The sequence below is a fragment of the Dama dama genome, chromosome 18 (assembly GCF_033118175.1).
Source record: "Dama dama isolate Ldn47 chromosome 18, ASM3311817v1, whole genome shotgun sequence".
Lineage (NCBI taxonomy): Eukaryota > Metazoa > Chordata > Mammalia > Artiodactyla > Cervidae > Dama > Dama dama.
Window position 1 is genome coordinate 47,279,175 of NC_083698.1, and position 72,089 is coordinate 47,351,263.

At 39.8% G+C, this 72,089-nt stretch overlaps 1 protein-coding gene across 1 annotated transcript; it reads left to right on the plus strand.

Annotated features, from left to right (window-relative positions):
- The first annotated feature begins 2,010 nt into the window (after positions 1–2,010).
- EPDR1 (ependymin related 1) lies at positions 2,011–32,140 on the plus strand. The gene is made up of 3 exons (XM_061165283.1): positions 2,011–2,573; positions 29,164–29,372; positions 30,475–32,140. The coding sequence occupies exons 1-3, from the start codon at positions 2,281–2,283 to the stop codon at positions 30,669–30,671; spliced, it is 699 nt and encodes a 232-aa protein (XP_061021266.1). The 5' UTR covers positions 2,011–2,280; the 3' UTR covers positions 30,672–32,140.
- Positions 32,141–72,089: the final 39,949 nt, after the last annotated feature.

Sequence of the window (72,089 nt, forward strand, 5' to 3'; positions counted from 1 at the left end):
CTAAAACGTTGACTGTGTGGATCACAGCAAACTGTGGAAAATTCTTAAAGAGATGGGAATATCAGACCACTGTACCTGTCTCCTGAGAAGCCTGTATGCAGATCAAGAAGCAACAGTTAGAACTGGACATGGAACAATGGGCTTGTTCAAAATTGGGAAAGGAGTATGTTAAGGCTATATACTGTCACCCTGTTTATTTAACTTATATGTAGAGTACATCATGTGAAATGTGGGACTGGATGAATCACAAGCTGGAATCAAGATTGCTAGAAGAAATATCAATAACCTCAAATGGGCAGATGAGGAACTAAAGAGCCTCTTGTTGAAGGTGAAAGAGGAGAGTGAAAAAGCTAGCTTAAAACTCAGCATTCAAAAAACTAAAATCATGGCATCTGGGCCCATCACTTCATGGCAAATAGATGAGGCAAAAGTGGAAATAGTGACAGATTTTGTTTTCTTGGGCTCCAAAATCTCTGTGGACAATGACTGCAGCCGTGAAATTAAAAGATGCTTGCTCCTTGGAAGAAAAGCTATGACAAACCTAGTAGCATATTTAAAAGCAGAGACATCACTTTGCCAACAAAGGTCCATATAGTCAAAGCTATAGTTTTTCCAGTAGTCGTGTTTGTGAGATATGAGAGACGATAAAGACCGCTGAGGACTGACAAATTGATGCTTTTGAACTGTGGTGTTGGAGAAGACTCTTTTTTTTTTCCATTTAAAAAAATTTATTTTTTTGCTATTACAAATTTTTATTTATTTTTATTTTTTTTAATATTGTAGTGGTTTTTGCCATACATTGACATGAATCAGCCATGGATTTACATGTGTTCCCCATCCCGATCCCCCCTCCTGCCTCCCTCTCCATCTCATCCCTCTGGGTCTTCCCAGTGTACCAGCCCTGAGCATTTGTCTCATGCATCCAACCTGGGCTGGTGATCTGTTTCACCCTTGATAGTATACTTGTTTCAGTGCTCAGTTCTCTCTGAACATTCCACCCTCGCCTTCTCCCACAGAGTCCAAAAGTCTGTTCTGTACATCTGTGTCTCTTTTTCTGTTTTGCATATAGGGTTATTGTTACCATCTTTTTAAATTCCATATATATGCGTTAGTATACTGTATTGGTCTTTATCTTTCTGGCTTACTTCACTCTGTATAATGGGCTCCAGTTTCATCCATCTCATTAGAACCGATTCAAATGAATTCTTTTTAATGGCTGAGTAATATTCCATGGTGTATATGTACCACAGCTTCCTTATCCATTCATCTGCTGATGGGCATCTAGGTTGCTTCCATGTTCTGGCTATTATAAACAGTGCTGCGATGAACATTGGGGTACACGTGTCTCTTTCAGATCTGGTTTCCTTGGTGTGTATGCCCAGGAGTGGGATTGCTGGGTCATATGGCAGTTCTATTTCCAGTTTTTTAAGGAATTGGAGAAGACTCTTGAGAGTCCCTTGGACTGCAAGGAGATCAAACCAGTCAATCCTAAAGAAAATCAACCCTAAATATTCATTGGAGGGATTGATGCTGTGAAGCTGAAGCTTCAATACTTTGGGCACCTGATGTGAAGAGCCGAATTTTTTGGAAGATACCCTGTCTGGGAGAGATTGAGGGCAAGAGGAGAAAGGGGCTACAGACGATGAGATGGTTGGATGGCATCACTGACTCAATGGACATATATTTGAGCAAACTCCAGTGAAAGACAGGGAAGCCTGATGTGCTGCAGTCCATGGGGTTGCAAAGAGTTGGACATGACTTAGCGACTGAACAGCAACAAAAACAATTTGATAAAGGGACAAGGTTATGTGGGGCACAGCGAGTGCAGCGATCCAGCTTTCTTGATCCTGACTTTGAGTTTGTCCTCCAGTGCTGGTTATCTGCTGAATACTCAACTTAGCAGAAAAACACTTTCCTTCTCACCCCACCACCCCATCCCCCTTAAAACGCGGATACCCTTCAGGATGCTAGTGGCACCACTGCCACCGCATTTCCTGTTGGCAGCAGAGAGCAAGTGAAAACAGTAGCGGCAGCGGGCAGCGGCCCAGGCAGAAACAGCTCCCACACGATTCACGGAAGCTTTCCCGTGGCCGATCCCGGTTCCCAGGCCTTGCGCGTCCTGATCCCAACAGCTGGAAAGGCCGCCGCCTAGACCTGCAGCAACTTGGCCAAGACCGCCCTCGGGCACAGTTGGAGAAAGCCCCGCTGAGTGCCCGGGCTGCTCAGCGCCCCCTTGGGCGCGGGCTGGCTCTTTGGGGACTGCGGCCGCGGCAGAAGGCGATGCCTGGGCGCGCTCCCCTCCGCGTGGCCCGAGGGTCCCTGCGCGCTTGGCTGCTGGGCAGCCTGTGGGTCTGCGCACTGGGCGGCCTCTGCGGCGTGGGGACCGCGGCGCCGGGGGCCGGGGGCTCCCTGGGGGCTCAGCGCCCTTGCCAGGTGCCGCAGCAGTGGGAGGGACGCCAGGTGCTGTACCGGCAGAGCACCGGGCGCTACAGTCGCGCCCTGCTCTCTTACGACGGGCTCAACCAGCGCGTGCGGGTGCTGGACGAGAGGAAGGCGCTGATCCCTTGCAAGAGGTACGCGGGGCGCGGGAAGCGAGGCCGGGGCGGCCCGGGGAGGGCGAGGCCGAGGGAGCTGCGTCGGAGCGCGGGGTTTCCAGCAGCTCGCGTCGCCTTCCTCCAGTCAAAGACAAACTTCGCGGAGAGGATCTTTTGGGGACAGCAGAGTTGGGGGCTGGGTGTCGGGCTGGTCCACTGGGGGCGGCCTGCTGGCGCGCGCTCCGTGAGACCTCGCAGGGCGGTGGCCGGTGAAGAAAGGTGGCGCCCCCAGGCCCTGGTTCGCCCACATTCAGAGGCTGCTGAGTCAGCCTCCTGACTCCTGGTGCCCCCTTCAGCCTAGGGCGTGTCTTCTGCACTATCTCAGCTCTTTCAGGAGCCAAATGTGAGGGAGACACGCTGAATACATATTTTATACGAGGTTATTTTTTTTCTTTCTTTTTCATTTTAAAGGAATATGACAACTCTACCAAAAGTGTGAGGGATCAGTTAAAGAACTGTCACAACAGTTGAAATTTTAGTCTACTCCCTTAAAATTTCTTTTAAGCAAGTTTTACATTCGGTGATCAAAAATCCTGTATGTCTGTATCTGTTTTATAGAACATGATCTCTTACCTGTTATTATTTTCCATTTTAATAGTTGGCCCCTACCTATTTTTAATGGCTGCACAATATTCCACAGAGAGGTTATGCTACAATGCTTTCTAACCACTGGTGTGATTATTCACCTTTCTGCATCTGTTATGACAAAGAACACCCTCTTTCCTGAGACTGCAGTTTGTTCTGACCCCATTAAAACCTGATTTCTATTTTGGGATCGCCACCTGTCAGTTCTTTCTGCCTTAATCCTGTTTCTCTGTGTGTGTTACTCCAAGGGTTATGCGGGCCTCTCATATGGAGTTGGCATAATTAGGAGGTGCCATGTGAATGTCCACAGTTTAAGGCTCCAGTGGGCAGTAAAATGTGGGGAAAATTTGATATCATTTCACCTAAAAGTGTTTGTTGAAGTATTAGGCATCTTGAAGATAGTATGCAAATGCAAGAATTGTTCAAAGCAATATATTTGAGAAGGCAAAATAGTACATGATTGTAAACCGTGAGTGCTCAGGAGGCCTGGAGTAGCTGAGTCATCATGGGGTATTGGGAGTATCTTTTCTCTTTCAAGAAAATGAATGTTTTCTATTAAGTCTCGAATAACTTTGTAATAATAATAGCAAAATCCAGCATCTGAGTACTTGCTATGTACCAGGCATGGTCCTGAAGATGTTCCACATACTGTATTATTTAGTTTAAAAATCACAACCACTGGACAATGCAGCTTTTATGATCTCCATTTACAAGCAGAGAAATCTGGGGTCAAGGGAGATTAGATAACTTTCTCAGATCAAGAGCTAGGACTTGAGGACGCCGAGTGGATTCTGACATCTATGATATACTGGGCTCTTGTTCATTTGCTTATTCATTCAATCTGCATTTTTTTTGTGTGTCAGTCATTTTGTATAATCAGAGTGGGTCCTGGGTTTCAGGGAGGTCATGGTCTGGGGGTGGAATGATATGAGGAAGAATTCCCATAGAGTGGGGTAAGGGGTGAGTTGGACTTGAGAGCACCCTAGACAAGCACCTAACGTGGAGGTGCTTCCTGGAGGAGGTGGAACAGGAATGAGTCCCAAAATCCCTGGAAGGGCTGACCATTAGGGGGAAGTGGGTGTGGAGGGAAGACTGATCCAGAAGGATCCATCCAGGTGTATTCCGGGACATCCTGCCACAGGCAAGGCTGAGAATATTCCAAGAACTTCAGGCCAATCACTGTTAGACTGAAGCATGGAGTATGGCAGGAGGTTGGGGATCCAGGGAAGGATATTTAAACAGTGGAATGCCATGGCTGGGTTTTTAAAAGAGCATTGGATGAATGGTTGAGAATAAAAAAGAACAAGAGAAGAAGCCAAAACATGACCTAGGAGATGTTTGTAGAGAGATCCAGGTGGAAGACGGGGTGTGGCATGATGGTGAGAAGTAGACACTTTTGAGAGATATTAAGGATACTGAAGAGGCTTATTGAAGGAGGTGCAGATGATTAGATGGTATGCTGCAGGGTGGTGGGGGGAGTCAGATTTGGCTTGTGAAAGCTAATGGTGCTGACGGCATCGAGGAGATGCTGATGCTGTTTGCTGAGATGGGATTTGGCTTCTGCACTTCTGAAGAAGGGTCAAGTACTGCTCTTTCTGTGCATCGTCCTGAAGCCTTGTAGAGTGGTGGCTTATGGATGAGGAGTCATGTCAAAGATGGACTAGGATTGAGACAGACCTGGGACCTGGGACCCTATGCTGCAGTGCTCCCACATGGCATACTTCTTCTCCAGCAACAAAATACAAAGAAACTATATGGGACTAAAAATAACTGTGTGCATGCACAATTAGGGTGAATTCTGGACAAAGGATATAAAGAGACCCAAAAAACCCAATTGCCACATTTGAAAGAGCCTGGAGCAAAAGCAGCCTACTACGTGCATTCCCCTGCACAAAACACCACTGATTAAGGGATGGGCAAACCACCTAAGCCATCCCCCTCCAGCCTGACCCCTGGATACACCCCTACCCTCATCCTGTGTAAGGAACAAGCTTGCTCCCCTTGGGGATCTGTTTGTTCTTGTTCCCCTCGCCCCCTCCACTGCAGCAGAGGCCCCTATAAAGCCTTGCCTGAATTTCTTGTCTGGCCTCTGATCAGTTTCTATTGATTAAAGAGGCCAAGAACCCTGATCGGTAACAGGATGGCCCAAAGCACACCGCTGACACAGCAGAGTGAGGCCAGGAGAAGGAAAGGATAGGGTTCATCCCCCAACCTCCCAGAAGTAGGATTTTCATGATTTAAGGGATTAGGCTTTAGAGTCAGGTAAATCTGCCTCTGAATTCCAATTTCTAATGCAGGTCTTTGGGTTACTAGATGGGAATGCTACTAATGCCTAATGTATTGCTTTGCTGTGGGGATGAAATGAGTTCAACTATGTACAGCACATAGTGCAGTGTAGAAGATGTGGCTGCAATTGTCCCTCTGGCCACCACCATCTTTGCCATCCTGGTAAATTTACCATTGCCCAGAGACTCGATGCCAGCCCCATGAGCTCAGAAACTTGACCTTGTGGCACCCTCCAGGGCCCTTTCTTTGGGAGCTGACTGAGAATAAACAAGCTCAAGTGCGGCACTGTATATCTCAGTGAGTGCTGTAGCTGGCATGGGGGCCAGAATTCTCAAATCTGACTAGGTCATTCTCTCCCTGTAGGCAGAACTATGTAGAGAGCCAAATTCTAATCAGGAGGCTGTGAGCAAAGAGTTGGAGCCAATTCATAGAGTCTAATGATTGCCTGCTTTAGGCTGGGCTGTGTGCTCAACGTTGAGCTTTCCATCGTGCATAAGAGGCCAGCCCAGCGGATTCAGGCTAAGATTAATCAATGCATCATTTTCACTAGAGAAATTAGAAGCATAGAGGTCCCTGATCCTGTGCTACCCCAACACTGCTGGTCCAGATCCCCTTCACTCTGCACAGAGCCTGGGCGGGAATTGCTCAGGTTGTTTTAGCAACCTTTCTTCTTCTGTGACTCCATGATCAATTAATAGAGTCTTCAGATGTGTATATTATAGCCTCACTGAGGTCACAGCCAAATCTTGCTGGCCTGGAAGCTTTTTTGTCCCCATGTGGTGATTTCTTTCTCTCTTTACTTTTTAAATTGAAGTATAGTTGATTTACAATGTGTGGGTTTCTGGGTACAGAAAGGTGATTCAGTTTTACATATATATTCGTGTCCTTTTCACATTCTCTCCCATTATGGTTTATTACCAGATATCGACTATTGTTCCCTGTGTCTATGTGGTGATTTCTCACTTCTTTACACTTGCCCTGATCCGTCAAGTGTTAATCTCACAGTTCAGCTTTTAGAAGGAAATTTTATTCCTTTTCTTCCCAATTTCTTGGCAAGGTTCTATCTTACAGTCCCATCTCTGGCCCTAAGTCAGATGCAGAAAAGAATGGTTAGTGCACAGATTCATTTTTAAGCTTTTAAATGTAGATTTGTTGGAACAAACTCTGAAACTTTTTCAGGTACTAGCAGTCTGGCCAAGAAACCAGATACGATTTGAAGAAAATATGGATGGGTTGTCTCTTCATATTTATTAGTAAGTTGGGAAGTAAGTTTTAGAATTGGATCAACTTCTTAAGATTTTTATTTTGCATCCAGATAGTTATGGAAAATCCCACTGATAGTTACTGTGGAATGACTAGGATTTTCCAGGCTTTCTTCTCCCTCAGATGATGGAAAAGATTAAATAACTTTACAAGCTTCAGATAAGACAAGGCTTAGCAGAGAATGGGAAATATTAGTAATTGATACTATTTTGTTTTCTGTTTCCAACTGTTTTTTCCGGTAAACTCACAAGTGTTACATTTGGAAGACTGAAGGAAAGGCAAGATTATTTTGTATTTCAGTAACATAGTGAACTTTATGGGAGAAGCAGTGTAGATACTGAATGAATTTTGTAAGACTACCAGTAACTTACTGTTCCTATTTATAAAATGGTAGATTGGGAGTTGGAATTAATGAAGCTATTGATGCAAAGGGAGCAGAGTGGCACTGAGAGGATATGCACTGGTAAGTTAGAAATGTATCTTAGACGGCTATTCAGCTACCAATCCCACATGTTTGAGGATTTCTTTGTTGTTGTTGTTTTTTTTTTGTTATTTTTTTTGCTGAAGGATGAAAAGAAAAGTATGTCTTAAATGGAGTGACAAGTATCCACTTTATCTTATACAAATTCTGATTAGTTCACCTCTGTCTCAGATTTTCCAGAGCATTCTACTTCTTGGAGAACAGAATATCGTTTCTCTTCTCTATTCTTAGAGAAAACCACCTAGAGTAGTGGAGAGCATGTGGACATCCATTCAGACAGTCGTGGGATGCCAAACATGGCTTCTAATCCTGGCTTCACCCCCACAGTTCCTTTGCTTCTCGGAATATCAGTGCTTTTCATCTTTTAATTTGATTTTAATGATATCTACAGTATTTATACGAAACAATATTTAGGGCTTCTTAAAAGCTAGGCACAAATAAAATTATACGATACCATGAGAGCACTACTTGTACTTTTATTACATTAGGCTGATTCTTTTTTCTTGCAAGATGCAGTGAACTTGACATAGATTCTAAATTTATTCTTCAACTTGTCCCTTTGTGTAGATAAATTCAGATACATCTCTTTCTTCTTTCACCTTTCCACCAAAGCTTGTGTTCATGGGTAGAGATGAGATGGGCTGCCTTCCTATGCTTTGGCTCCAAACTCAGAAGGCTGTCCTCTCCGTGGAGCCTCCTGTATACGGTGGGATTGAATGGGACTGCTTACAGGAGTGTCCCTCCAAGGATCTGCTGTGGAAGATTCATTCCAAGAGAAGTTATCACGTGGGGCAGCTTCAACAACTATATGTGTTTGAGAATCAGGATACGGGTTTTTTTCTCCAAAGGCACAATTTTATTTTGAAACTACTTCACACTTACAGAAAAAGTTGCAATTATAGTCCGTAGCCATTTTTTCCCCTGAGTCACTTGAGAGTGAGTTGCCAGCTTGATGTCCCCATGACCCCCCCCATATTTCAGTGTGTATTTCCTACAAACGGGGACATTGTCTTGGGATACAACCATGCAAATCAGGAAATTAGCATGTGTTCCTTGCTACCATCTGAAATTCAGGTCTTACTCAAATTTTGTCACTTGCGCTTTTGATGTTCTTACAGCAGAAGGACCCAGTTCATATTTAAGCATTGAATTTAGGTGGGTCTTTTTAGTCTCTTTTTGTCAGTAACAGTTCCTAAGCCTTTTTTGCACTTCAGTACTTTTGAAGATGATACGCCAATTATTTAGTAGAATGTTCCTTGATTTGGGTTTGTCTGATGCTTCCTCATAATTAGATTCAAGTTATTCACCTAGGGTAGAAACGGCACATCTGGATGTTTACTTTGATAACTTGATGACTGATGTCTGCAATATTTCTTAAGTGTGAAATGACACTTTTCTATTTTGTAATCCATAAGTATTTTATAGGGAGATATTTTAAGACCATGTACATATTCCGTTCTTCATTACAGTTTCAAGTTATCCTTTTGTTTTTACCAGCATGAATATAAGGATGCTCATTGAATTCCGTCTGCTTTCGCTATTTAGGATGTTCAGATTTGGCCAGTGGGAAGCCCTTCAAGTTGACTTCTATGTTCTTTTGACATGTCTCTCTTCTTTGAACATATCCTCGATTTCTGCCAAGATATTCCAAGCTCATCTGTGTTTTCCTTGCTGGGGTATTGAGATAAGTCATTTCTCAGGAAGCTCTGGTTACTTTTACTGGAGAATAATATTTGGAAGCCAAGGTCCCTGCTTTAGTTGTGCTCATGGTTATTGGGTGGCACTTTCCAGGCACCCTCACTAGACAAAGCAAAAAGATATAGGTTTGAATACATACACACACACACATACTCACTCACTCACTTGTTCACACATATTTACATCCACATTTATTTCTAAGCTTCTGATTCTAATACGTAGAGATATTTATACCAGTATCTCTAATTCTGATCCACTACCACATGGATCATTCTGGATTTCTCCTGTTCATTTCTTTGCAACTCCCTTTTCAGACCATGAGACAGCTGGCTCCCTTTACTCAATTGCAGCTGGTATCAGGCATAGCTATGCTACGCGCTCCCTACTCGGATGTCTTCCTGTTGGGCTCTGCACTCCAGGTCAGGCCATGCAGAGACCTACCTTGCTTGACCCTGCCTAATGGCTCTAGACTAAATTGTTTAATGAGGGGAGGGGAAGGTCAGGTTACATTTTTTCGTATGTTTTTCTTTGGGATTTCTTGGGGCTAACATCGTTGTAAATCCTCAGAATGTGTCTGTGTGCTGGGGGAAGTAAATTAGTATGAAATATTCAACAAATTTATTTGATCCTGAGCCCTGTTTTGCACGGGTTGGGCTTTCATTTGAGGAACTCCTTTCAGACTTTCAGGATAATTACTCTTTTGCCCTTACTCCCTCCTCCTTGATCTCTGACGGCTGCAGCCAGTATTTTCTTTTATTAGCTCAGGAAGTCTGACTGCTTGTGGCATTTTGATCCTCGAAAAATAAACCATGTTGATTTGTAATAGTGAGTTTTTCTTCACGAAAGAGATTTTCTTGGAAGCACGTAAAGTTTGCTTTAAGAATCTTAATTCTGTGGGTCTATTGACCCTGAATTTCAGAGGATTGATGCTGGGATGTGGAAAAAGTGGGATGCAGGGATGAGGAAAAAGAAATTCCAAGGAAGATAAGCCTAGGAGATTAAAGGCACTGGTGGAATAGGAGAGTAATTTATAAATAGAAGCCAGAGGTGGTCGCCATACTGCTTTGAAAATATCTTTATTTCTCTCCATTAACTTTGAACTGTTTCTTCCCGATTCTGACCTCAAAGATGGTGGTCAAGGGCAAAGTGCCCAAAGATCTGAAAATATTCCACCAATTAGTGGTTTGTTTTTCCTGGAATAAATGTGATAGGCTTATATTTCCCCAATTCCAGTAAAAATCTTCTATTTTCCCCCTTTATAATTTATTTTACCCAGCTTTCAAGAAAAAAAAAATCTTCTCTTGATCTTCTTACTAACTGAAACTGCATTCTCTCCATCTATTTAAAGCAAATCTCATGCTAATTCCCATTTTTGTCCTCCCATGTTCTCTTGGACCCTCTCCAAGCAAACTTTCTCCATCACAGCTCTACTGCAATGGCTCTGGTCAAGGACAGTATGCTCCACATTACTAATCAAGTGATCTTTTATCTGTCTTCATTTTTACTGTTGGTCATTTCCTCCATCTTGATGTATTTTCTTCTGTGGTTTTCAGGACATTACACTCTTCTAGTCCCCCTCCTCTTACCTCATTTTCTTACTTTCTCTTTCTCTTTACTGTCACACATCTTTACTGTCAGGCTGGTCCAAACCTTCATCATTCTTGCTTGGGTTTTTTGCAACAGCCACCTAATAGGTCCCTACTTCTGCCCTTCTCCCTTTGGTCTATTCTCAACATCGCAGCCTGAGTGATTTGCTAAGATTGTTGTATCATGTTGCTTGTCTGCTCAAAACCCTCCCGTGTGTTTCTATGTCTCAGAGTAAAGGTTTTGCAAGGACTTGACCGTCCTGTGGTATCTGCTCCCCCAGCCCCTCCACACCTTGTCTTGACCTCTTCACTGTATCATCCATCCATTATCACCTCATCTCCAGCTCACTCACTCAGCCCACAGCCTCAGCATGCTCACTCCTTTGGCACTTGGGTGGTTGATTCCTCTGCCTGGAAAGCCTTTTCCCTGAAAAGCTGTATGACCCACTCGCAAATTAGACTGTCCTTTCTCTCCACAACATATACTCCACCTTGCTGCCTTTTATCTTAAAGATATTTACCTACTATCTCATAATTTTACTAACATACTATTTTAATATTTTATTAATATGCTATTTAATTTAATTTAAATTTTAAAGTCTGTTCCCTCATTTCCTCTGCCACCCAAAGTAAAGCTCCATTAGGTCCAGGATTTTTCCCTGGTTGTTGCTGTATTTCCAGCACCATAGAATAGCCCTGACTAAATTTTTTTGAATGAGGGAATGAATGACAATGATAACATATATTCATTGTAAAAGGATATCTAAAATATAGATATGCAAAGAGTAAAAATTATCCATAACTACCAAGCCAATATGACTACTGGTAACATCTTCTAAATATCCTTGGAGACTTTCAGAAGCACAATTTACATACTGTAGCACACACTGTTTGGTAATAGGCTGTTTTTCATTTAACAATATTGTGCAAGCTCATCCATACTGACTAGTCTTCTTGTATCATCTTTGAACTCCTGGCTTTTCTCCATTCAGGTCTTAGCCCAGAGGGGCCTTATGTGACTGTCCAATAAAGCCCTCCCCACTACCCACTCTCCATCACATCTCATTCTGTTTTACTCAGGACACTATCACTGAGTGACATTGTCTTGAGTCTCTCTTCCGGGGAGTGAGAGGAGAAATTGATCAGTCTGGTATAGAACTGAAAGTCCAGCACCTAGAAGTGCTTGGGACATAGTATATCTCAATAATGTTTATTGAATGAATAAATACCATTTTTATGACTTTTGAATTACTAGTATCATACATGTTCATGGTGGAAAATCTAGGTAACCAGGAATAGCAAAATAGAGTAAAGAGAATCATGTTGTCCAGAATTAACAACCCTTATATACGTGCTTCTAGATTTTTCAATTTCCATTTCTGTATATACAATTCTAAAATTCAATTATAAACATGCTATGTGAGTTTTAAAAATTTAACAAAACATTGCATATTTTCATGCCACTATGAAATCTTTAACAAACCATTTTTAATGACTGCACGGTATTCTGGCTAATGGATGGAACACAGTTTCTATAAGCAATCCCTAATAGGGGACAGTTAGATTTCTTTCTCCTTTATGTTTCACTACTATAAATAACTACATGTATAACCTTATATTTGTGTGCAGTTTACTTTAAAAATATTTTGCACAGATTCCTGGATAAGAAAATGGTTGAAAAGGGATTACACATTTATAAAATTTTGACCACTTTACTTTTCAGGAAGGTTGTTCCAGCTGATATTTCAACTGGCAAAATATGAATGTTCTTATTTACCCCACTCACACCTACAAGGAGCCTCGTTAATTTTTAGCAATTTCAAATATGATAAACAAGAAACTGAAAGGCAAAATGACACACTGCAGTGATGTCACACTCCCTTGTCATGAGTCTCACTCTAAAGCGAATGCCTCTAATTTGTAAGTTAAGTCTCCTACAGGCTGCTGGTTTAACAAAGACACACTATCATGTTCAGTAAATATTTCTCTGACCTATTTTATAAAGAATTTATTCTGATCAGGATGAGTCTTAAACTTCCCCAGCTTAGTGATTTATACTAATAGATTGCCTAATATTTAACCATCTTTGCATCCCTGAAATAAATTATATCATTATGTATTATTTTTAATAGTCTGATTGATTTGCTAACATTTAATATTTGTTTTTAATCCATAGCCATAATTTAATTTGATCTATAGTTTATATTTTTGTGTTTTCTATATTTTAATGTTAGAGTTTAATAGTTTTGTAAAAGAACTGGCAATCTTTCTGTATTTCTGTATGCTCTATAGCCTTGAGGTTGGAAAAAACTGATTCATGAAACCATGTGGACCCATCTCTTTTTGAAGAAGTAATTCTTTGATCTCTTTTTAAGATCAAAGTTCTAAGATCTCACTAGGCTTTTATAAGGATTTTTCCTCTAGTTTTTGACCAGCTTACCTTTCTGCTTAAGTCTGAGTCAGTTTTGGTTGTTTATATTTTCCTAGAAAATCTTTTACTTAATCAACATTGTATTTATCATCATAACAAGTTTGTGCATGGTATTCTCTTAACTCTCAAAAAAACTTCACCTTATCTATCAATATCCCCTTTTCTTCCCAATATTTAAATTTTCTTTTTTTTCCTCTAAATTACATTTTAACAATATGCTAATGGATTTGTGTGATGGTTTTATGGTTTATTATTCATTTGTGTTTTACATCCAATATCTTCTTTGTTAAGAATAATTTTTGTGAATTAAATTTCTGTGTCTACCCATATTTTGAAAAGTTTTGAAGCAGGGTTATAGTGGAGCACACAGTCCACTGCAGGTAGAAGGGCATGCCATGACCAGTACATCCCCCAGATTCCTTTCATCCATGAGCTACTCACAGCTCTTCTCTCATCAAACACTGTTTACAGTGCTTCTCCTGCTTCTCACTCTCTCTGGTTTGGAAAATTTTCCCTAATACGGGCATTGGACGTTCCCCCACGATCAATGGTTTCCTTCTGAAGCAGTACCTCTTGAACCGAGAGGTACTGAAGAATCAGACCCCTAGCAGGGTGACTGCATTGCCCTCAGACTTTCCAAAGAAGGGAGGAACTCTTGGGACAAATGGCTCCCCAACAGAAGCAGCAGCTGCCCCTGGACAAAAAGGCTGCAGGTCCTTGGATGACCCCTGTCCTTTCATGGCAGGTTGTTTTGTTGTTAAAGTTAGGTCTACTGGGAGAGGTCCAGAGTGTGAATTCTGCCAGTGAGTGAGGACCCTTGTCTGGGTTTGAGTTTTCACTGTATCTTCACATGGTGGGCATGGTCAGCTAGCTCTTTGACATTTCTCTCTTTTTTTTATCCATTCATAAATTTTATAAAATTTGAGGGAGACATATCAATCCTACCAAAGTTATTATTAAAAAGGAAGGCCAGAACTTATTCCAAGTATTTTTTCATACCAGGATTATATGATAACAAAATCAAGCAATACATTGTAAGAAAATCACAAATTTTTTCATGAGTATAGATGTAAACATTCTTTTTTAAATAAATTTATTCATTTTAATTGAAGGCTAATTACTTTACAATATTGTGTAAACATTCTTAATAAACTATTAGCATATTAAATCCAATAGTGTATTTGTGTGTGCTCAGTCGCTTAAGTCATGTCCGACTCTTTGTGACCCTATGGACTATTGCCTGCCTGACTCCTCTGTCCATGAGAGTCTCTAGGCAAGAATAGTGGAGCACGTTACCATGCCCTCCTCCAGGGACTCTTCTGACCCAGGAATTGAACCTGCGTCTCCTACGTCTTCTGCGCTGTAGGCAGATTCTTTACCCACTGAGCCACGTGGGAAGCTTTAAATCCAACAGTATGTAATTTTATATATATATATATATTTATATATATATATATATAATGGATCATTGACCTAGTGGTGATTATGCAAGTTTGATTTAATGTTAAAAATTCAGTCAATATAACTCACTATATTTATAGAATAAAAAGAAAAATTATACAGTCATCTGAAGAAATATAGAAAGATCATTTGGTAACATTCAACATCCATGGCAGGCAGGCCCTGAACCCAGCCCCAGCAGGGCCTTACTTCTGCCTCTGAGAGCTACTATGTGAATTTTTTTTTTTTAATTGGAGGATAATCCCATTCGTGAAGGCTCTTGGCCAAATCACCTTTCAAAGACCTCACTCCTAAATACTCATCTTGGGCTTTAGGTTTTCAACATAACTTTGGGGGAGAAAAAATTCAGGTCATAGGACCCAGAGAATCTGCTCTTGAGCATCTCAGAAGTCGTCAAGGAAGATGCTGGCCAATGGGAAGATAGTGGCACAGGGCCAAGGGGCTCGCGGGTTCCTGGGTCTGATGTAATCTTGTCAGCTATAGGTGAGATATAACTTATGAGGACTATAGGAGGTATCGTGAACCACCAGCCTAGTTGGTGTGGCATCCAGGAACAGCCATAATGAATGCAAGGGCTTCAAGGTTGCTTGAAAATACTTGCAGGGAAGACTGTGGTGAGCAGGACCATCAGCACTGATGCCAAAGCTACTAAAACATTGGCCCCAAGTCCCTTAATGGGACACTTCTTGTATCCTTTGAAATCATAAGGCCTGCTGCCCAGAGTGTCTCACTGAGAAGCCAGTGACCCAGGATCCAAGCTGGAAGAGGCAGACATTCATCTGAGGAAGATGCCCGACCACCATGGAGCTATTTGAGCTGGCTGAAGTCAAGTGGAAACAGCACCTGCTTCAGAATCTCCAGGACAGCTCTTGGCAGAGAGGCCCTGGTGGAAGTGGGGAGGTAGAGGCAGTAAAGGTAGAGAAAGCCCAGGGGGATAGAAATTCTCATTTCAGGAGAAACAGGCAGTGGACCAGTGGAAATTCTATAGCCTATGCTCTTGGGAGCAAAGGATGCTGGGGAGAGAATCCACCTCATATTTAATACCCTCTGAGATGCCACGTTGCGTGCTGTGTTCTGGCGTGGTTTACATGTTTCCTCTGGATGTGGGAGTCCTCCCTTTCAGTCGCGCTCTTTGTAACAGATTCTATTTTGGACAGTGATTCCCCTTGCAGCCAGTGTTGGTTATTGTCTGGCTTACCCCTGAGACCCCAAGGAGCCACCCTCCTGAAGGCTTAGTCCTCTTTGGGATCTGCTTTTCTGGTGCCAGAACACAGTTTCTTTTGTAAAAGACAAGTATTTATTTAGGTCCCACTTGGTATGTGGAAAAGAATTTAAAGTGTTTGGATGGCTTCTCGTCTTTCCTTCTTTCACCACGCTGTCAAGCCTCTAAAAGGTCAACTTCTTCGCTTGTAAAACACAGAGGAATTTTTATAGTGTGTGTTTGTATAAACTGCTAAGTAGCTTTGCCACAGTGTCCTCTGTTAAATGAGAAACATGAATTATTTTACTACTTTTATTATTCACTGCAGTTTCTTTTATATTTATATTCACATTCACCTAACTTCTAGATTTGTTTCATGTTTTGGTCAGCTAGAGAATATATTCAATTAATTTTTTTCAGATACGGTATTGCTGTGGTGGTGTAATTTCAGAGATTTTGAATGTCGGAGAATTTCTTATTGTTTTTTCACATAATGATAATTTGGGGGTGCATATAATTCATTGGGTAATAATAGTATTTTTGCTTAAATTTTTTATGGCATTTAGAATTCTAGAAGTTTGATACCAAAGTAATTTTGGTTTAGTTTTAACATTTTTTTTCTGCCCAAGTCTTTGTAGACTGTATTTTGTTAACCTTGAACCTTTTTAAATTAAAAATTTTTATTGAAGTATAGTTGATTTACAATGGTTTAGGTATACAGAAAAGAGGTTCAGTTATATATGTATACATATATATATGTATATATATTTTTTCAGATTCTTTTCCATTATAAGTTATTATAACATATTCAATAGAGTTCCCTGTGCTATATAATAGGTCCTTGATGTTTATCTATTTTGTAGATAGTTGGGTATATATGTTAATCTTTGAATTTTATTAACATCTCTTGGTTAATGTGCAGTTCTAGGGAAATTTCTGGAGGCTTGATATTTTTTCTTCTCTATTTGTTCCTTGTAAAATCTCCCTCTACTTATCATGTACTGATTCTTAACACCTGCACCCCCCCACACACATTTTTTATCTTTTCATTAGCCTTTCATCACTTTTTATGCTTCTTTCACTTGAGCTCTGGAATAGCACCTTTTAACTCACTGCTTCTGCTTTTTGTTTTTGTTGGTTCCCATAGCCAGTCTGCTTCATACTACTTTCACTGCACTTTCTATCTTGATAATCATGTTTTCATTGGAAAGCTATTCTTGTGGTCATACATTATTCCTTTTCTTCTTAAATGCAAAGTCCCAAACCCCAGTGACAGTGGAAAATAAGCCTTGTGTCTGTGCTGCTGACCGTCGGCTGGGAGGCGGCGGGTGTGTCACAGCGTAGTGTGTGCCGTGTGCTGAGTCGCTTCATCGTGCTCAACTCTCTGCGACCCCACGGACGGTAGCCCGCCAGGCTCTTCTGTCCATGGGATCTCCAGGCAAGAGTACTGGAGTGGGTTGCCTTGCCCTCCTCTAGGGGATCTTCCCGACCCAGACATTGAATCCGTTTCTTATGTCTCCTGCATTGGCAGACAGGTTCTTTACCACTAGCGCCACCTGGGAACTATTACTTTCTGCTGAAAAGCAGAGTGCTGACTATAAGACCCTGACTATGCTTGTATCCTCCCAACCTCTTTAATACTCCTGACATGAAGTTTTAGAAATCACCATGTACCATGACAACATGGGTATCTCAGTACTAATGAGGTGTTTTCTTTTAGTGGTGGTAGGAAAAAACCCCTCCTTGAATTATTGCCTCATGAGAAATTTTTTATTATTATCTTTCATCAGATGAAAGAATATATGCCTACACATTGCCAGTATTCATCCAGATACATTTTTTTTGGGGAAAAAAATCTCTTTAGTTTCTTGAGCATCCTTTTCTTCTTTTGAACTAGAATCCAAGTAGTGGAGGCCCATCACCTTACAGCTTCTTAAATTGCACACATAATTATTCTTTGATTTGACTTTTCCTAGGGCTGCATTCTCAAGTAATTGAATTTTCCTTTTGTTATATGCGGTTGGCATCAGCCTGCATGATGAGTTGGTGTCTAACACGACAATGTTGAAATAACGTTTTTCTTTTATGTCTCATGATTACTGTAGGGTGTAACTCGATCTTGGTATACGCCAGAATGTCAAGTGGCCGCAGCTCAGTTCTTCCTGCTGAGAGTCAGAGAGCCGGCATGCATTACTAATCTATTATACTGCATATTAAACAAATCCAAAATTTGTCCAATTTCTTCCATAAAAGCCAAAGTACTTTTGTAATCACAAAATAATATTTGTCCACTCCCTTTTCTGTAATTTAGTATATCTTGGATGGCCAAGTACTTCTACGTGAATGGGAAAAATCATTCCTTTCCCCTGTGGAAGGACACAAAGAGTGTGCTGTTAGTGAATTAGAGAGAGTCTGATTGGAGATCACAATTTGGGTTTGATCATGGCATCATTATTTACTACTAAATTATGCTCCGAGCCTCATATTTTCTCATCCATTTTTTTTAAATGAAAAAAGCTAATAATGTCAGCCAGCTGAATTTGCCAGTTTGTAACTTCTGCCCTATACTGTTTTTTTTTTTTTTTTTCTCTGACTACCCCAATTCAAGGCAGAAAAACTTTTGCCTTTTGGCTGTGAAGGCAGTAGCTTTTGGGTTCATTTATGCCCGGGCCAGGCTCTGGTATTTCGAGTCCTAGGATTAACCAAATCCTTGCACGCTGCTCCTTCTGGAAGGCTCTCATAGACTTGTTGTTATAAGGTATCCAATAGGTAATATCTATGAAGTATTCCTTTTTACTTATTTCTTCTTTTGGCTGCAGAAAATTTGACTGTCATTGGCTTAAATTAAAAGGATGTTTGTTGTTTACTTCAGAATTCTGGTGATATGTGTTTGTAGGTTTGACTCAGCAGTTTCATCAGGGGTCCTGGTTCTTCTCCATCCATCCACTCTGCCACTCTCAGTATGCTGACTCATAGTTGCAAGAGGGTATGCTGACATGTTGCCTCATGGCTTCAAGATGGCTGCCTTGACTCCAAGTCTTATGTTCTTACTCAACTATGTTCAAAGAAAATGAAGGAAGTGGAACAGAGATTCTCCTCTCTTTTTTATGAGAGGAAAGAAATTTCCAAAGGATTCCCTTTCCCCATAGACTTATTTTTAGGTCTTCAAGACCAGAACTGATAATACTCCTAGCTTCAAAGAAGACTAAGAAAATGAGTATATGAGTATACTTTCTCAGCCTCTATATTGAGAGGCAGGTCAGGAAGAATGGGTGAGAATGCCTGCTATGTCTTCCACAAAAGGCCTTATTATGCCTCAGAAGTGCTATCTCTATCTCTCCATTTCATCTGAATGAATTAACCTTTTGCTACATAGTAGATTGCATCTTAATGTGTACATGTTAAGTGAAGAGTTTACTTGTTAAACATTAACTGATTATGGCAAATACAACTGTAATCAGACTTTCCTATAAAGCTATAAATCCTTGCATTTATGCAATAATTTCACATTCATTATCTAAAATTGTCTTCATAATAATGCTGTGAGATTTAAAATTTTGGTCTCTCTTTACATATGGAAAATATAGAGTTTAAAATTATGATGATATAGTTCACCATTGGTAGACTGTGATCCTTAATTCCTTGACCAAAGCTTCTTGACAGTGCTTTTAACACTGTAAAGTCTGTAAACATTATCCTGAGGTAGGAAAATTAGACAGAAAGGTTTTCTCCCATTTTCTCATAGTAGCATACACTTTTAATACCTTTTCTAATGGGAGGAAATTAATGATACTCTACACGCAGTTAAAAATTCCACTGTTCCATTTTGGGAAATAGTAGTACCTCATATCAGAGAGGTACTGGAGGTACTGGAGGTACTGGAGGTACCGTTTTGGGAAATAGTAGTACCTCATATCAGAGAGGTCCCTGGAGAATCCCAGGGACGGGGGAGTCCAATGGGCTGCCGTCTATGGGGTCGCACAGAGTCGGACACCACTGAAGTGACTTAGCAGCAGTACCTCATATAATATAAAATGGGAATTTCCTTTTGATCCAACAATCCCAGTTCTTAAATTTTAAATAGGAATATAAAAACAGAAAGCAAAAGGGCTTGTCTCCAACTTTTATTTAGTATTGTTTTTACTAACAAACTGTGAAAATAATCTAAGTAGTCATGAGTAGGGAACTACTGAAGCAAATTATGGTGTGTGTGTATATATACATACATACAAGAGAAATGTGCATCTAATAAGTATTGTAAAGCATTGTCATGTAGGAAAATTGATGGAATCATTGATTACAAATTCCTAAATAGTAGACTGAACCCAATAGCACATGAAAAAAAGAATACATTATGATTGAGGTTTATTCCAGGAATGTAAGGATGATCCAGTTTTAAGGAATCTATAAACATCTGTGAAAGATGGATGATAAAACTCAATTAACAATCTTGATACAAAACATTCAATAAGAACAAATTGATGCTTCCTTAATATGATGAAATCTGTATCATTCTTAATGTGCTTAATGTTGAAACCATAGCCCCTTTTCCACTAAACTCAGGAAGAAAACAAGAATGTCCATTAGCTCCATTTTATTTAATACTGTGTTTGATTCATTCGCCAATATAATCAGAGATAGAATATTTAGGGACATGAGAATTAGAAAAGAAGAGATAAAAATGATCTCTGCTAATGATATGGATGTAGTATACTGCAAAACACAAAAGGTCTAAAGAATAAAACTAATTCAAACAGTAAGATAATCCAGTAAGGTAATTGTATATAAAATTAGCCTGAAAAATCAATAGCCTTAATATATACAAACAATAATCTAGAAATAGCAAATAACAATGGGAGGTCTCATTTAAAACAGCAACATCAAAAACAACAAAAGACTAACTACTTATGAATAAATTTAAAGAAAATGTGAAAAATCTGTATAAGAAAAATTTCAAAAACTGCTGATATATACAAAATGACAAAACAAGATTTGAAAATATGTAAAGACATGTAAGGATGGGCACAATAAAGTAAAGAAATGGTAAGGACCTAATAGAAGCAGAAGAGATTAAGGAGAGGTGGCAAGAATACATAGAACTATAAAAAAAAGGTCTTAATAACCCAGATAGCCATGATGGTGTGGTCACTCACCTACAGCTGGACATCCTGGAGTGTGAAGTCAAGTGGGCCTCAGGAAGCATTACTATGAACAAAGCTAGTGGAGGTTATGGAATTCCAGCTGAGCTATTTTAAATCCTAAAAGATGATGCTGTTAAAGTGTTGCACTCAGTATGCCGGAAAATTTGGAAAACTCAACAATGGCCATAAGACTGGAAAATGTCAATTTTCATTCCAATCCCAAAGAAATGCAATGCCAAAGCACGTTCAAACTACCATACAACTGCACTCATTTCACATGCTAGCAAGGTTATGCTCAGAAACCTTCAAGCTAGATTTCAGCAGTACAAGAACTGAGAACTTCCAGGTGAACAAGCTGAGTTTTGAAGAGGCAGAGGAACCAGAGATCAAATTGCCAACATTTATTGGATCATGGAGAAAGCAAGTGAAAGTGAACGTTGCTCAGTCGTGTCTGACTCTTTGTGACCCCATGGACTATACAGTCCACGGAATTCTCCAGGCCAGAATACTGGAGTGGCTAGCCTTTCCCTTCTCCAGGGGATCTTCCCAACCCAGGGATCGAACCCAGGTCTCCTGCATTGCAGGCGGATTCTTTACCAGCTGAGCCACAAGGGAAGTCCAAGAACACTGGAGTGGGGAGCCTATCCCTTCTCTAGGGGATCTTCCCAGCCCAGGAGAACCTGCATTGCAGGTGGATTGTTTACCAATTGAGCTACAAGTTCCAGAAAAACATCTACTTCTGCTTTATTGACTATACTAAAGTCTTTGACTGTGTGCATCACAACAAACTGGAAAAATTCTTAAAGAGATGAAAGTACCAGAGCACTTTACCTGTCTCCTGAGAAATCTGTATGTGGGTCACGAAGTAACAGAACTGGACATGGAACAACTGACTGGTTCAAAATTGGGAAGGGAGTATGGCAAGGTTGTATATTGTCACCCTGTTTAACTTCTATGCAGAGTACACCATGTGAAATGCCAGAATGGATGAAGCACAAGCTGGAATAAAGATTGCCAGGAGAAATATCAACAATCTCAGATATGCAGATGATACCACTCTAAAGGGAGAAAGTGAAGGGGAATTAAAGAGCCTCTGATGAGGGTGAAAGAGGAGAGCAAAAAATCTGGTTTGAAACTCAACATTCAAAAAACTAAGATCATGGCATCCAGTCCCATCACTTCATGGCAAATAAAAGGGAAAAAAGTGGAAATTTTTTCTTGGAAATTATTTTTTTAAATAGAAAGATTTTATTTTCTTGGGCTCCAAAATTACTGTGACTACAGTGACTACAGCCATGTAATTAAAAGACGCTTGCTCCCTGGAAGGAAAACTGTGACAAACCTATTAGCATATTAAAAAGCAGAGACATCACTTTGATTCCAAAGGTTTGTATAGTTAAAGCTATGGTTTTTCCAGTAGTCTTGTATGGATGTGAGAGTTGGACCATAAAGAAGGCTGAGTGCTGAAGATTTTTCAAATTGTGGTGCTAGAAAAAACTCTTGGACTGCAAGGAGATCAAACCAGTCAATCCTAAAAGAAATCAACCCTGCATATTCATTGGAAGGACTGTTGCTGAAGCTGAAACTCCAATACTTAGGCCACCTGATGTGAAGAGCAGACTCATTGGAAAAGACTCTGATGCTGGCAAAGATCGAAGGCAAGAAGAGAAGGGGGTGGCAGAGGATTAGATGGTTAGATAGCATCACTGACTCAATGGACATGAATCTGAGCAAACTGGCAGATTATGGAAGACAGAGGAGCCTGGTTGTGCTGCAGTACGTGGGGCTGCAGAGTCAGACACAACTTAGCAACTGAATAACAACAAGGACTTTTTTTTTGTTTGCGGGGAAATAGGATAACAATATCATACAGGTATCCATTCTTCCTTGGAGTAGGAAATGGCAACCCACTCCAGTATTCTTGCCTGGAGAATGCCATGGAGAGAGGAGCCTGATGGGCTACAGTCCATGGGGCTGCCGAGAGTCGGACACGACTGAGCAACTGAGCACTATTCTAGTCGTTGTGGAAGGGAAGTGACTGGGAGGGGCCAGAGAAGACTTCAGAGGTGCCACAACTGGATATGGATGGGGGATCCCAGTTCTTCAGTTTGTAAATTTTATCATGCTCTACACTTTAGATTTATGCAGTCTACTATATGTTCATTATGCTAACCCAAAAAGGAAAATGTGTTGTTTTTTTAAAAATCCTGACATTTCTTACTTATCAGATTGGCACACATCCAAGTTTAACAGCATGATCTGTTGGCAAGACTACAAAGGAAACAGGTGCTCTCATTTATTACTGACAGAAGTGCAAAATTGTACAACTCTGTAAAAAGAAATTTGATAATATTTAACAAAATGCCGTTGTCCTTGTAGTTTCATATCAGTGATTTATTCAAAATATATACCTCCAAAATGGCACAAGATAATTTGCTGTGGTGTTTGGGGCAATATAATAAGAATGGAAACAAGCCAGTGCTCACCAGTAGGAGACTGACTAAATAACCAATGCTACTTACACACAATAAACTACTGATATGACCATAAGAAAGAATTATGATAACCTCAGTGTATTAATAGAGACTAGAACAAGCAAGGTGCCAAAAGTATATATAGTATTCTACACTTTTTATAAAGAAGAGAGAGCAGTAAGAGTACATACATGTGTTTGCTTATATTTTTGAAAGGAAATAAAGGAAAATAACAGGGAAGCCAATGAAAAGTGCCGTTTATCGGGAGATCAAGGGATGGGGCAGGGGTTGAGATGGGAGACATCTCTGCATGTGTTTTTTAATATTTGTCTGAGTTCTGAAACGTGATAATTTTTACATGTTTAAATAATAAAATTAAATCAAAGAGGAAAAATGTGAAGTCCTTGAATTGACAACAAACAAATGAACCTAATGGCATCTCAACCTGGAAATGTACCCACTCAGGGAATAGGCTTAATCCAAGAGAATTTTTACTGCAGCATTGAGTTGTATTCTAAGCATGAAAAGAACTACAATGAAATTTTAAACTTCACTGGGCAGTTTTATTCTTTGATAACACTGTTGAAAGTATTTCAAAGCTATTGTAGGATTAAGGAAATAAATTTGCTATGTTTTTAGATTATTTTAAGTGAAAATATATACAAACATAAAAAAATGATAAAGAATAACCTATAACATTAAATTTAGATTGGAAATACCTGTATGAATTCACGATTTTTTTTTTTAATGTACAAGGCCCCAACCACTAAAATATTCTCAAAACAAAGACATCCCAATGACAATGAGCACATCTAGGGCCCTGATGTTGGTTTCCAAGTTATTTCCTAGTTAGGTTCAGGGATCTTTAGAGAAATGACTGATTTTAGATTTGGTGTAAGAAAAGTCTAAGATGAGTCTGGGACACTTGTGTCACAGAAGGCCCTGTGTCACTCAAAGACTAATGGAGTCATGTTATAAGTCACAAATATCAGGTAGAAGGAGCTCCTACTGACAAAATTGGGATAATTTGAGCATCAGATGGAATAATGACTTTAATCATTTGTTGTATGTTAAATAAAAACCCAAGAGTGCAGAATGATACTAGATCCATGGATAACTAGATTCATTTGCTATACCACTGGTAACATTGTATCAGCCACCAGTGAAATAATTGATTCAGGAAATGGTTTTACCTAAAATGATTGGGTGACAGATATTTTCAGCATCACAAGGTATTACCCACCAATTACTTGGCAGTTGGGGCTTCCCAGGAGGCTCAGTGGTAATGAATCTGCCTACCAATGTAGGAGACACAAGAGACACAGGTTATATCCCTGAGTCAGGAAGATCCCCTGGAGGAGGAAATAGCAACCCACTTCAGTATTCCTGCCTGGAAAATTCTATAGACAGAGGAGCCAGGCAGGCTATAGTCCATGGGAGTCACAAAGAGACAGACACAACTTAGCAACTGAGCATGCACACACTTTGGCAATTGCAAAAAGAAATGCCTTTATGATGGAGACATTTGGAGTAATTACATGACTTGGTGATCAAAGTTGGTAGCATTAATAGTGGAATGCGACATCACCTGTCTTCTGATGTGATAGGACATGAAGTACAGAGTCTTATTTGTAAGAGATATTTGGAAAATAGAGCAAATATGATGAAATGTAAAAATTGTTGAATTCAAAATGGCAGATATAAGGGTGATCATTGTACTAGTCCCTTCAATTCCTGCATTTTTAAAATATTTCATAGTAAATTAGGAAAAATGATTTGACATCTGTATTTTTTGGACATACTTGGAAGAATGTTGTTTTTGTTGTTGTTTAGTTGCTAAGTCATGTCCAACACTTTTGTGACCCCATGGACTATATAGCCCACCAGACTCCTCTGTCCATGGGATTTCCCTGGCAAGAATACTGGAGTGGGTTGCCATTTCCTTCTTCAGGGGATCTTCCTGACCCAGGGATGGAACCCATGTCTCCTGCATTGGCAGGCAGATTCTTTACCACTGAGACTCCAGGAAAGCCCACTACCAAGGACAAACTGTTGAACTTAAAATACAGGTTAGAAAATGTATATATAACTATTTTTGTAAAATGTGGTTCATACACTAAAAATTAATGTATTTGCACACTTATGTTCATAGCAGCACTATTTACAATCCCAAAAGATGGAAACAACCCAAGTGTTCATCCTCGAATGAATTAATAAAAAATATGTGATCTATACATTCAGTGGAATATTAGTTAGGCTTATAAAGGAAGGAAATTCTGACTCATGCAACACTATGGATGAATCTTGAGGACATTGTGCAAAATGAAATAGCCCAGTCACAAAAAGGTATGATTCCACTTATGTGAAGTACTCAGAGTAGTCAAGTTCATAGGGACAGAAAATAGAATGGTGCTTGCCAGGAGCTGGGGAAGGAAGAAATGTGGAGTTGTTTAATGGGTATGGCATTCCAGTTTTGCAAGATGAAAAGAGTTATGGAAATTGGTTGCACAACAATGTGAAAGTACTTAACACCACTGAACTGTACACTTAAAAATGGTTAAGGTGTTAGATTTCGTGTTATGTGTATTTTACAATTAAAATTAAAATTGAGAAATCAGAAGACACACATGCACAGAGTTGTTATTTCTGTAAATTAGAGTTTCAGTTTTTAGGGAAATGGATTTTTCAGGAAACAACAGAAATTGTCCATGCAGTCTGAGAATTTTATCAGAAGCCACAAAAATCCTTTGTCCCACAAGGTGAGAGGCAAAATGGTGCCTGGGCACTACTCCTATGCAGTCGGGCTGCTGTGGAAAGCTTGGCCTGCCGACCCTTCTGCTGGGCCTGGAGAGCCTGAGATCCCGGCGTCGGGCCTCCTGGGAACAGTGCTTGGCTTGGTGTCTGGCCAGCGAGGAGGCTGAGTTTGCAGGCTGTTTTCAACCCAGGGCTGGCCTGCCTGCCTCGTCCTTCACACCCATTCCAGCCCCCCACCTTGCTTGACTGCAACCCAGGGGTGTGGTTTGTGACTCCTGTCCTCACAACTTCCTTCTCTTCAGAGCCAGGCTTTGATCTCACCTCCCAGGATCCAGTTTCTGTTGAAGTCTGTTACTCTTTCAGATCCACGGGTTATTACCCGCACAGCATCCCAGACAGATGATTCATTTCAACCCTGGCTGATCTCTGCATTGTGACCTTCTGGCTTAATTGGGCTCCAGGCCCCTTTATCCTGGTTGTGGTAGAGAACCCACATCTTGACTGTGAATATGTTCATATAAACATACAAGCCATGAACATCTTCTTTTCCAAAACTTTGAATGGGGCAGTGCTAGCATTAATATCCATATGGAATTTTGAAAAGATGATTATACAGTTCTATTTTGCTTCCCATTCAATTAATATTTTCTGTTTTACTTAAGGCACTGTCAACATAACATCAGTATCAGACTATGCCCTCTTTTTTTTCAAATTAAATATTTTGAAAACTTGGAAAAGTACAGAGAACATCATAACAAAACACCTGTGTTCAGACCACCCAGAAATAACAAATGTTAACCTTTTGCAGTGATTGTTTCAAGTCTAGAATTCTCATTTTTAAATTAAATTTTACTTCTGTGTATGGACAGAGCTGGCCTCGGGCAAACAGTGAGTTGGCAGAGTTCCTTTTCTGCTGCCCTCCCCTCCTGCCCCACAGGTGACTGACAGGCGTCCATCCGTGCCCTCGGCTCTGCTGCGGTCTGTGTGGTGCCTCTCTTAGAACAGCTGTGCTGGCAGCTGTTCCCGGGGCTCTCGATGGAACAGTGGAATCCTCAACTGTATTAGAAATGAGTCCTGGTTATGAGTCACACAAAAAGTTCCAAGCATAAAAAGGAAAGTTATTACAACAAAGGAAAGATCATAATTCTGCAGATGGATCTGTAGGCACTGGGCCTCAGAGAGGAAATACATTCAGACAATGAATAGCTGTTGGAATCCCAGCTTGTTGCTGCTTCTCTGTTCCTTCTTTACTTTTAGTTCACCTATTGCAAATTAGCCTCCCATGACTTCTGAGTTTACGTATGACACGAAAGCCATGAGAAGTGACTGACTAGCAGACGTTTGGTATCAATTCCACACGTCTGAATGAGAGACAATCTGGTTGTTCCTCCACCTCCCCACCCCTCCCCAGGTCAGATGTCCCCCTGTGGTCTATGAAGCTCTGTGGAGGGTGACCAGCTCACACACATAAACATGGCTGCTAGGCTTCCACTTTTGTGCTCATGTGGATTCTCAGGCTGAGTTTCAAGAAGGAAGCCCCTCTTTCCTGCACCTGGCTGCATATCTTTCAGTTGCATACAGCTAGAGTATCAACCAAAGCTTAGGAATGACTGTCTAGCCTAAACACATTAAACTTGGGGAAGCACAATAAGATGAAGCTGATGGTGAGAGAAGGAGGATGGAGACAACCACTCCTCAGGCCGTACAGCATAGGTGCTGCTCTCACTGAAAGGGTCATGGAGCAGGATTTGTGTATGAACAAGGAATCCCCCTATGATGACTGGACTGTGCTCTAAAGTTGATGCTAATATTTCTGTATTCCTTCCATGAATGTTTAGACTCTGATGTGCCACAGTCCAACTCCAAACTCCTCCAAAGGACCTATAGTTTGATGTGAACCCTGCTTCTATATGAGAGATTTGCTCCATTTTTGAGCAATAGTGCATAAAATGAACACTTCCATTTCTTCCTCCAGTCCCTCACACTTCTCAAAGTCTGTGCTTGGGTTTTATTCTCATAAGACATGTCAAACATTTACTGGAATAAGCAGGGTCAATATTTCTAAATACATAAAATGAGGTTATATTCAAATTTTTATGCTAGCTCATAGAAAATGGAAGTATAATACTAATAATGGTACTATTTGACCATTAGAAAGTTATCATTTACAATATTGTTTTGAAGAAGATAAATTTCAACCCCTGACTTGAGATGGAAAACAGGCATCCTCCGGGGGTCTGTGGGGTGGAGTGAGCCTTATGTACCACGGATGAGCTGTTGACTATTGTTATTTTCTCATGGAAAGCTATTTCTCTGGGCTCTTCTGCTTTCGGATGTTTTGAATTTCACTTTTGAAGTCAGGATTGCAACCTCACACTGGGTCAGCAAAAGTGCCCCAAGTTTTAGACTGACAGCTGTAGGCATGGAAGCTCAGCGAGCTTCATCCAACATCAAGATGGCTTAGTTTTAAGAAAGATACAAGGCTGATGACCACACAGCATGCAAGGTGATGGCGGGTGGTCTGTGAGCTCAGCACAGCCTGGGAATACTGCCGGCTTGCTCTGCACAAAGTGTGTGCACTGGGCGTGCGGGATGAGGCTGAGAGCATGCAGACAGACTCCATCCAGCGACGCCCTTTGACTGGGGTCCCTCAGCTTTTGTCCTTGCCTGTCTCAGCTCATTCCCAGCGCGGCTGTTCCTCACTGAAGCCCGTCCCTGTGATGACAGTTGAGACAGTGGGGCCCAGTTGCCTGGTACATCCTCAACTCTTGTCGTCCTGTCTAGAGCATATCCCTCTAGTCCCTGACTCATTGCTGCAAGGACTCAACTAAGGTCAAGAGTCAAATCCTCCTGTGTCTCTAAGGCTAAATTGTCACAAACCAGCTGCTAACTCAAGGCCTCCTCACCTCCTCATGCTTGTATCCCAAGCAGAGAGTCTGTCATACAATAGGTACTTGATAAGTTAATAGGTAATTGATAGGTAATTGTCTCAGGAATATTCAGTTTTGACCTCTGAACTTTATTTTGTATTCAAGTTGTTCGGGTGCCTAGTGTTTATAAATAAGTAAATAATTGCCTCACAAGCAAAACTACTTTTTTTTCTATTTTAACAGTAATTTGTATCAAAGGCCTTTGACTTTTATGCTGATAAAAGACATGGTGATTGAAACATAAAGTCCTGAATGTTCTCTCTTAATCTGTCTTCCAGATTATTTGAATATATTTTGCTCTATAAGGATGGAGTGATGTTTCAGATCGAACAAGCCACCAAACAGTGCTCCAAGATCATCCTGACAGAGCCCTGGGACCCTCTGGACATTCCTCAGAACTCCACCTTTGAGGACCAATACTCCATAGGGGGGCCCCGGGAGCAGATCACTGTCCAGGAGTGGTCGGACAGAAAGTCAGCCAGATCATGTAAGGGTTCAACAAAGTATTCAAGTATTGCATCTCAAGAGGCAGGAAGGGAAAAAACATTTAAGCTCATTAAGGAAGGTAGTCATTAACAAGGAAATTTAGAAGCTTAATCAAATTGTTTAACTCCACTGAAGTGCTCATGTGTACTCTGTTAGTTGTGTAGTGCAGGGATTTCAGCATCGCATTTGAAACCCCTCAGCCTTCTAAGGCCCCACTGTAACTTTCTCCACTTTGACTGTTAAGGGATGCCCCCAAGGCCTGTGACATGTTTGTCTAAGGCACATGTGAGAATTGGGCACCTACTTTTCCTTCCCCAAAACACTAACTAAAGTTGTAGTGACCAGATCGACCGCCATTATGTGTCTTTTGTGCAGAGATGTGAAGCTCTTCTCTGCAATGCTGCCCACACACCTTCCCCAAGAGTGTTTCATAAACACAGGCCTTTATTGCTGTGGAAAACAGTATGATGGTTCCCTCTGAAATTAAACACAGAATTATCATATGACTTAGTAATTCTACTTTTTTGGCATATACCCCAAAGAACTGAAAGCAAGGACTTAAAGAGATATTTGTACATCCATATTCACAGCAGCACTATTCATAATAGCCAGAGGTAGAAACAACCCAAGTTTCCATCAGCAGACACATGAGTAGACAAAGGTGGTGTATACATACAGTGGAATATTACTGAACTTTAAAAAGGAAGGAAATTCTGCTACACGTGACAACATGGATGAACCTTGAGGACATTATGCTAAGTGAAATAAGCCAGTCACTAAAGGGCAGATACTGTATAATTTCACTTAAATGAGTTACGTAGACTAGTCAGACTCAAAGAGACAGTAACTAGAATGGTGGTTGCCAGGGGCTGGGGGAGAGGGGAATGGGGCATTAGTGTTTAGCGGGCACAGAGTTTCAGCTGGGGGAGATGGAAAATCTCTGAAAATGGATGATGGCAGTGCTTTCATAACAATGTGACTGTATTTAGTGCCATAGAACTGTACTTAAAAGTGGTTAAAATGCTACATTTTACCACTATTAAAACATACTGTATTTTGCCTGTCTTCTACATTAAAGACTCAATCTGCCTTCCTCGTTATAGATGAAACTTGGATTGGCATTTATACCGTCAAGGATTGTTATCCTGTCCAAGAAACCTTCACCAAAAATTACAGTGTGATATTGTCCACACGGTTTTTCGACATACAGCTGGGCATTAAAGACCCATCAGTGTTCACCCCGCCAAGCACATGCCAGACAGCCCAACCAAAGAGGATGAGTGAGGACTGCTCCTGGTAAGCCTACAAACACCGAAGGGACAGCATCGGACATCAGATACAAGTGGCCCCACCTCCAGCCATATTTGAGACTTGAGAAATGAGAGTCTTCGTTGGAGATAAATATCATAATTCTTTGATATGTTTTTTTTGTATGTATGGTTTTTGACTACTTGGGCTAGGTTTAAAAAAGGAATGGAATGGAGAATATGTAGTAACATATAAAGAGATGGCAAATACAGGGTCCTCAGGTATTTCCAGAGCCTGTCTGGACCCTGCGCTTTCTGTGTATGCAGGTGTATAGGTGATGTGGTGGCATACACAGGATGAGGGGAGGGTCATCAGGGGTGAATGTGTTATTACTGACATTACTGGGACTTGCTGGATTGCTGGCACATCGTGATAAAAAAGAGCAGATTGACTGTGGTCAGTGTTAATATTAAATTTTAAGCTCTCTATACACACTGGCCCCCTTATTGCCTATGCCAGGATAGGGATTGCTTCCACTGCTCCATCCCTCCAGCACCTCCTCTTTTTCCCACACCCTGTGCTCCCTTGGTCTCTGACACAGTGATCTCTGAAAATCCCTTCTGGCCTTAAGAGCTTTATGGCATGACCCAATCAATGTAAATACTTGGGGAGGAAATAAAAGGCTATAGTACAAAGAAATGATTCCTCTAAAGATATATTTTTACATAGGAGGGTTTGGAAAATCTTAATGTCTATTTCTGGGTAAGCATGAGCCATGTATTCTTCCTTTTTTCTATGCAAGAGTATTGATATGTGTGCTGAATCAACTTGTCAAGAGACCTAAAGAGACAGGTAGCATTCTAAAAATAGCACCGAACTGGGATTCAGGAGACTGTTGTTTCTGAAATCCAGGATGAGAATTCCCTTGTACTGGAGCTCCTTTGATTAGCTAGATAGACTGTGCTTCCTCTAACATCCCTGGGGCAGCATTTCATAACCTCTTTGTTGGTCTGACTTCTGCTCATCCTTCCCAGGTCAGCTCATGCATGGCTTTCAGAGGCTGCTCCCAAGTCTGGACTGGCTGCACCTCGTAGCTTGAACAAGTTATTCTGATAATGCTCACTAGGCTGTGTCAAAATTTCCTGCTTCCTGGACATTCTGACTCACTAGCCTGACTATGAGTGCCATGAGTATGGCTACCATGTTCTGTATACTTTTATATGCCCAGCACTAAATGCCTGGCACATGGTTGGTGCCCTATAGTTTGGAGAATAGAGAATGCTAGCCTCTCTGGTCCTTATTTCCTCATTTGCTAAATGGGATTGGGTTTGCTGATTTCTAGGGAGACATCTAGTAATAAAATTTATCATTTTAGATTCTTTCTAATATTGTGTTTTATCTGGCCATCTATCTATCCATCATCTATTGCCAGGAGAAATGTGTGACACCTATGTTATGCTGAAAACAATCTGTATCACTCACAGTTTATCTATACTGTTTCAATAAACAGATTTAATTGCACTTCTCAGTGTTCTTTGATATATTTGTTTTTGTGATAAATATGTATTCAGTTCAGTTCAGTCGCTCAGTCATGTCCGACTCTTTGCGACCCCATGGACTGCAGCACACCAGGCTTCCCTGTCTATCACCAACTCCCTGAGTTTACTCAAACTCATGTCCATTGAGTTGGTGATGCCATCCAACCACCTCATACTTTGTGGTCTCCTTCTTCTCCCACCTTCAATCTTTCCCAGAATTAGGGTCTTTTCAAATGAGTCAGTTCTTTGCATCAGGTGGCCAAAGTATTGGATTTTCAGCTTCAGCATCAGTCCTTCCAATGAATATTCAGGACTGATTTCCTTTAGGATGGCTGGTTGGATCACCTTGCAGTCCAAGGTACTCTCAAGAGTCTTCTCCAACACCACAGTTCAAAATATGTATTATCTTATAATAAATATGGCTATCAGTTCAGTTCAGTCACTCAGTCGTGTCTGACTCTTTATGACCCCATGGACTGCAGCACACCAGGCTTCCCTGTCCATCACCAACTCTTGGAGCTTACTCAAATTCATGTCCATCGAGTCAGTGATGCCATCCAACCATCTAATCCTCTGTTGTCCCCTTCTCCTTCCACCTTCAATGTTTCCCAGCATCAGGGTCTTTTCAAATGAGTCAGTTCTTTGCATCAGGTAGCCAAAGTACTGCAGTTTCAGCTTCAGCATCAGTCCTTCCAATGAATATTAAGGACTGATTTCCTTTAGGATTGATTGGTTGGATCTCCTTGCAGTCCAAGGGACTTTGAAGAGTCTTCTCCAACACCACAGTTCAAAAGCATCAATTCTTTGGTGCTCATGGCTATAAGGCATGAGCCTTATATGGCTTATATATGGCTATAAGGCAGTCAAAACACTCCTCTAATGAATAAAGTGCTTCCTAAGATCTACACCAAATTCATTATCTTTTCTCAAAAGCTTGCTTTTCCTCTTTAAAGTCCCAGTTTCCTGGGTCAGAAGCCTCAGAGTCATTCTTGACCCATATTTTCTCTTTCAATCTTCATAAGCACTCAGTGTCCTCAGTTTCACCAAAATAGTTCTTAAGGGTACAGACTCTTGTCCATCCCCTCAGACACACCCATATCCCAGCTCTTAGCATTGCTGACCTTTGCAAGATCTCTATACCCTCTGTCCTTTTCCTTGTTCTAGAAACAATCCTCTGTTCATTCATTCATTCATAAGCCAATCCTGAACCCCTGCTATCTCCATTGCCTATGCTGGTTCCTAGAGTCACAGAGAAGAGTGCACCCTGACCAAGGCCAGTATCTGGACTACACAGATGGGGGAGACTTTCACAGCTGCCTTCGAGGTGGTCCAGCTTGATAAAGCCTTAGTGAGTGTTTTACCCACGTCTTTTCTCTCCACCCACAGGATAACCCTGCTCTATTTCCCTGACCTCTGCAATTTTGCCTTCACCCACCTCAATCTACACCACCACGCGAACGAGAAAGGAAAGGAACTCCTCTTATTTTATTCGGGACATGTGAAGTTGGCACCCTTCATTTTTCAGTTTGTCCACTTTGGGAGTTAAGCCATTTCCCAGTTAAGCTAAATCTTCCTTGCAGAAGGATTTTGTGTCCAGGGGTTCTCCACTGCCTCCAGGAAAAGTGGAGGCTCCACAGCCTGGTGCGCAAGGCCCTTTTAATTAGGCCTTGACTCCCTCTCCAGCTTCAGATCTTGGCACTGGTCTCTCTTTTCAAATGGCCACTAGAGCCTGAGAAATGAAACCTGGGTTATTTTCTCCCAATCTGAGGGCTGTCTTTTCACCTTACTTATAGTTTCCTTTGTAGTGCAAAAGCTTTTAAGTTTCATTAGGTCCCATTTGTTTAGTTTTGCTTTTATTTCCAATATTCTGGGAGGTGGGTCATAGAGGATCTTGCTGTGATCTACGTCGGAGAGTGTTTTGCCTATGTTCTCTTCTAGGAGTTTTATAGTTTCTGGTCTTACATTTAGATCTTTAATCCATTTTGAGTTTATTTTTGTGTATGGTGTTAGAAAGTGTTCTAGTTTCATTCTTTTACAAGTGGGTGACCAGTTTTCCCAGCACCACTTGTTAAAGAGGTTGTCTTTTTTCCATTGTATATCCTTGCCTCCTTTGTCAAAGATAAGGTGTCCATAGGTTCGTGGATTTATCTCTGGGCTTTCTATTCTGTTCCATTGATCTATATTTCTGTCTTTGTGCCAGTACCATACTGTCTTGATGACTGTGGCTTTGTAGTAGAGTCTGAAGTCAGGCAGGTTGATTCCTCCAGTTCCATTCTTCTTTCTCAAGATTACTTTGGCTATTCGAGGTTTTTTGTATTTCCATACAAATTGTGAAATTCTTTGGTCTAGTTCTGTGAAAAATACCGTTGGTAGCTTGATAGGGATTGCATTGAATCTATAGACTGCTTTGGGTAGAATAGCCATTTTGACAATATTGATTCTTCCAATCCATGAACACGGTATGTTTCTCCATCTGTTTGTGTCCTCTTTGATTTCTTTCATCAGTGTTTTATAGTTTTCTATGAATAGGTCTTTTGTTTCTTTAGGTAGATATACTCCTAAGTATTTTATTCTTTTTGTTGCAATGGTGAATGGTATTGTTTCCCTAATTTCTCTGTCTGTTTTTTCATTGTTAGTATATAGGAATGCAAGGGATTTCTGTGTGTTAATTTTATATCCTGCAACTTTACTATATTCATTGATTAGCTCTAGTAACTTTCTGGTAGAGTCTTTAGGGTTTTCTATGTAGAGGATCATGTCATCTGCAAACAGCGAGAGTTTCACTTCTTCTTTTCCTATCTGGATTCCTTTTACTTCTTTTTCTGCTCTGATTGCTGTGGCCAGAACTTCCAACACTATGTTGAATAGTAGTGGTGAGAGTGGGCACCCTTGTCTTGTTCCTGATTTCAGGGGAAATGCTTTCAATTTTTCACCATTGAGGGTGATGCTTGCTGTGGGTTTGTCATATATAGCTTTTATTATGTTGAGGTATGTTCCTTCTATTCCTGCTTTTTGGAGAGTTTTAATCATAAATGAGTGTTGAATTTTGTCAAAGGCTTTCTCTGCATCTATTGAGATAATCATATGGTTTTTATCTTTCAATTTGTTAATGTGGTGTATTACATTGATTGATTTGCAGATATTAAAGAATCCTTGCATTCCTGGGATAAAGCCCACTTGGTCATGGTGTATGATTTTTTTAATATGTTGTTGGATTCTGTTTGCTAGAATTTTGTTAAGGATTTTTGCATCTATGTTCATCAGTGATATTGGCCTGTAGTTTTCTTTTTTTGTGGCATCTTTGTCTGGTTTTGGAATTAGGGTGATGGTGGCATAGAATGAGTTTGGAAGCTTACCTTCATCTGCAATTTTCTGGAAGAGTTTGAGTAAGATAGGTGTTAGCTCTTCTCTAAATTTTTGGTAGAATTCAGCTGTGAAGCCATCTGGTCCTGGGCTTTTGTTTGCTGGAAGATTTTTGATGACAGTTTCGATTTCCTTGCTTGTGATGGGTCTGTTAAGATCTTCTATTTCTTCCTGGTTCAGTTTTGGAAAGTTATACTTTTCTAAGAATTTGTCCATTTCATCCAAGTTGTCCATTTTATTGGCATAGAGCTGCTGGTAGTAGTCTCTTATGATCCTTTGTATTTCAGTGTTGTCTGTTGTGATCTCTCCATTTTCATTTCTAATTTTGTTAATTTGGTTCTTCTCTCTTTGTTTCTTAATGAGTCTTGCTAATGGTTTGTCAATTTTGTTTATTTTTTCAAAAAACCAGCTTTTAGCTTTGTTGATTTTTGCTATGGTCTCTTTAGTTTCTTTTGCATTTATTTCTGCCCTGATTTTTAAGATTTCTTTCCTTCTGCTAACTCTGGGGTTCTTCATTTCTTCCTTCTCTAACTGCTTTAGGTGTAGAGTTAGGTTATTTAATTGGTTTTTTTTCCTGTTTCTTGATGTAAGCCTGTAATGCTATGAACCTTCCCCTTAGCACTGCTTTTACAGTATCCCATAGGTTTTGGGTTGTTGTGTTTTCATTTTCATTCATTTCTATACATATTTTGATTTCTTTTTGATTTCTTCTATGATTTGTTGGTTATTCAGAAGCGTGTTATTTAGCCTCCATATGTTTGAAGTTTTAACAATTTTTTTCCTGTAATTGAGATCTAATCTTACTGCACTGTGGTCAGAAAAGATGACTGGAATGATTTCAATTTTTTTGAATTTTCCAAGACCAGACTTATGGCCCAGAATGTGATCTACTCTGGAGAAGGTTCCATGTGCACTTGAGAAAAAGGTGAAGTTGATTGTTTTGGGGTGAAATGTCCTATAGATATCAATTAGGTCTAGCTGGTCCATTGTGTCATTTAAGGTTTGTGTTTCCTTGTTAATTTTCTGTTTAGTTGATCTATCCATAGTTGTGAGTGGGGTATTAAAGTCTCCCACTATTATTGTGTTACTATTAATTTCCTCTTTCATACTCGTCAGTGTTTGCCGTACATATTGCGGTGCTCCTATGTTGGGTGCATATATATTTATAATTGTTATATCTTCTTCTTGGATTGATCCTTTGATCATTATGTAGTGTCCTTCTTTGTCTCTTTTCACATCCTTTATTTGAAAGTCTATTTTATCTGATAGGAGTATTGCGACTCCTGCTTCCTTTTGCTCTCCGTTTGCATGAAATATTTTTTTCCAGCCCTTCACTTTTAGTCTGTATGTGTCTCTTGTTTTGAGGTGGGTCTCTTGTAGACAGCATATATAGGGGTCTTGTTTTTGTATCCATTCAGCCAGTCTTTGTCTTCTGGTTGGGGCATTCAACCCATTTACATTTAAGGTAATTATTGATAGGTCTGGTCCCGTTGCCATTTACTTGGTTGTTTTGGGTTCACGTTTATACAACTTTTCTGCATTTCCTGTCTAGAGAAGATCCTTTAGCATTTGTTGAAGAGCTGGTTTGGTGGTGCTGAATTCTCTCAGCTTTTGCTTATCTGTAAAGCTTTTGAATTCTCCTTCATATCTGAATGAGATCCTTGCTGGATACAGTAATCTAGGTTGTAGGTTATTCTCTTTCATTACTTTCAGTACGTCCTGCCATTCCCTTCTGGCCTGGAGGGTTTCTACTGATAGATCAGCTGTTATCCTTATGGGAATCCCTTTGTGTGTTATTTGTTGTTTCTCCCTTGCTGCTTTTAATATTTGTTCTTTGTTAATTTGATTAATATGTGTCTTAGGGTGTTTCGCCTTGGGTTTATCCTGTTTGGGACTCTCTGGGTTTCTTGGACTTGGGTGGCTATTTCCTTCCCCATTTTAGGGAAGTTTTCAGCAAATGAAGAAACAGACAAAGGATTAATCTCAAAAATATACAACCAACTCCTGAAGCTCAATTCCAGAAAAATAAATGACCCAATCAAAAAATGGGCCAAAGAACTAAACAGCCATTTCTCCAAAGAAGACATACAGATGGCTAACAAACACATGAAAAGATGTTCAACATCACTCATTATTAGAGAAATGCAAATCAAAACCACAATGAGGTACCATTACATGCCAGTCAGGATGGCTGCTATCCAAAAGTCTACAAGCAATAAATGCTGGAGAGGGTGTGGAGAAAAGGGAACCCTCTTACACTGTTGGTGGGAATGCAAACTAGTACAGCCACTATGGAAAACAGTGTGGAGATTTCTTAAAAAACTGGAAATAGAACTGCCATATGACCCAGCAATCCCACTTCTGGGCATACACACTGAGGAAGCCAGATGTGAAAGAGACACGTGCACCCCAATGTTCATTGCAGCACTGTTTATAATAGCCAGGACATGGAAGCAACCTAGATGCCCATCAGCAGATGAATGGATGAGGAAGCTGTGGTACATATACACCATGGAATATTACTCAGCCATTAAAAAGAATTCATTTGAAACAGTCCTAATGAGATGGATGAAGCTGGAGCCCATTATACAGAGTGAAGTAAGCCAGAAAGATAAAGAACATTACAGCATACTAACACATATATATGGAATTTAGAAAGATGGTAACGATAACCCTATATGCAAAACAGAAAAAGAGACACAGAAATACAGAACAGACTTATGAACCCTGTGGGAGAATGTGAGGGTGGGATATTTCAAAAGAACAGCATGTATACTATCTATGGTGAAACAGATCACCAGCCCAGGTGGGATGCATGAGACAAGTGCTCGGGCCTGGTGCACTGGGAAGACCCAGAGGAATCGGGTGGAGAGGGAGGTGGGAGGGGGGATCGGGATGGGGAATACGGGTAAATCTATGGCTGATTCATATCAATGTATGACAAAACCCACTGAAATGTTGTGAAGTAATTAGCCTCCAACTAAAATTAAAAAAAAAAAAAATGAAAAAAAAAAAAAAAGAAAGAAAAAGAAACCTGGGTTACTTCTGGGTGCACGGGGTTTTATCAGTCACCAATCTTGTATAAAATTCTCCAGTGGCCAAAATAGTAAAAAAATAAAAGGACTCTTGAATAGGGCAGGGACTGTTTCCTATTTACAGAGAGGAGCATCCAGTGCCTCAATTATCTGCAGATAGTCCTGACATGGACCAGGATTAGGGTTGGGTTTCACTTTGTGGACCCTCTGTCTTGTGTCTCTGACCCTTTATATTACGTCACAGCAACTTCCTTCCACCCCTCCCAAGGCAAACTGCCAGGATCCATGCAAGTGCAGGGGTCTTCTCTACCCTTGGCCTTCAACTCTGAAGGCCCTGCTTGGGGACAGAGCCATCCCTCCGTCTCCTACTGGCTCGTGCGAAGTCAAGGGGGCCTGGCCTTTCTGCCCCCAAGTGCTCTGATTATCCGGGTGACTTTCTTGCCAGAGGCTTTGCAAATTGAGATGATGCTGCATTTCCTACGACTGGAACCCAGTATTCAAAATATAAAATTATTTAAATATTTTAAAAGGGCAGAAAGTTTAGATCTCTGAGATTTCCTATGATGTACTGAGTTTCCCATCAAGCTAAATTCCACACCATTTGAAAACTCAATACTCACTCCTTGCTGGATTTTCCTTACTAACTCCATCCTCTCAGTGTTCCCTCAGTTCTTTTAAATCGCTTTGCTGGTATAGTCACCTGTGTCACACGATTGTATCTTTCAGTTTTTTGAAGTGTGTAGATTGTGTTTCTGTCCATCTACTGAAGGCACCTTAGATGCAGGAAGGGCATCCTTGCCTTTCTTATTGATGAAAAATGACTTCAGTTGGATGAGATTATGAGCCTCCTCAGCCAAAGTCTTGTGAGTAATTTGTGAGATTTAAAGGCCTTGTGAGTGGAAAGCTCTTTAAAAGAATAAAGTTAACTTTAACTTTATATATGGATATCCTAGTATCAACAATCTTTCTTTTTTTGGGGGGGGGGTTGTGCTGCGTGGTTTGCAGGATCTTAGTTTCCTGATCTAGGATTGAACTCAGGCCACAGCAGTGAAAGCACAAAGTCCTAACCACTAGACTGCCAGGGAATGACCTCAATAAAATTTGAGAACTATGCTAGGATGATAACAACTGAAATATACTTTTATTTGTTTTAAAGCAGAATTATTAGTTCAGGAACATGTGCAGAAAAAACACTGGGCTATAATTTGTGGTATATTTTATTCGGGGAGAATGACACTTTTATATTGCTATTTTAAAATTCATATTGCTTTCATTAGGGCAAATATTAACACAGCTACCCTATTTATTTCCTATTTAAAGATGAGAAGTGTAATGTATTTTCAAGAAGTGGGATATAATTGGCAGTGGATACATCTTCCCTGGTGGCTAGGATGGTAAAGAATCTGCCTACAATGCAGGAGATGCGAGTTCAATCCCTGGGTCGGGAAGATCCCCTGGAGTAGGGAATGGCAACCTGTTCCAGTATTCTTGCCTGAGAAATCCCATGGAGAGAGGAGCCTGGTGGACTATAGTCCATGGGGTCATGAAGAGTTGGACACAACTGAATGCACACACACAGAATTCTTGGTATTTGGGTGATCTGAGTATATGTGTCTGTGTGTGCTACACTTCGGTTGCAGCTATAACATTCCCAGTGGTATGTTGTATATTTATTTTAACATACAATTTGCTCAAATTGGATAGCTAAGTGTTCTTTTCCTTCATCAGGGTACTTTTTGATGATAAAACAAGTACTCTTCTTATTAAAATAAGACTGCTATCATTATAATCTCACTTGAACTTCAATAAAGAAAACTAAAGAAAGCCACAATAAGTCAAAGGTTTTCTTGTGAAATGGTTTTTCAAATCTACAGTATATTATTTAATAACTTCTCAGCCTAGTTAATTAGTTTTCTCAGCCTGGAGAAAGGTTGAGAAAACATTGGTATTAGTTTCCCAACCAGAAGGCACCAACCTAAACTATTGGAAAATTCCAAGTTAACTAAATACACAAACTTGTTTGATTAACAATATAGTCTTGGGATGGGGGGGGGGCATGGGTTATAAGAAACAGATATTTAGGGTCTCTTGATTTTGCTTCATTTTTGTGGCAGAAGTGGTACCTTTGTTGTGGAATCATGGTACAGCTGTCCTATCTTATGGAACAAGTTCCCTTAGCAAAGTCAAGTTTTCCATTAAATTCTACTGCAAAATTTAACACAGTTAAATTCCAGGAAAAACAAAGTTGTGTAAAAGCTAAATTGAAAACTTTTGATGAGAAAAAGACTAAGATAAAAGTTATTTCTGAAACATTCTGTGATCACATTAGTTGATGGGTACCCGTGATCAACAGCTGCAATTTAGTATCTTATTATCAGGCTCCTTTGCTTTTGCAAAACAATTTGATTCTAAAGTATTAAGTGGCCTTTCCTTAGTAGCTTTGGCTGCTCCAAGGGCTCGGGGATAAAAAAGTGAAAACATAAACTGATCTGTCTTGCAAGACCTTAGGAAATTTTAATCACCTATGGGGTACAGAGTCGGACACAACTAAAGCGACTTAGCAGCAGCAGCAGCAGCACATTAGCATCACAGGAGTGAATAAAGTGGTGTTTCAAACCCAACACAGGTGTACACTTTCATGACATGTCTTATTGGTTAAATTTCTCTCACTTAACAGTTTTAATCAGATCAGCAACCACATGCGTTCTTATTGCCATAACTCACACTATATTAAAGAAACAATAGCACTTCAAAGATTTTAGATGGACCCCAGTACTTCTGGTAGCTTGACATTAAAGGTATTGCTTAGATCTTTATGTGTCTAATATAAAAAATATCATGATCATAGCAATCCAATAAATTCTAGCTCATTCAATCTATGTCCCAAACAGCAAAGATAATTGAAGAGTAAGAATAAGGGTAAGAATAAAAGAATAGGAGGAGAAGGAGGAAAGGGGGAGGAGAAGCCATTTGATATATCATCATAAATTCTCAATCCAAAGTTACTGATATATATATACATATATATATATGTATATACAAATATACACATATATAGATATATATACATAGATAGATAGATAGATAAACATGAGACCAGTTCAAGCCATACTGGAGCAGCACCTTAGAGATTTCATTTCAAATGTCTCTCTATTAAGTCATCCTAATATACAGCATTTCCAAACTGAATGTTCTTTCCTAAGCCACTAACCATTGGTCTCTTCTGTCAGAAATTTAGAATTATTTCCATGTCTGTGGATGTGTGCATCTCATAGTAGACATTGTCATTTAATGATAAAGGAAAACAGCCTGAATGAGAGAGTCTACTAGTTTGGGGGGTACTGTCTCTGCTTTTTCAGTTCAAAAAATTCAAAATGACTTTTATTTTGTCAGAACAACTAAAGTTCAGTATTCTGGTGTGTTCAAGTGTGTAGCAATTGAACCTTGGAGGACACCTCGTAGTTTAACATTGTGTGGAAATTATATTATTATGTAGATAGTTCTTATTTAAAAATGGATTATCATAAATTCTAAAAACTCATGAGTCTATTTTACTCTTTCTAAACTCCTTATCTTTCTAGTTCTGTCACAAGAACTTTGCATTTCCTGGATTAAGGTTAGAAAGAATGGGAAACAAGTCTTTAGATGATTCAGTTAGTTCCAATAATATAAGAATGACAGATTAAAGAAAAAAAAGTATTTGCAATGGGTGCTCCTAGAATGCAGATAAAAATTTCCCCAGGTTCTTGCCCTATATAACTATTTGGTATGACCAATTTGTTCAAAAATAAACTACTTAATAATTTTTCTATTTAGATAGATCCATATGTCTCTAGAAGAATGTTAGTAGCAAATTTACTTAATGAAGTCAGATACAAATAGGCTAAACTTAATTGCTCCCAAACTCAGAAATAAGGTTAAGCACTGTGATTGAAAACATAGGACCAATAAATACATAATGAATGGATAAAAGAGTTATTTAGAGATTTAAGCCATGGAAAGAGAAGGTCTGCATATTCAGGGCTGAAAAACTGGAGAAATCATGAAGTCCTATTAAAGCAAGATTGCCATTGGAATGCTATTTCATTAAGATGCTGTGGAAACTGGGCTGATATGAAAGAACACTAGCATGCTCTCATTTTGTCTGAAGACAAAGTGGTTTAGCAGAAGGAGGCTGGTTTCTGTGGAATTTAGTTAGGGAATCTAAGACCAAGGATTTGGCGCTGTTTGCATGCAGGAGAGAAAACTATGGAATCTGGCAGATATCTGGAGAACACTGGGACAATTTTGAGATTAAAGTCATGTGTTGTTACTTTGGGCAAAATCCATGAATATCCAGATTTTACTTCCCTCCCCTGTCAAGGATCCATAGAGGAGCATGCTCAGAAGACAGCCAAGTGAACCATCACCATTATTTAACTGGGACTCTGGTCCCTAAGTACTTCTGTCGGACTCTGGGGAATTAGGCGAGATCAAGCAGAGGAAGTAGAGGCCAAGGAAGCCACAAACCAGAGCAGGGTAAATTACTAGGTGTGTCTACTCTACTACCAATCCCAACTCAAGTAGATCTTATCATCCTGGGTCAGCCAAAGGGCAACACATCAGACCCTCTGGCAGCCGAGGAAGGGAGCAAGAACACAGGAGGAAAGCATTTATCTTGGTGCCTAAGACCACCTACCCTAGACCTTGGCTCTTCAGAGCAATAGCCAACCTGCATGAACAGAAACACCCAAAAAGGAGAGAAATATTTAACTAGGCCTATGAATCAGGCATAATTCAATAAACTCTGTGGCCAAGAAGAATTACTCCTCCAGATTAGGTGGATTCCCTTCTGATTAGAAATTTTACTTCTCAAATAATTTGTTATCAGAGGCAAGTATTCTACTCACTGAAAAGATTCAAAGCACCATTGTAAAATAATGCATTATCATTCTAGCTTATATGCCTGTCTCAACAAAGTTAAGTTGCTTAGTGTTTGTCACTTTCTGAGAGAGACTATGGAATATAACAGAAACGAAACGGGCTTGAAATTATACAAGTATGCATGCTATGTAGCTTGAGTCATGTCTGATTCTGAGATCCCATGGACTGTAGCTAACCAGGCTCCTCTGTTCATGGGATTTTCCAAGCAAGAATACTGGAGTGGGTTGCCATTCCCTCCTCCAGGGGGTCTTCCTGACCCAGGGATCAAATTCACATCTCCTACAGCTCCTGGATTGCAGGCAGATTCTTTACTGATGAGCCACTGAGAAAGCCCTGAAATTAAACACACTTGAGTTCAAATGCCGACTAGATCCCTTATCACCTTGGACAAGTTACTGGAAATTTCTTTGAGCCTAAATTTTCTCTACGTCTACTAAAGAATTTTGTTAGGATTGAATGAAACAGTATAAAGTATGTAGTCAATGACTTTGTAGGTAATAGGCCCTCAAAATGGTAGATACTTCCTACTTTTGGTTTCTTTCCCCTGAGAGTCTGACCAACCCTTCATGGACTAACAAAATCAACCCTTTATGACTGTATAAATCTTCTAAGGATCTTACCTAAGGTGACCCATGAAGGCAGTGCCTTCTATGTGCTCATAGATCCACTAGCTGGCCTGCCCACTGGGATACCTCTTGTCTATTCTCCATTGCTTCACACCCATAGGCAGAAATGTACCCGCTCTTAGCCATACTCAGGTACCATGAGGGATAATATAAGCTTAGTTTTAAAAGATAACAGTGACTTTCTCTTAATAAGTGTGGCTCTTGTAGTTCTTGCCATTTTTTCACGGAATATATGAAGGATACATAAAACTAAAAGAGTATCAACCTCAATCTTAATAGTAACTAGTATTTTTTTTATGTCTCTATTCAGAATTTTATGCTGATTATTTCATTTAATCTCTGCAACAAACTTTGAGCTAGAAACTTATTATTCCCATCTCATAAATGAGAACACTGAGGTTCGTATCAATGTCCTTGGCTTAAGAGGACAACTGATAACAATTTTTAACTGTTATTTGACTTCCTAGGTATATGTTGTTAGAACACTACTTATAAAAGTCATGTTTATTAAATGAGAAAAAGACTGAATGATTACATTAAAACACAGTTCTCTACATTCAGTTTTGAATATGAGCTGAATGTAAAACCATGAACATCATCTCTGTTTAATTGACAGCACTGCCTGTGGACTTCTGGGTTGTAGTGGAACCTTCTTATCTTTCCCCCGACTTCATGGTCAAATATCCATTTAAACAAACAAACAAAGATATAAAGCTACAATAGTGCTAGAAACAGGAAGAATCCATCAACAGATTATCAATCTGCAAGAATGATCACTAATTAGCTATAAGAGGGGTTAGCTGAGCAATGGCCAAGACTCTTCGGCCCCTAAGCTTTGAAAAGCAACAGGCAGGCAGGAATAAGGTAGAGAATGTTTTCACCCACTATTACTACTTCTGCCAAAAGCCTGTCCTGATCAGTCAGAAAGCCAGCAGGTATCTCCGCAGTGGGGAAATATTTCTGGAGTAGCCAAAGTTATTCTTTCATCTTCTATTTTCATGCCACTTCTCAATAACATCACTTTCCTGAATTAATCCCAGGTAATACTATTCCTGGGGCTTCCCTGGTGCCTCAGATGCTAAAGAATCTGCCTGCAACGCAGGAGACTTGGGTTTAGTCCCTGGGTCTGGAAGATCCCCTGTAAAAGGGAATGGCTACCCACTCCAGTATTCTTGCCTGGAGGATTCATGGACAGAGAAATCTGGTGGGCTACAGTCCATGGGGTCACAAAGAGTCTGACATGACTGAGTGGCTAACAACAATAACAATACTATTTTTAACAGCAGCCAAGAGTGAAATAGGACAGACAGTGGGCCATTGTTAACAGTATGTGAAGTCCCCAGAGAGAGAAAAGGGTCCTGGGATTGTGGTTTTCAGACTGAAGAAGCATCATCAGTTCATATTCTCAGGAATTCATTTAATCATTAGGCTTTACTGAGATGCAACTATGCATAAGACTTTCTTCTAGGTACTGGGATACAGTGAAGGACAAGACAGGCCAGGTCCTGTCCTCAAGGAGCTTCCATTCTGGTGTTGGTGAGCAGGCAGGCAACAGACAGACCATTGAAAAAGTCAGAGAGTGGAAAGAACTATACAGAGAAAAAAGAGTGATGAAGTAGAGAGAATAAACAGCCACTTTATTTTTTTATTTTATTTTTTTAATTATTATTATTATTTTTTTTTCCAGTGGGTTTTGTCATACATTGATATGAATCAGCCATGGATTTACATGTATTCCCAATCCCGATCCCCCCTCCCACCTCCCTCTCCACCCGATTCCTCTGGGTCTTCCCAGTGCACCAGGCCCGAGCACTTGTCTCGTGCATCCCACCTGGGCTGGTGATCTGTTTCACCATAGATAGTATACATGCTGTTCTTTTGAAATATCCCACCCTCACATTCTCCCAAAGAGTTCAAAAGTCTGTTCTGTATTTCTGTGTCTCTTTTTCTGTTCTGCATACAGGGTTATCGTTACCATCTTTCTAAATTCCATATACATGTGTTAGTATGCTGTAATGTTCTTTATCTTTCTGGCTTACTTCACTCTGTATAATGGGCTCCAGCTTCATCCATCTCATTAGGACTGGTTCAAATGAATTCTTTTTAATGGCTGAGTAATATTCCATGGTGTATATGTACCTCAGCTTCCTTATCCATTCGTCTGCTGATGGGCATCTAGGTTGCTTCCATGTCCTGGCTATTATAAACAGTGCTGCAATGAACATTGGGGTGCACGTGTCTCTTTCACATCTGGTTTCCTCAGTGTGTATGCCCAGAAGTGGGATTGCTGGGTCATATGGCAGTTCTATTTCCAGTTTTTTAAGAAATCTCCACACTGTTTTCCATAGCGGCTGTACTAGTTTGCTTTCCCACCAACAGTGTAAGAGGGTTCCCTTTTCTCCACACCCTCTCCAGCATTTATTGCTTGTAGACTTTTGGATAGCAGCCATCCTGACTGGCGTGTAATGGTACCTCATTGTGGTTTTGATTTGCATTTCTCTAATAATGAGTGATGTTGAACATCTTTTCATGTGTTTGTTAGCCATCTGTATGTCTTCTTTGGAGAAATGTCTGTTTAGTTCTTTGGCCCATTTTTTGATTGGGTCATTTATTCTTCTGGAATTGAGCTTCAGGAGTTGCTTGTATATTTTTGAGATTAATCCTTTGTCTGTTTCTTCATTTGCTATTATTTTCTCCCAATCTGAGGGCTGTCTTTTCACCTTACTTATAGTTTCCTTTGTAGTGCAAAAGCTTTTAAGTTTCATTAGGTCCCATTTGTTTAGTTTTGCTTTTATTTCCAATATTCTGGGAGGTGGGTCATAGAGGATCTTGCTGTGATTTACGTCGGAGAGTGTTTTGCCTATGTTCTCCTCTAGGAGTTTTATAGTTTCTGGTCTTACATTTAGATCTTTAATCCATTTTGAGTTTATTTTTGTGTATGGTGTTAGAAAGTGTTCTAGTTTCATTCTTTTACAAGTGGGTGACCAGTTTTCCCAGCACCACTTGTTAAAGAGGTTGTCTTTTTTCCATTGTATATCCTTGCCTCCTTTGTCAAAGATAAGGTGTCCATAGGTTCGTGGATTTATCTCTGGGCTTTCTATTCTGTTCCATTGATCTATATTTCTGTCTTTGTGCCAGTACCATACTGTCTTGATGACTGTGGCTTTGTAGTAGAGTCTGAAGTCAGGCAGGTTGATTCCTCCAGCTCCATTCTTCTTTCTCAAGATTACTTTGGCTATTCGAGGTTTTTTGTATTTCCATACAAATTGTGAAATTCTTTGGTCTAGTTCTGTGAAAAATACCGTTGGTAGCTTGATAGGGATTGCATTGAATCTATAGACTGCTTTGGGTAGAATAGCCATTTTGACAATATTGATTCTTCCAATCCATGAACACGGTATGTTTCTCCATCTGTTTGTGTCCTCTTTGATTTCTTTCATCAGTGTTTTATAGTTTTCTATGAATAGGTCTTTTGTTTCTTTAGGTAGATATACTCCTAAGTATTTTATTCTTTTTGTTGCAATGGTGAATGGTATTGTTTCCCTAATTTCTCTGTCTGTTTTTTCATTGTTAGTATATAGGAATGCAAGGGATTTCTGTGTGTTAATTTTATATCCTGCAACTTTACTATATTCATTGATTAGCTCTAGTAATTTTCTGGTAGAGTCTTTAGGGTTTTCTATGTAGAGGATCATGTCATCTGCAAACAGTGAGAGTTTTACTTCTTCTTTTCCTATCTGGATTCCTTTTACTTCTTTTTCTGCTCTGATTGCTGTGGCCAGAACTTCCAACACTATGTTGAATAGTAGTGGTGAGAGTGGGCACCCTTGTCTTGTTCCTGATTTCAGGGGAAATGCTTTCAATTTTTCAACATTGAGGGTGATGCTTGCTGTGGGTTTGTCATACATAGCTTTTATTATGTTGAGGTATGTTCCTTCTATTCCTGCTTTTTGGAGAGTTTTAATCATAAATGAGTGTTGAATTTTGTCAAAGGCTTTCTCTGCATCTATTGAGATAATCATATGGTTTTTATCTTTCAATTTGTTAATGTGGTGTATTACATTGATTGATTTGCAGATATTAAAGAATCCTTGCATTCCTGGGATAAAGCCCACTTGGTCATGGTATATGATTTTTTTAATATGTTGTTGGATTCTGTTTGCTAGAATTTTGTTAAGGATTTTTGCATCTATGTTCATCAGTGATATTGGCCTGTAGTTTTCTTTTTTTGTGGCATCTTTGTCTGGTTTTGGAATTAGGGTGATGGTGGCATCATAGAATGAGTTTGGAAGCTTACCTTCATCTGCAATTTTCTGGAAGAGTTTGAGTAAGATAGGTGTTAGCTCTTCTCTAAATTTTTGGTAGAATTCAGCTGTGAAGCCATCTGGTCCTGGGCTTTTGTTTGCTGGAAGATTTTTGATGACAGTTTCGATTTCCTTGCTTGTGATGGGTCTGTTAAGATCTTCTATTTCTTCCTGGTTCAGTTTTGGAAAGTTATACTTTTCTAAGAATTTGTCCATTTCATCCAAGTTGTCCATTTTATTGGCATAGAGCTGCTGGTAGTAGTCTCTTATGATCCTTTGTATTTCAGTGTTGTCTGTTGTGATCTCTCCATTTTCATTTCTAATTTTGTTAATTTGGTTCTTCTCTCTTTGTTTCTTAATGAGTCTTGCTAATGGTTTGTCAATTTTGTTTATTTTTTCAAAAAACCGGCTTTTAGCTTTGTTGATTTTTGCTATGGTCTCTTTAGTTTCTTTTGCATTTATTTCTGCCCTGATTTTTAAGATTTCTTTCCTTCTGCTAACTCTGGGGTTCTTCATTTCTTCCTTCTCTAATTGCTTTAGGTGTAGAGTTAGGTTATTTAATTGGTTTTTTTTCCTGTTTCTTGATGTAAGCCTGTAATGCTATGAACCTTCCCCTTAGCACTGCTTTTACAGTATCCCATAGGTTTTGGGTTGTTGTGTTTTCATTTTCATTCATTTCTATACATATTTTGATTTCTTTTTTGATTTCTTCTATGATTTGTTGGTTATTCAGAAGCGTGTTATTTAGCCTCCATATGTTTGAAGTTTTAACAATTTTTTTCCTGTAATTGAGATCTAATCTTACTGCACTGTGGTCAGAAAAGATGACTGGAATGATTTCAATTATTTTGAATTTTCCAAGACCAGACTTATGGCCCAGGATGTGATCTACTCTGGAGAAGGTTCCATGTGCACTTGAGAAAAAGGTGAAGTTGATTGTTTTGGGGTGAAATGTCCTATAGATATCAATTAGGTCTAGCTGGTCCATTGTGTCATTTAAGGTTTGTGTTTCCTTGTTAATTTTCTGTTTAGTTGATCTATCCATAGTTGTGAGTGGGGTATTAAAGTCTCCCACTATTATTGTGTTACTATTAATTTCCTCTTTCATACTCGTTAGCGTTTGCCGTACATATTGCGGTGCTCCTATGTTGGGTGCATATATATTTATAATTGTTATATCTTCTTTTTTGATTGATCCTTTGATCATTATGTAGTGTCCTTCTTTGTCTCTTTTCACTTCCTTTATTTGAAAGTCTATTTTATCTGATATGAGTATTGCGACTCCTGCTTCCTTTTGGTCTCCGTTTGCATGAAATATTTTTTTCCAGCCCTTCACTTTTAGTCTGTATGTGTCCCTTGTTTTGAGGTGGGTCTCTTGTAGACAGCATATATAGGGGTCTTGTTTTTGTATCCATTCAGCCAATCTTTGTCTTTTGGTTGGGGCATTCAACCCATTTACATTTAGGGTAATTATTGATAGGTGTGGTCCCGTTGCCATTTACTTGGTTGTTTTGGGTTCACATTTATACAACCTTTCTGCATTTCCTGTCTAGAGAAGATCCTTTAGCATTTGTTGAAGAGCTGGTTTGGTGGTGCTGAATTCTCTCAGCTTTTGCTTATCTGTAAAGCTTTTGAATTCTCCTTCATATCTGAATGAGATCCTTGCTGGATACAGTAATCTAGGTTGTAGGTTATTCTCTTTCATTACTTTCAGTACGTCCTGCCATTCCCTTCTGGCCTGGAGGGTTTCTATTGATAGATCAGCTGTTATCCTTATGGGAATCCCTTTGTGTGTTATTTGTTGTTTTTCCCTTGCTGCTTTTAATATTTGTTCTTTGTGTTTGATCTTTGTTAATTTGATTAATATGTGTCTTGGGGTGTTTCGCCTTGGGTTTATCCTGTTTGGGACTCTCTGGGTTTCTTGGACTTGGGTGGCTATTTCCTTCCCCATTTTAGGGAAGTTTTCAGCTATTATCTCCTCGAGTATTTTCTCATGGCCTTTCTGTTTGTCTTCTTCTTCTGGAACTCCTATGATTCGAATGTTGGGGCGTTTCACAGTGTCCCAGAGGTCCCTGAGTTTGTCCTCATTTCTTTTGATCCTTTTTTCCTCTCTGCTTCATTTATTTCCACCATTTTATCTTCTACCTCACTTATCCTATCTTCTGCCTCCATTATTTTACTCTTGGTTCCCTCCAAAGTGTTTTTGATCTCATTCATTGCATTATTCATTTGTAATTGACTCTTTTTTATTTCTTCTAGGTCTTTATTAAACAGTTCTTGAATCTTTTCAATCTTTGTTTCCAGGCTATTTATCTGTAACTCCATTTTGTTTTCAAGATTTTGGATCATTTTTATTATCATTATTCTAAATTCTTTTTCAGGTAGAGTCCCTATCTCCTCCTCTTTTGTTTGACTTGGTGGGCATTTTTCATGTTCCTTTACCTGTTGGGTATTTCTTTGCCTTTTCATCTTGTTTAGATTGCTGTATCTGGAGTGGGCTTTCTGTATTCTGGAGGTCTGTGGTTCCTTTTTGTTGTGGAGGATTAACCCAGTGGGTGGGGTTAGATGATTGGCTTGTCGAGATTTCCTGGTTAGGGAAGCTTGTGTCAGTGTTCTGGTGCGTGGAACTTGATTTCTTCTCTTTGGAGAGCAATGGAGTGCCCAGTAATGAATTTTGAGATGGGTCTATGTGTTAGGTGTGACCTTGGGCAGCCTGTATGTTGATGTTCAGGGCTATGTTCCTGCGTTGCTGGAGAATTTGCGTGGTATGTCTTGCTCTAAAACTTATTGGCTCTTGGGTGGTGGTTGGTTTCAGTGTAGGTATGGAGGCTTTTGGACAGTCACTTATTACTTAAAGTTCCTTGCAGTCAGGAGTTTTCTGGTGTTCTCAGGTTTTGGGCTTAATTCTCCTGCCTCTGGATTTCAGTTTTATTCTTCCTGTAGTCTCAGGACTTCTGCAACTATACAGCCCTGATAAGAAAACTTCTAGGTTAATGGCTAAAAGATTCTCCCCCGTTAGGGACATCCAGAGAGGTTCACAGAGTCACATGAAGAAGAGGAGAGGGAGGAGGGACATAGAGATGAACAGGAGGAGAAAAAGGGTGACTCAAGAGGAGAGAGACAGATCTACGCAGCTGTCTGTTCCCAGAATGTTCTCCATAGCCCAGTCACCTACAAAGATTAACAGAATTGGATTGGGAAGAGAAGGGGAAAGGAGGAAATAGAGGTGTTCTGAGGTAGAAAACAGAGAGTCAAGATTGGGAGAGAATAATCTTCGGTTTAAAAATAGGGCTTCTCTTCTTCTTCTTTTTTTTGTAAGGTTATAGTGTATTGAAATAAGGAGTAGTAGAGGAGTACTAGAGGACTTTAAAAGAAATAAGAGAAAAAGAAAAATAGAAAATAGAAGAGAAAAAGGAAAGAAAAAAAAAGAAAAAAAAAAGAAAGAAAAAGATAAAAAGAAAAAAAAAAAACATTTTTTCCCCCTAATTACAAAATCGTAAAAGTCTATGGAAATGAAAGTTAAGGAGTAATGGGGGAGTAATAGGGGATTTTAAGGGAAAATAAAAGAGAAAAAATAAACAAGAAAAAAGAAAAAAAAGAAAAAATAAAAAAAAATAAAAAAAGAGAAAAAAGTAAAATTATATATCTAGGAGTTTCTCTGGAGCTGTTGCGGTCAGTGTGGGTTCGGCTCAGTTTCAGATAGCTCCTCGTTCCAGCTTACGCTTCTCGATATCTACAGGCTCCTCCGGTGTAGTCCATGTTTCCTAGAGGGATTTTAATCTGTTGCACCAGTCCCTTCTGAAACGGTTCCCTTTGTTTATTTGGCTTCTGTTTGCCGGTCTCTTCAGAGCCTCATTTCCGCCCTGACACAGGCGGGCGGAGGTGTACTCTTATTCAGGTAGCTAGTTCCGTCGCTCCGCGGGGAGGGGCTTGCGCTGCAGGGAGAGGCTGGCGCTGTGGGGACGGGCTTGCGCCGCAGGGACGGGCTGGCGCTGCCGGGAGGGGCCGACGCTGCCCTCTCCGTCTGCGCCGCTCAGGCTCCCGGCTGTGCTATATGGAGTGCGCCCCGTGCTGCGCGAGGTTCCAGCCCTCGGGTGTTCCACAAAAGCGCAGAAGGAAAAGCTGCGCCTGCTCTCTGTGCCTTCCCCGTCAGAGCAGTCCAGGCAGCCAGGGGCTTGGTGGGCGCACTCTCCCCAGGTGTGGCGCGCCCCCTCCCTTCTGCGGACCCAGTCTCAGTTTCCGCTGGCGCCAGTCGGGTGCGCGCGCCTTCTGCCCTCCGCGTCCCCAGCCCCAGTCCCCGCCCGCGCCGGTCGGGTGCCTGCGCCCTGTGTCTCGTCGCGACCTTCCCCTCCCCCCTGCCTCCTGCCTCCGGCGGAGCTGGGCCGGTCCGCAGCCTGCGAGCTCCTCTCTGGACCCTCTCGGTCTCTTTGTTCTGCGAACGGCCGGCAGTGTGTTCGGGCCGGTTAATTTACTCTCTCTCTTTTGGTCTCCCACAGTTCATGTTGGCAACTCACAGAAGCTCCCTCCGATTGTCCTCAGGGCACTCAGGCCCGGACCCTACCCCAAGCAATGCCGCCTAAGAGCTCCCGGGACGGATCTCCATCCTTAGCTCTTTTGTCTCACTTTTTATCTTTTATATTTTGTCCTACCTCCTTTCGAAGACAATGGGCTGCTTTTCTGGGCGCCTGATGACCTCAGCTAGCGATCAGAAGTTGTTTTGCGAAGTTTGCTCTGCGTTCAGTTATTCTTTTGATGAATTTGTAGGAGAGAAAGTGGTCTCCCCGTCCTACTCCTCCGCCATCTTGGCTCCTCCCCCCTAAACAGCCACTTTAGATGGAGATAGTCAGGGAAGGCCTCTCTGAAGAAATGCACTTTAACTAGAAGCTCTATGTCAAGAAGCACCTTGTTACGAAAAGATCCAGCATCCATATGCAATAAATCCATCTTGGTGAGGACAGATCCAGGCTGGCACCATGGAAAGCAGGTGCACAGCTCCTGAACAGAGGCTCACTGGCCCCTGTGCACACCACCTGTAAACTGAAGGGCTCTGCCTCTTAGGGAGACTGGCCTGTCATTTCTCAGTTGAACAGCTGTTTAGACAGAAGATATTTTGAAGGTGAATTTTTTTTCAATCAATAGTTTAAAAAAATAATAGACTTAATCAGAAATAAAATGGAGCAAAAATTATAAGTCACTAGCATCAGGAAAACAAAGACTCCTGGAAATAACCCTTAGAAGAAATCTGCGGAAATTACATGCTAAAAAAGATACATAAACTTCATAAATGTGCAGCAGTATATAATAATTTTAATCAGTTCCTGAAATTACCAATTCAGCACTCTATAAAATTTTCCACTTAAAATAGGGGTTAAAAATCTAATTCCAACCCCAAATACTTTCCTTTTCAGTTTGACAAAATAATTTTAAATTTTGCTTTGGAAAAATAAAAAATCAAGGCTAGAGAAGAAAAGGAAGCACGGTTGTGTACTTTCCCTATGAAATGCTAGTTATAAAATGAAGTGTTAGATAAAACATTGGACAGACTGTCAAATTCACATATAAATCATTAGGCACAATAGTCTTGAAAGAGACACACAAATTTAACATTTCAAAATAAAGCATCATAAGCCCATGGGAAGGATGGGTTTTCTTCCTAAAAAAGTATTGGGAAAATAATTCTTTTTTTTAGAAACAAAATATAGCTGTAGTTTTACCCATACCATGCACTGAAATAAATTGTAGTGCATTAAAGACATGGATATTAAAAGTATAAAATGACTCCAGGATTTCTAAAAGAATACTAAAATAAAATACAGGAAAACAGCCTGATGTTGGATTCCAGCATTTAAGCAAAGAAGAGAGAGAAAGAAACAGATTGACTATATAAAATTGTCTATATAAACACTGACACAAAATATATATAATACTCTATATTATATATAATAGACTATAATATTACATATATACATAATATAATAACATAAAGAAGATTAAAAGGAAATGACAAATCGAATAAAACATTTACAACACTTCCTACAAAATATGACATTTTATTAATCATTAGTCTTCACTGTTCATTAGAAAGTAACTAAAGGACATAAGTAGATAATTCATACATAAGAAAGATAGCTGTCTAAGAAACATATTAAAATGTCCAACTTCAGTAGTAATCAAAGATGTGCAAGTTAAGCCATATAATACCATTTTCACCTTCTTTGATCGATAAATATTAAAAAGGTTATAATTCCCAGTGATGTCTGAGGGCTGATGATTGAAAAGGACTCATGCACAGCAGCTGACCTGTACTTTGGTGAATTTCTAGAAAGCATTTTGTGATATGAAGTTGAGAGCCTTACAAAGTTTCTTAAGCCACCCTCCCTCCATTCTCACCCCAAATTAAGATGATCATTTAGCACAACCAACTTTTAAAAAATTTCCAACTAAACTCTTATAGTATAGCTGTGACACTTTTAGGTTTTAATGAATAATTTGATCATTTCTTGGCATAGGCTCCATGTTAGTTTTTAAAGAAAACGTTGGTACTCCCTTGATTCATCTTTGAGAGTTGGGGCAATCTTCTTAGTATCAGTTTTCTAACTTTTATCAAAGGTGTTAATTCAACTTGATGGACTATTAAAATCTTGGAGTCTTCCCTTTGTTGGCAATGCAATCGTTGGGTCCTCTTATCTCCAAAACACACATATTCAGGAGAATATATTTGGAGAACCACTGGCCTAGAAGCAAGCAGGACAAGTAGTCATTTGATTTTTTTTCTTTTTTTGGAGGGAGGGATTGGCAAAAATTTGAGTTGAAAAGTGAAATTATGATGTGATAGTTTCAATTACATTTCAGCCAGTGTATGAGAGCTATTTTGAGGCCATCTTAACACCCCAGCCAGACTTGGACAGTCACATACTACTTTTAATGTGAGATCAGTTCATGGTTTAACAGCTAGACTTTGTTTTTCTCAAGAGCAAGTCTGGTCTTCAACTTTTTTTTTTAATTCTCCATAGTTATTTGCACAGATAAATGATCAGTATAGATTTGCTAAATGAACTTAATTCATAGAACAACAAATCCTGAGAAGAGCCTATAGAAAGTTCTGGGTGCCTACCCACAGCAGCAATTTAGGGTTTACTGAGTAAGCCTGTTAAGGAATGTCACAAAATCCTTATCTTGTCATTATCCCAGTTATAGCTAAGGATAAGCTGAATAAAATTTGAGGCTGAAGATTTTAATGACTGTAAAACTCCTTTAAAATTCTCTAGGTGCACTCTACCTCAGGGTGCCAATAACAATGGCAGATAATCATAGGACTAAAATGGTACTATCCAGTTCATCCAGATCCTTAATTATGCTATGGGGAAAATGACAGGGGGTGTGAGAGACACAAATAAAGGAATTAGCTCTTACTGGAAAACAATTTTTAAAAACCAACGCTTCTCATGTATCTGCTTTGGAGGTTTCTTTTTTTTTTCTTTTAAGGGAAGATTTCTTGGAATGAGATATTGAGGTTGGGTATTGAATGTTCTTTGTCTTGTTCTTTATATATATATATATATATATATATATACACTTTCAGACCAGAGGTCTTGGGCAATATCCTATTTTGCTCTGATCATTAACAAAAGGTACAACGTTCGGCTGCTCACCGCTCAAAAACCAATAAACAGGCCAGGTTGGTGAAAAGGAAAGTTTGCTTTGTTTCAGATGCCAGCAACTGCAGGGGAGTGCAGACATCTGTCCAGAGGCTGACTCCCCCCCCCCTCCCCGCATTGGCATCCAGTGGGGCAAGAGCTTTTACAGACAGAAGGTGGGGGTTAAATGCACAAACAGAGCAGTCAGCTCTGACAGTCATCTTCAAATTGGTCATCGGTGGTCTGACCAGCATCATCTTGGCTGTTTTAGGTACAGTTAATCTTCAGTTCCAGGGTCCACTTGTTCCCATTCCTTTGAGGCCAGTTCTCAGAAATGTGGTAGCACATGTCGTGGGTACAGTCTGGTTATCATGTAGTTAACTTCTTCCACCTGGGGTTTCAGTAGCTATAAGACAGCTCACAGGATATGGCTCAGAATATTATCTATAGTTCTTGAGAAGGATCTAAATGTCCTTGACTATGCTTCATGACTACATTATTATTATTTGGTTATATATTATTTAGTTACATATTATTATTTGCTCTATATATTTATTATTTATTTCAAATAATAAATTGAAACAATTTTGACTGTTTCAAACAGTCAGAAACAAATTTGAACTGTTTTCCTTTGTTTCTGCATCTCTCATTTCTCTTATTAAACTTATTCTTTGGCTAAAGTTTTCCACAGACAAAAGGCAGGCAAAGGACATGGGGTGAGGATAGGGTGGGCAGCAAGGACCATAAAATCCTGCTCTGTTTCATGATGATGTTGAGATTTTTCTCTCTTTCCAGTTATAATAATAGTAATGGCTAACTTGTTTATAGCACTAATTAATCATCAGGCACCATCCTAAGTATTTCACAAATACTAATTCATTTAACTCAATGCAGTCTTGTTAGACGAGTATTTTTTATCACCTATTTTATAGTTAAGGAATTGGAAGCACAGAAAGATTAAGCAGTTTGTCCGATGTCACAGAGCTGGTAGTGATAGTGCTGGGCTTCACACATGTCAGGCTCTTCCTGCAATGGGGTAGAGGGTACAGGAAGTCTGTTGACTTTTGAGTGAAACTGCGCATATGAAAATGTGGTCTGATCTATAGACCTTTCTGGGCTGTATCTTCCATAGCAGTAAAAATGAGAATCATAATTACTTCCTAAGTTTAATAAAGTAAAAGATCATGTATGAGCCAACAACTACAATAGGTCCCTGAGCATGGTGGATACTCAGCATATATGAGGTTCTGTCTTTAATGACAAGAAACTCTCTGAACAAAGAGTCTGCTTTCTCTGGTAGCCATGTTATCTAGGGCTTCTGTCCTCATCCTCAGAGGCCTGGTGTCAGGAAATAAGAATAACCTGAACATGACCTTAACTCTCATGTCCCACAGCCTGAACGTTTGGAAGAGCTATCACTCATACCAGCACGTATTTTGAGTAAGTCTCTAAAACTGCATATAAGGAGACGAGAGTGAAGTCCTCAAGTGAACTGAATCTCCTGGGACTTTTCTATGGTGATGTAGTGGTGTGTTATTTTTAAGCACTAACAGACATAGGCCTCACCAAAGCTTCTAGGTTTTTTCAAAGCTGTAAGACAAAGAGGTGTATGGCATAAAGATTCTGATGCATACTTCTGGGGTGAGTCTCTACCATCTCAAAGCAACCCCCAAACGAGATAAGCCTTGGTGGGCCCCAAAGTGAGGAGGGTGGGCCTGCCAGGGCCATTGGCCTGCAGTTCACTGTTGAGTGTCCAGGGCCCTGGACTCTGCCTGCTGCCCCTCCCTGATGCAAAACCTGGACAGCCTGCCTTCCACAGACCTGGAGATTTGCAGATCTTGTCTGAGGATGATATGAGGAAAAGCCTTGCTCTCTGACCAAGGTGGAATAGGACAAACCTATTGGAAATGTGTGTATGTTCCAGGGGCGAGGATCAAAGTGTCACCATGGCATTTGCCTCTGAGGAGTTCTCTGGAAATGGGTGGAATGAAACGCATGGTGTTTACAATGCAGCACTTGACAGTAATAGGGCTCCCCCAGCCTGGCCCATATGACTGTTATTATATAAAAGCTGATGCTTCCTGGAACACTATTCCAAGAGTATTGCATGAAATGACTCACTGGGTCTTCACAATGGCCTTATTGTCTCTTACCATGAAGTAGCAGAGACTCAGAGAACCCAGCAGCCCTCTCTCCAACACCTCCTCATCTGCTGCCCATCTTTAATGACCGCCCCCTGCTCTCCGGGAGAAACCAGTCTCCATCACACAGCTGCTGGTAAGGCCCTTCAGGACCTAGCATCCAAACAGCCCTTGGGGTCATTATTTTTTCTCCTTCATATACCACATTCAGGTTGTGATGAATTGGGTTCAGGTCTCCAAATGTATTATATTTTCCATGACTGCAGGACCTTTGCACAGGACCTCCACCTGAAATCACCTCTCTCTTACTCCCTAAGCAGGATAATCACTACTCGGACTTTGAGGTAAACTTAGATCCAGCAGTTACCCCTATTGTTTATTGCTTACTTTTCTTTGCTTATCAGACACATTTTACTTTATTGTATTGACTGATATAACTGTTGTTTTCCCCCCTCTAGATTCAAGGCTCCATGTGGCCAGACTTTTTCCACAGAACATGGAGTGTACATTCGAGTGGGTCATCAAAAAATGTTTTTTTGATGAATGAGAGATTGACTTTCTTTCGCTCTGCTGTCTCAGCCACACTACTGTTCCACCCCTAAAAATCAGAATTTAAAGTGCCTGTTGATAATTATCATCAGTTTGACTTAACTAATCCTTTATTGTCTCTATCCTTGCCAAGCAAAAGCAAAAATCTTTCTATGCCAAAATCCTTAGTTCAAAAGAAGTTATAATGTCAAACAATGAAAGAAAGCAGTTAAAAGAAATGATTTTTTTTTTTTTTATAGCTATTCTCCTGTTTCCCTCGAAGCCACTGACACATGCATAACCCTGGTCTCTCTGTAACCTTACAGCCCCGGAAACCACACATCATGTGCTTTGGATCTCACATATCACTCATGCTCAGAGGCAGGGCAAGAATGGAAAAAGCTTTGGTTTTAGGGTAAAACAAACTCAGGTCATATTCCCAGCAGAGCCACTCTCTAGATATGTGAATTTGTGCATGAAGTTAAATCTCTCAGGGTCTCAGTTTCCTCTTCTCTGAAATGGGGATACTAACATGGACTTCATGAAGTGGTTATGAGGGTTCAAGGAAATAAATGTCAAGTGTCTGGTGAAGGGACAAACTTATAGCTGATGCCAATTTTCTTTTCTTTCTTCTTTCTTTGCCTTATCCCATGGGATTTTGGTCCAGGAATTTTATAGCATCTTTGCAGGAATTATTGACTGGGCTTCAGTGGGTCTGTGAACACCCTGATATTACATGAAGAGCTGTGGAAGTTGATAAGGGCTTTTATTTCTAGAGAGTATGTGGATCAGTTTCCTGAGGCTGCTGCAACAAAGGATCATAAACTTGGTGGCTTAAACAATAGAAAACTTTGGCCTCACATATGGAGGCTAGAGGTCTGCACTCAAGGTGTCTGCAGGGTTGGTTCCTTCTGAAGGTGGTGAGGGACAATCTGTTTCAAGCCTCTTTCCAGTTTCTGGTGGTCTCAGGAACTCCTTCGCTTTAGAAGGTATTTACGTTGTGTCCTCACATTGTCTTCCTCTATACATGTCTCTGTGTCTCCTCTGTCCATGGGATTTCCCAGGAAAGAATACTGGAGTGGGTTGACATTTCCTTCTTCAGGGGATGTTCCCAACCCAGGGATCTAACTCTTGGCTCCTGCTGCATCTCCTCCATGCAGGTGACTTCTTTACTGCTGAGTCACCAGGGAAGCCCTGTCTCTGTGCTCAGATGTCCTTTTTGTATAAGGTATCAGTTATATTGGATTAAGGCTCACTCTAATTACCTCACCTTGAACTTAACCAATTGCAAAGACCCTATTTCCAAATTACATCATATTCCCAGGATCTGGGGTTAAATTTCAACATATCTCTTTAGAGGTGACACAATTCATTCATAGCAATACCCATAGCTTTCACTGGATTCCTAAAGGAGTCTTTAGCCCTTCTAAAGATTAAAAACTAATGGCTGGAAAATCTGCTTTATGGCTTGTCTTATATAAATCTAATCAACAAGTTTGTAGGCTGGAGATGTGCCAGGGTGTGTCTTAAATGCTAAATCACGGAGAAACAACAACAACAACAACAACAACAACAACAACAACAACAACAACGTGATTTTGATGGGATTATTTAGGCATGTACTAATGGATGGAGAGTACAGAAAGTCTCTTTTCACACCAGACTTGATTCTGGTTGGCAACCGTTGCTGTTTGGTTAAAATCTTAATGGCTGTGTTAAGAATTCCTTGATCCCCACTCATAAAGTTTACATTCCCGTGGGTGAGACACTTTTATCAAATAACATAAATGAACATATAATTATACATTGAGATTAATGCTAGGATAGAAAGAAAAATGATTCCATAAAAGCATATAATTAAGGAATTTGACTTGGCCTGAATTAGTCAGGGAAGGTTTCACTGAGGAAATGATGCTTCCTCTGAGATTGGAAAAACAAATTCAAGTGCACCTAAGGAGAAGAGTATTTCAGGCAGAGGAACAGCACATACAAAGGCCCTGTGGTAGGAGGGAACATGTTACCTTAGAGAAATTAAAAGAAAGCCAATGAGGCTGGAGCAGAGATTTGGAAGTGGGAGAGAGAATGGTGTGAGGTGAAGCTAAAGGACTTTTGGATATTGTGAATAATTTGGGGCCTCATCCTAGGAGAAATGGGAAACCACCAAAAGTTGTCTCCATCTTAAACCTGTGTTTCAACCTATACTCTTAGCCTTACTCCTCTAGACTTTTTAAAATTCTTAGCCCTGGTTCTTCAGAGATGTACTTTATTCTGGTACCTTCCTATTACTCTGGCTATGCCTTTTCAGTGTTATTATTTATTTTTTTCTGCCTGTTCCTTATATGTTGCCTTCCACTCTCTTCCTGAGTCACCTCATCCTATTGCATCATTTCAGCTACCACCCCTCTGCAGACACGTCCAAAACGTTTTCTCTGGGCTGCAGTTGCCTTTTGCTATTTGCTTATGAAATACACACTACACAGTTTTGATCACATGAATATCAACATGGTCTGCTTGAACTCTGTTTTGGAATGCTCTGCGTAACTTCTACATAGACGATGTTATTAAATCCATATCATTTGGACTATTAACACAGATTTGCCACAGGGCGAAAGAGAATGAATCACCTTTCAAGAGGCTTGACCAAGGATTGCTGGGGTGCTCTCGGCAAGGCCTCCCAGTCAGCAGTGGAAACAGCTGACAGACAGTTTGCTTTGTGCTCTCCTTATACATGAAACACATGCTTTGAGTTTGTTGAGGTTTCTGCTCATCTTCCCTGAGGGACCCTGACTCAGGGTTACAGTCACTCTCTGCTTACGTCCATGTGGGTGTAGAACATCTCCTAGCCAGTGGCTGAATGCATTTGAATGTCGATGTGGCAAGGTCTACGTGAGTACTGAAAATCAGATTTAATTGGAAGCCGGTGGGTCTGATGCTCAGTGATGCTTCTAAGGTACCTATTGTGGAAGAGAATCTGAAAGAATAGAGGAAGAAAGAGAGAGGGAAGAAAGGAGCAAGAGAGAAAAAGATCCAAACCAGTATTTACTAAACACAGCACGGTTTGCTTTCACATATATATTAATACTTAACCCTCACAAGCATGCTGGCAAGGTGGGTATTTGGGGCTGGGAATCAATCATTTTTATTTTGTAGTTGATGTTCATTCGATTATATCTCAAAGTCTAGATCATGGGTTTGGTGAAAAATCAAAACTTTGAGTCATACTGGTTTCTCTCACTCCCATGAAGACTCACCTACCATCGAGTTTTCTGAGTATTTTCCTTGAGATATCTTGTCCTGACCCTACATATTTAAGTTAAGACTAGTCAGCCAGAAACTCAAACCACATGGTACTCAAACCACAAAACCAGAAACTCAAACCACAGCAAATACTGGCAAGCAAAGGAACCCACAGTTGAACTGAGACAATCAACTCTGTCCTAGCCCCTAAATCTCTCCCATTTTATGGCAGTTCTTCCTGAATGCTAGTCTAGGTTTGTCCTCCTGATGTGGCTCAGTTCACAGTCTTTGAAACTGAACTTGTTTTTTCTTGTGTGTGTTTTTTTTAACTGGCTTTAACTCAGTACTTAAAAGGATTCAGCTGCCGGGCCCCTCATGGATCATATTACACTTATTTTATTTCTTTGGATGCTTCATAATTTTACCTGAGCACAAAATTCTCATACTTGTCTACTTGGCTGATACTTCACATGCTCCAATGCTGAACCCCTCTAGGACAGGAGAGAACTCAGAAAGGACTATGTGTGGAACAATCAGTTATAAGAAGAGCCTTTGAGTACTTCAGCAACAGCTTCCTTAAATTGTTTGTACTCTCCCCTGCTCCCATGACAGAAATATTACATTATGAAATTTGAAGGGAAGTTTGTCCAGCAAGAATTATCTGTTCTAGTCATCATTAATGGATTATATTGAGCAAGTGCTCATTCAGCCAAACCCCGTTACTCTGGGCAAATTCTTTTCTGCTCAATTCAATTTGTCATTCTATCCCTGGGGACTCCAAAAATTTTGTACAAAATCTATTAGATATATAGTAATCGCTCTCCAGTGGTGAGTTCCTGTTTTGGATAATCCCAAGATATGTGCATCTACTTCTGGATTTTTTTTTTTTTTGCCTCAGTGCTCAGAGTTTTGCAGCTAATACTGGTGCACTGAATTTTTGGAAGAGTTTACATTCTCAAAGTCACCTTCAGCCATGATGTCCAAACACTGCTAAATCATTCCCTGCTCCACACTTGCTGCTATTCCTTATTATCTACATCTGGGCACTGACTGAGACATGATTCAACCCATTTCCATTGTTTCAACAGACAAACAAGAAAATTATCCAAGGTCTTTGCTGCAGTTTTAAGCAGATAGAAGGGGATGCAGTCTAAGAATGAACATGAAAGCTCTTCAAAAGCCCCTTGGAAATTGCTCCATGATGCTTGGCTAACTCTTTCAATAATTCTCTCTCCTGTCTTTTCCCTTCTCCCCAGTTCCCACATCCACGTTCTTTACTAATTGAGAGGAGCTGAGTTCTTTCTTTACTTCCTTTCCTTTTCTTACCAAGGCTCTCAATGACTCAGCTATTCCAAGTGGTTTGTCCAGGTATTTTGCTAAATTAAGGCAGTTGTTTCCATAAGAGCTGGCAACTAAGATGATAGCTTTTTTTTTGCAGAACATAAATACAGAGCATTTATTGTTACTAGAGGAGTCGTACACCCACATGGATATAAACCTAAAACTGGCAATGGCAACTCTCTTTTATTGAACTCTACAGGTGTTTTCATCCCCCCTACCTTAAAAAAAAAAAGATATTTCATTCTGGGCATTCACATCTTCTCAGCTGCAGCATATTTAAATTACTCCATATCTATCTCTAGGCAGCATGAGAAGGTGCAGAATGGGGCAAATGAGCAGTCCCCAGACACACTTCTGATACACACTCTGGGTGCTGTCTACATGAGAGTATCACATCTTCTGTATTTCAGTGATGGACTGGAGTATGCTCTGATTGTCGAAACTTCACTTTCATCCAGGTCCCTAAAAATCAGGCAGGGAGGTGAATCCCTTGGCCTGACAAGTGAAACCAAGTCAACCAGTTATTAAGATAATCTATTTTTATCACTATCTATGCCAGCCAACATTCAAGCCACTCTGTGTCTCTGGAAACTCAGTGGAACCTAGTTAGAGGGAGTATGAATTTGGAGTCTGTAAGTTGGAAAAGCAGTGGATATTTTATTTTGGCTACTGTAAGTAATAAAACCACACAGGCTTCCCAAGGCAATAGAAACACAAGCAAAAACAGACAAATAGGACCTAATGAAACTTAGAAGCTTTTGTAGTAAAAATGAAATCATAAACAAAATGAAAAGACAATCTACAGATTGGGGGAAAATATTTGTAAATGATGTGAATGACAAGGGCTTAATTTCCAAAATATACAAACAGCCCACACAGCTCAATAACAAAAAAAAAACCAAATAACTGAATTGAAAAGTGGGCAGAAGACTTAAACAGACATTTTTCCAAAGGACACATACAGATGGCCAATAGGCACATGAAAAAACACTCAACATACCTAATTATGAGAGAAACAGAAATTAAAACTACAATGATGTACCACTTCACACTGGTCATTAAAAAGCCCACAAATAAATGCTGGAGAAGGGTAGGAGACAAAGGAACCCACACTACTGGACATGTAAATTGGTACAGCCACTATGAAAAACAGTTTGGAGATTTCTCAAAAAACTAAAAATGGAGTTGCCATATGATCTTGCAATCCCACTCCTGGGCATATCTCTGGACAAAACTATAGCTCAAAAAGACACACGCACCCCCAGGTTCACAGCAGCACTACTCACAATGGCCAAGCCATGGAGACAACCTAAATGTCCATCGGCAGGTGAACAGATAAAGAAGATGTGGTGTGCATATACAAGGGAGCAAAGCAACGCTCGAAGTCCTTCAAGTTAGGCTTCAGCAGTACATGAACCAGGAAACTTCAGATGTACAAACTGGATTTAGAAAACACAGAGGAGTCAGAGATAAAATTGCCAACATTCGCTGGATCAGAGAAAAGGCAAAGGAATTCCAGAAAAACATCTACTTCTGCTTCATTGACTACACTAGAGCCTTAGTATGGATCACAACAAACTGTGGAAAATTCTTAAAGAGATGGAAGTACCAGACTACCTTACCTGTCTGCTGAGAAATCTGTATGCAGGTCAAGAAGCAACCGTTAGAACCAGACATGGAACAATGGACTGGTTCCAAATTGGGAAAGGAGTATAACAAGGCTGTATATTGTCACCCTGCTTATTCAACTTATATGCAGAGTACATCACGCGAAATGCTGGGCTGGATGAAGCACAAGCTGGAATCAAGATTGCCAGGAGAAATATCAATAACCTCAGATATGCAGATGACACCACCGTTATGGCAGAAAGCAAAGATGAATTAAAAAGTCTCTTGATGAAGGTGAAAGAGGAGAGTGAAAGAGCTAGTTTGAAACTCAACACTCAAAACACTAAGATCATGGCATCTGGTCTCATCACTGCATGGCAAATATATGGGAAAAGATGGAAACAGTGGCAGATTTTATTTTCTTGGGCTCCAAAATCACTGCAGATGTGGTGACTGCAGCCATGAAATTAAAAGACACTTGCTCCTTGGAAGAAAAGCTGTGACAAACCTAGTGTGTATATGTGCTAAGTTGCTTTAGTTGTGTCTGACTCTTTGTGACCCTGTGGACTGTAGCCTTCCAGGCTCCTCTGTCCATAGAATTCTCCAGACAAGAATACTAGAGTGGGTTGCCATGCCCTTCTCCAGGGGATCTTCCTGACCCAGGGATGGAATCCGCATCTCTTATGTCTCCTGCAGTGGCAGGCAGGTTCTTTACCACTAGTGCCACCTGACAAACCTAGACAGCATATTAAAAAGCAGAGGCATTACTTTGCCGATAAAGGTCCATATAGTCAAAACTACGGTTTTTCAAATAGTCATGTACAGATGTGGTAGTTGGATCATAAAGGAGCTGAGTGGTTAAGAATCGATGCTCTCGAATTGTGGTGCTGGAGAAGACTCTTGAGAGTCCCTTGGACTGCAAGGAGATCAAACCAGTCAATCCTAAAGGAAATCAACCCTGAATATTCATTGGAAGGACTGATGTTGAAGCTTCAATACTTTAGCCACCTGATGCAAAGAGCTGACTCACTGGAAAAGATTCTGATGCTGGGAAAGATTGAGGGCAGGAGGAGAAGGAGGCAACAGAGGAGGAAATGACTGGATGGCATCACCAACTCAGTGGACATGAATTTGAGCAAACTCCAGGAGATAGTGAAGCACAGGATTGCAGTGGCATGCTGCACAGTTTGGACATAATTTAGCAACTGAATAACAATATACAATGTAATACTATGCAGTCTTGAAAAAGAATGAAATAATGCCATTTGCAGCAACATAAAGAGATGATCATACTAAGTGAAATAAGTCAGAAAAAGAGAGACTAATACCATATATAATTTAGATGTGGAATATTAAATACAATATAGATGAACTTATCTATGAAGTAGAAATAGACTTACATAGAGAATAGATCTGTGGTTGCCAAAAGAGAGGGGGCTGGGGGAGGAAAGGATTGGGTGTTGAGGATTAACATATGCAAACTATTATAGAGAGAATGGGTAAACAATAAAGTCCTGCTGTATAGCACAGGGAACAATAATCAGCAGCCTGTGATAAACCATAATGGAAAAGGATATTGAAGAAAATGTATATATACACATAACTGAATCATTTTGCTCTACAACAGAAATTAGCACCTTGTAAATCAACTATATTCAGAAAGGTTGTATAAACGTGAACCCAAAACAACAAAGTAAATGGCAACGGGACCACATCTATTCAATAAAATAAATTTTAAAAGAATATACAGAGAGGCCTTAATAGACTTACATGTTACTTTAGATATCTACCTGGTTTATGCCCATCAGAGCTTAAATATCTCAACTGAAATTCTTCTCCCTTGAATGTTTTGAGATATTTGATCTTTAGGGTTAATGACGGGCTGCTGTATCTTCCTGAACTGTGATTATTTTCAAGTTTACCCTACTCTGTATAGGGAGCCCCTTAAAGTGCTAATAAATATAGACTGAATGAATGATTGAATAAACAAATGACCTTGAGAAAGAGAGAAGGAAAAGAGGGTCAGAAGAGACAGAGAGAAGAAGCTAGAGGATACAGGCAGGAGAAACAGAGTTGATTTGAGAAATTCTTTTCCTTAAAAAAACACTGTCTAGAATGGTCAGAATCATCCAATAATAATGTGTTATTTAAGTGGAACCCTCAACCCATCAGTAATGAAAAACAGCTATTATATTATGATGAGACACCATATCATAAACTGACTTGGCATATTTCATTAAGACCATTTGATTAATAACAGAAGCAGCTTTTCTGGCTAAGTCTTGAAAGAAAGTATGAAAATCTTTCAAAAACAAATACCAATACTTACAGTTCACTCAAGACCTATGCCCAGATGTTTTATTTTCTGTAGGAAAGGGAAAAATAATTCAGGATTATGCCACCTATTTCTGTGACAATACCATCTCAAAGTTCTCACAGTAGAATAATATTTTAAACATTAATTGATCAAATACTGTTTTATCTAAAACTAAACTAGCAAATACTTAAGAAGAAAAAAAGCCAACTGGTGGTTTTATCTTCATAATTTTCTTTTTCTTCTTTTCCCCTTCTTTCTTCAAAGGTACCAATCAGCATAAGTATAAAAGAACCACTACCTAACCACAGGGTTTAACTCAAGGAAGACAGAAATTTCAGCTCTTAAGCCCAAAAGTGATGAATCCAGTGATTCAATAAAGAAAAAGGAAAATAAAATTCTCATGGAGAAAAGGTTACTTTCTTATGTGGAATAACAGTTTTTAATTTAAATGGCTCAGAAGCCTGGAGGTGGCCAAGAGGACTGATTTCTCAAGTAGCTTCTAGAAGAGCAGCTGCTGGGCACTTTCTCTTTCTTCCCTGCTCTGAAGTGGTATCTGGTGTGGCCACAGTGGAAGCGAGGCCTATGGCTAGTTCAGAATTGTGTGAGCTTAGCCATTTGGGAGCTGAGAAGGGACTGAGAGGTATGGCATGGGCCCTTTTAGCCCAGGTCACAGCAGTGGCTGATCATCATGTGGGGGGTTTTCTCTTTGGCTCTGTCTTATGCATATTTTCAGACAATATTTAGGATATTTAAGAGAATTAAATGATAAAGGTTGTCATCTATACATCTATAGAGAGGCATATCACTAAATTTTCATTTTAGAACAGCTGTGATAGTAATCATTTATGCAGCAAGTACCATTTCAGGAGCTTCTGCTTTGACTCAGATACATTTGCCAAGAGTCTTATATGCATCATTATAGTCAGTGATCCTCAACATATAAACAAAGTACTATTTTTGTTGTTTTCTTAAATTGAAAAACATAAACATTTTTTGAAATATATTTACAATATTTTTGAAATATATTGATAACATTTACAATATTATGTTAATTTCAGGTGTACAACATAGTGATTCAATATTTTTATAAGTTATGCAAAGTTAAAGTATTATTGACTATATTCCCGGTACTATACAATACATCCCTGTGACTTATTTATTTTATAATTGGTAGTTTGTATCTCATGATCCCCTTCACCTATTTTGACAACCACCAGTGTGTTCTCTGTATCTGAGAGTCTGTTTTTATTTTGTTATATTTGATCTTTCATTTTGTTTGTTTTAAATTCCACATATAAGTGAAAACATATAGCATTTGTCTTTCTCAGTCTGACTGATTTCACTTAGGGCATAATACCTTCCAGGTCCATCTATGTTATTGCAGATGGCAATAGTTCAAATTGCTTTTTTAATGACTGAGTAGTATTCCATTGTAAATATACCACATCTTCTTTATCCATTCATCTGTTGATGGACATAGGTTGGAAAGCATTATAATTATCACATTCTGTTGTACAGAAGATGGACCTGAAGCTTACATAGGTAAATTAATGTGTACTAGTTCAATAGGGCATGGCCATGACAGAGCTGTGGTATGAAGTCATGCTGTCTGCTCTAAAAACCTTCACTTTAAACCGCTACATAATATTATATATTTTTGGAACATAAATACTTTGAAAATCAGGTATAAGATATAGATTTTTTTATCCATAACATTTTAACTTTTTTCCCATTGTTTTTGAATCGTGTTCTGGCTTAGAATCACCAATACCAGTTGCCATGGATGGCCCTCCAGCTCCTTTTCAGTCCTATTTGGAGCCATTCCCCACCTTTTAGTACAACCACTCTCAACTGTTCCTATTCCCAAAATATATTCTGTGCCTTTGTTTAAACTGCACTTTGCCTTAAATGTCCTTATTCTCCTTTCCTAGCAGAGTATAGCTCAATAGTCACTTTCACTCAGGAACTGGGAAATGGCATGAGATTGAAATATGGCTATTGAAATGTGTGTGTTTTCATGAAACTGATACTGGTTGGAGTGAAGTGGTACTGGTTTAGGGAGTCCTAGTATTTGCCAAGTGACAGCAGACATTTTCTGATTTTCTATATTCACTGTGATTCTCCATGAACAGAAGAGGATTTCTCTCTAGAACAGGGAGAGGCAGGGTTAGAAAAGTTGCAGTGGTGCAATTCCTTTATATTCAAGGGAAAATTTAACCACAAGGGAGGCTGACATGTTTTCCAAATAGATAGGAATAGCAGTATTTCCAATAGGTCTTTGATCTCCCATGAAATTGTTTAGACTCAGCTCCTTGTTTTGTAGTTAAGGTTTATTAGAATGACCTCAATGATGGTATACTGAATTTCTGTGCCTTTTCAAGGAAAAAATAAGCATTTATATTCATTTGTTTTTTAACTTGTTTTAAGTTATCACACTGGACAATTTCTGTGCAATAATAAATAATCCCTCAAATCCCAGTGACTTAAACAAAAAACCATGTACTGGCCACTTGCATTTACAAATTAATAGCTGCTCATCATCTAGGCAGTTCTACTCCATCATCCCCTCATTCTGGTCATTAGGCTGAAAGAGCATCCCTTAACATCACTGTGCCAGTGAAAAAGGAGCAAGGGAAAGGGAAAACAATTGGTGGTCCTGGAAACTTCTGCTTGGGAATAGGGTGTGCCACCAGCACTGGCCACTGACCAAATCAAGCCATGTGGCTGAGCCCATGACTGTGGAGTACCCCCTACTCCCAGAGGCACTGCCAGTCCGAATTGCAGAGGGCGGGGATGTACAATCCTTTTAAAAGAATAGTTGTTAGTGTTTACACAGTTGCCAAATTTATTTAGATATTATCTATAATTTGTGTGATGTCTATTGCTAAGGGTTATGCACTGGATTATGTCCCCTCAAAGTTGATAGCTTGAAGTCCTAGCTCCCAGTAACTATAACAATGTGACACACTTTAAGAGAGGATCTTCAAAGAGATAGTTAAGGTTAAAGGGGTTCATTGAGGTGGGCTTGAATCCAATATGACTGATGCTCCCATAAGGATAGATTAGGAGACAGACACACACAGAAGGAAGACCATGTGAAGACATGGATAAGACCACCATCTACAAGCCAATGAGGGAGGCTTCAGAATGAAGCCAACCTTTCCAACACTTCGATCTTGGATATCTAGCCTCCAGAATTGTGGTAAAATAAATTTCTGTTTTTAAGTCACCCATACTGTGATGCTTTGTTATAGCGTCCCTAGCAAACTAATGTATCAATGAACAAATTAGCAGAGTTTATGATATTGATATTTCTACTTTTTACTTTATTCAGTTAATACCCATAATAATAGTAATCCCTAACAAACATGAAGCATTCACTATGTATTAAGTGCAGAATTAAGCATTCTACATACATTATCTCTCTTATTCTCTCAGGATACTTCTATGATACAGGTACTAATATGACCCACATTTTGTATATAACAGGGTTTGAGAAATTTGTGCCAGTTAATCCCCAAGAGCTGTGATCTGATCCTAGGTCATCTGATTACAGAACCAGCTTCCTACTATTGTCATCAAGGGATGTTCAGACATCTCATGGTATTTATTAATCTCAGGAAAGTTAAGGGAATATAAAAATGAGTGAGCCATGAGGTGGTTGCAATCCAGTTACCAAAACAAGAAAAGGAGTAACTGTAATCCTAAGGAGGAGAAGGATAAATGTCATGTAAAAGGTCCTGTCCAGAATTGTTATTTATAACTTGGATGAAGAAATTGATGGCAAGATAAAAATGTTGCTGATGATACAGCTGGAATAGACACTATATTCCTTGGAAAACAGACTCAAACTTTTAAAAAGAAGATAAAAGAAAACCATCTTATCAGAGGAGAATGATTGTCCAAATATAAAGAAATGGTGTATAATGAATAAACAAAATGAACTTAAGTCCAAAAGATAGCTGGATTAGAAAACAAAGAATGAAAGTAGACTGTTAGTGAGCTAAGAGTATTTAAGCTTTATTAGTCAGCTAATCAGTCGCTTATTATGGACACATCATTCAGAGAATGTTTACAGAGTGGCCCCTCTGCATCAGGCACTGTGCTTGGAGTCAGAGATAGAGCGATGACCATGTCAGTGCTCTCAAAGTCCCCTCAGGCTGGAAGAGAGCAGAGATGCAAGTATATTATTAGAATTTGGTAGATGTTTTAAATGAATGAAGCATGTTTGATATACAGAAGACCTTTTTACAGGGTCCAGGGAGAAAGATAGAGGAGACACTTTAAGTTGTGATAGGAAGATGAAGCTTGTAGAAAAAGGAGTTCATGATGTTTTAGATGGGACCAGTAAGTAAAAATTCATCAGTATCAAAAAGCTCAGGTCTATTTGGCATGGCAGAAATATAGGTTTAATCATGGGCAGAGGCATATGATGAAGCTGAAAAATTTGGTTCGGGATGGGTTTTGAAGGGTGGGGCAGTCAACGCTATAAAGTTTGACCTTTCTCTTGTATGTAATAACAGGGTGATGAACATTTCTAGAGTAGACCCATGACAACATTTGATTTTGGGGAGAAGGTGATTGTTGTAAGGGGTTGCAAAGAATCAGACACGACTGAGCGACTTCCACTTTTTCACATAGAGAAAAGACTGGTGGGTGTAGAGAATAGTTCCAAACAGATCAGTTAAGTGGTGGTTGTAATTTTCCAAGTAAAAGACAGCTGAAGACTGGTCTAAGCACATTCTACTAATATTCATGCTGACATAACAGGAATAAGTCTCTACCATTTTGGCTCAGAGTGAAATTTTGAGTTGTTGTATTCTTTTTCCTCATACAAATTCAAGTGCTGATTCCTTCTATACCACTACACTC

Coding starts and splice junctions, on each gene's coding strand:
- EPDR1 (XM_061165283.1), top strand. CDS start 2,281: ATGCCTGGGCGCGCTCCCCTCCGCGTGGCCCGAGGGTCCCTGCGCGCT. Junction 2,574..29,163: donor GCGCTGATCCCTTGCAAGAG/GTACGCGGGGCG, acceptor TCTGTCTTCCAG/ATTATTTGAATATATTTTGC. Junction 29,373..30,474: donor CAGAAAGTCAGCCAGATCAT/GTAAGGGTTCAA, acceptor TCCTCGTTATAG/ATGAAACTTGGATTGGCATT.